The sequence below is a fragment of the Marmota marmota genome, unplaced genomic scaffold (assembly GCF_001458135.2).
Source record: "Marmota marmota marmota unplaced genomic scaffold, marMar, whole genome shotgun sequence".
NCBI lineage: Eukaryota > Metazoa > Chordata > Mammalia > Rodentia > Sciuridae > Marmota > Marmota marmota.
Genome location: NW_026000185.1, coordinates 27,927,027 through 27,996,566, shown reverse-complemented (window position 1 = coordinate 27,996,566; position 69,540 = coordinate 27,927,027). Strand labels below are relative to the sequence as shown.

The 69,540-nt window shown below is 52.5% G+C and overlaps 3 protein-coding genes across 6 annotated transcripts in view; 2 read left to right on the top strand and 1 right to left on the bottom strand.

The window, feature by feature from the left end:
* Positions 1–16,959, top strand: part of Styxl1 (serine/threonine/tyrosine interacting like 1) — a 50,858-nt gene extending 33,899 nt beyond the window's left edge. For both annotated transcript variants that reach the window (XM_048789961.1, XM_015491444.2), the window contains 4 exons: positions 3,220–3,365; positions 12,124–12,221; positions 13,787–13,899; positions 16,710–16,959. In XM_048789961.1, the coding sequence (XP_048645918.1) occupies positions 3,220–3,365; positions 12,124–12,221; positions 13,787–13,899; positions 16,710–16,841 (489 nt within the window). In that variant the 3' untranslated portion in view covers positions 16,842–16,959. The remainder of the gene's footprint in view (positions 1–3,219; positions 3,366–12,123; positions 12,222–13,786; positions 13,900–16,709) is intronic.
* Positions 16,960–18,290: 1,331 nt separating this feature from the next.
* Tmem120a (transmembrane protein 120A) lies at positions 18,291–23,812 on the top strand. The gene is made up of 12 exons (XM_015491443.2): positions 18,291–18,464; positions 19,950–20,068; positions 20,219–20,335; positions 21,969–22,028; positions 22,192–22,287; positions 22,375–22,464; positions 22,554–22,619; positions 22,709–22,770; positions 22,870–22,962; positions 23,084–23,148; positions 23,237–23,305; positions 23,379–23,812. Exons 1-12 carry the CDS (start codon positions 18,384–18,386, stop codon positions 23,490–23,492), a joined length of 1,032 nt encoding a protein of 343 aa, XP_015346929.1. The 5' UTR covers positions 18,291–18,383; the 3' UTR covers positions 23,493–23,812.
* Positions 23,794–63,639, bottom strand: LOC107147049 (NADPH--cytochrome P450 reductase). 3 transcript variants are annotated; one of them, XM_048789955.1, is made up of 17 exons: positions 37,235–37,455; positions 35,749–35,851; positions 33,724–33,866; positions 32,286–32,334; positions 30,591–30,719; positions 29,156–29,305; positions 28,536–28,660; positions 28,083–28,172; positions 27,658–27,756; positions 26,681–26,797; positions 26,461–26,579; positions 25,463–25,644; positions 25,200–25,349; positions 24,739–25,009; positions 24,520–24,665; positions 24,341–24,426; positions 23,794–24,258 (listed from the first exon to the last, which is right to left on the bottom strand). In XM_048789955.1, exons 1-17 carry the CDS (start codon positions 37,279–37,281, stop codon positions 24,114–24,116), a joined length of 2,151 nt encoding a protein of 716 aa, XP_048645912.1. In that variant the 5' UTR covers positions 37,282–37,455; the 3' UTR covers positions 23,794–24,113. The 3 variants fall into 3 exon arrangements, with proteins under 3 accessions (XP_048645912.1, XP_015346928.1, XP_048645913.1); XM_015491442.1 differs by lacking the exons at positions 33,724–33,866; positions 35,749–35,851; positions 37,235–37,455 and adding exons at positions 44,654–44,842; positions 63,500–63,639; XM_048789956.1 differs by lacking the exons at positions 33,724–33,866; positions 35,749–35,851 and having other exon boundaries at positions 37,235–37,447.
* Between the last annotated feature and the right edge of the window lie 5,901 nt (positions 63,640–69,540).

Genomic DNA, 69,540 nt, shown 5'->3' with positions numbered 1-69,540 from the left:
TTGGCATGGTCACGTTATACTTTGGGAAGCTCATTAGGAAGCAGATCAGTGGGCCAGAGTAGATTTGGGGAGCCCTGATGAGAGGCAGGGGAGAAAGACAGTCTGAGGACATTTAGGAAGCAGCATTGCTCAACTAGAGGACATGGGGGAGTCTGGAGACAGGAGGAAGGCCCTGGTGTTAATGTGGGTGACAGGTGGGCCATAGTGTGGTTCATAGCAGTGGGGAGCCCCTGGGGGACAATTTGTGGGGCAGACAGCAGCCTCCATTCAGACTGCTCGGTGGAGATATCTTTTCTGTTTTATTACCTGGTATTAATGTGCATGCTTTGAGAAGATGAAATGTTTCTATCTGTGCCACACCCTCTTCCCAGCTCAAGTCAGGTAACCACAGAAAGGGAGGCTGGTTTGCAGGAAGCAGGAGAGTTATGAGGCAGGTGGTGGGTGCTGAGGCAGGTTGTTCTCTAGTGGGATTATAGGAATGTCACAGGGCTCCAGTGAGCCAGGTACCCTGGGTGGAGTCAGCAGGGCTCTGGGGCGTGGCTTGTAGTGGCTTCACCTGGGGTGGGAGGGACTGGTGCTGACAGGGAGGTAGACTGAGGTTTTTTTTTTTTTAATTTTGAGAAAAAGGAAAAAGAAGGTTTATTGCTTTGCTAGCAAAGGAGAAACACAGGGGACTCCTGTCCCAAAGACTGTGATTCTGCCCATCAGTAGGAACAGAGGGCTTTTAAAGAGGTGATTCAGAGAAAATGAGTTTAGGGAGGAGAGATCAGGGAGAAGATCAGGAAGGAGAAAGTTAGGGAAAATAAGAACAGGAAGGGGTTGGGCTTGTGGCTCAGTGGCAGAGCACTTGCCTCCCACATGTGATGCACTGGGTTCAATCCTCAGCAGCACATAAAAATAAATAAACAAAATAAAGACATTGTGTCCATGTATAACTAAAAACAAAAAACAAAAGAGAAGGTCAGGAAGGAGAAGGTAAGGGAAAAGAAAAAAATATGTAAATTTCAAAGCCACAAGGGATATGGTCACAGTATCAAGTGAACCCTTGTTACATTTCCCCACTGTCAATTTCTAGCTTCCATTTCTATGGAAAGCAGGTGGCAACATCTTCAAGCTATTTACTGCTGAACAGGGGCAAAGTTGGGGAAAGTAACCCAAAGTTCTTATTCTCTGTCAGGTGTAGGGGGTGGACAGTTAGGGCATTCAACATCAGAGCAGTCCAGAGGTCCACAGTGGCAGTTGGCAGGTGACTGGACAAGGTATACATAAGGCAGGGATCTTGCCAAGACAACAATAAAGAGCAAAGAATTCATTACATTTTTGTAAATAATTAGAACAAAAGCAATTAGTATTTCATCCAGTCTCTGAAAACCATGAGGACTGTAATTCATAAACTATCAGTGAAAAATGGATTAGTTCATCAACGGATGTCAGGAAGATTTGTAGGTTTTTGAAATCAGACTCAAATTAACTCAGGACAAATTTGGGACTCTTACGATCATTACTATTATTCACTCTCACACAAGAATCCTTCCTTTATAGCCTCCAGCTGTACTTACTTTTGGAAGGGTTGACACAAATATACATCTTATGTTACATTTTTTAAAATATATACATATTTTTTCATTTTTTAGTTGTGGATGGATAATGCCTTTATTTATTTATCTTTATGTGGTGCTGAGGCTTGAACCCAGTGCCTCGCACATGCAAGACAAGTGCTCTACCACTGAGCCACAACCCCAGCCCTTATGTTACATTTTTAAAACCATTGTTTTTACGTTTAAGTGTCCAGGTAGGACTGTGCTTTTAGGCTATACTCTCCTGCTAGGTGTTTAAGACCAAGTTGGCCAAAACTGACCCTGTTCCTATCTACTCTTAAGAGTCAGCTGAGATTCCTCAGGGATCACTCCTGGGGACATATGTGAAGGCTCTTGGCTCCGTTAGCTTTCCTCTACCATTGGTGCCAATTGCCAGGATGGGTTGGGGTCTGTCTGACCATATATGGCTTATCTTGGAAGCATCAGGGACATTTCCATCTCCAATGACCCTCTTCTTTGCAGAATGTGCACTGGTTGGCTTCCTGTTCTATAGGGTCCTCTCTATCTCCAGGTCACCAGAGTTACATGGACCAAAGAGGGGTCACATCATTCTCCACGTCCTGGCTGACCTTAGAGGGCAAGGTCCAAAATATTGGCTACTTTTTCCTTGGCCCTTTTACTTCCTTGCCTTTGGTCTCCAAGGTTTTGGTTTTAAACATCCAGCAAGCCAGTTTTACCAGACTTAAAGAGGGAGTAACAGGTCATAACTTCAATATCTATAATTTTACAGGTACCCCTTTCATTTAATTTGGGTCAGTATTAGTACTGGAAGTCAGGATTATATAGTATCTGTCCTACATAGCCCGAGGTATTTAAGTTGTTACTTCTGATTCTGATTTGGTACCAAAGGACTATGGAAGAGATTTTGACCGCCAATCACACAGGCCAGGGTCTCCCTTGGAGGTATGACGGGGAAGTGGCGCAAGTCAGAGCATGNCCCCCATCCCCCACCAACCCCATAACTGCCATTTTACTCTTTACCTCTGAGATCAGCTTCTTCAGAGTCCACCTGGGATTGAGACTATGTGGACCTCACTGTTCTGTGCCTGGCTTATTTCACTTAACATAATATCCTCTGTTCTATTTATGTTGCTGCAGTCAAATTTTCTGTCACATTTATGGACCCTGAATTTAAGTGGTTGTCTTGTCCTCTCTGCCCCACTGACCATTCGCCTCCTTCATCAGAACACATTTTCTAATGGCAGATAGGCACAATGTGGAGAGTTTTATTGAGTGTGTCTTTAAGGTGTTTAAATTCTGATGTCCCCATTGTAATAAAAGTTCTGTTCCTCCCCACCCCACCCCCAATTGGACACATTCTGGGTTGTGGAAGTTCTGCACCACAAGGTCCTCAACTCCAGCCTTTTTGCATGTGACCAGGTGCAAATGGTTGCCAGGGAGGGCAATGGAGTCGGTGCTGAGAGCTAGCATGGCATCGTGATGCTGTAGCCAGTCCTGATGGGACAGCCCTCTCTCTCCTCATGTGAGCTGCTATTTGCCAGTCTTTATGAAAGTCCAGATCTCAGTATCATCCACTGTCTGCTGAAGAGATTTCAAGAGATGAAAAGCTCCCTTCCAGAGGGCCCATGCTCACAGCAGTCCTTCTCTTTCCCAACTCCAGGAACTAGATGCATTTCAGCCGTATCCTGTTGAAATAATTCCTGGAAAGGTCTTTCTGGGAAATTTCAGTCAAGCCTGTGACCCTCAAGTGCAGAAGGATTTGAAAATCAAAGCACATATCAATGTCTCCATGGAGATGGGACCCTTGTAAGTAAATGAGACACTTTTTTTAAGGATATCATTTATTTATACACATTTCCTAGTGCCATGCATTTGTAGAGTTGAAAGGGCTCTTAGCAGCCAACACAAACTGGAGCAGAGTTAGCATGGCCTTCGCCCGTGCCTCGTGTGGCTTTGGCATCCTCTGCCCCCTGAGTCCTCACACTCGTCCTGTGAACCTCACCATGAGTGGTGCTTTCCAGGTCTTTAACATGGTGTTATGAAGCATCTTGGTCTACTCTGCTTGGCCTGTCTCAGGAACCTGTGAGAAATGCCTCTGTGCTTTGGCATTTGGTACCAGGACACACATGCCCATGCAGGCTCATCCTTGTTCACTGTGCAGGAAAGCCCTCACTAGCCCTGCTGGCCAGCCTCTGTTTTCTGACAGTGTCTGGTCCTGGTCACCAAGACCTAGAATTCTCTGCTTTCAGCTCCTGATCAAAATGGAAATAATACAAGAATTCAGCAAGGCATCTGATAACAAAAATGTCATATAAAGGGGCTAGGGTTGTGGCTCAGAGATAGAGCTCTAGCCTAACATGCGTGAGGCACTGGGTTCAATCCTCAGCTCCATATAAATATAAAATAAAGATATTGTGTCCACCTATAACTAAAAAATAAATATTTAAAAATGTCATATAAAATCGATCAATTCAACTTATGAATGTAGAAACATAATGAAAGATGAAAGATCCATCTTTACAATAAAAACTAAAAGTTATGGGGCTGGGGATGTGGCTCAAGTGGTAGTGCGCTCGCCTGGCATGTGTGCGGCCCGGGTTCAATCCTCAGCACCACATACAAACAAAGATGTTATGTCCGCTGAAAACTAAAAAAAATAAATATTAAAAAATTCTCTCTCTCTCTCTCTCTCTCTGGAAAAAAAAAAACTAAAAGTTATAAGATTCCTAGAAATAAATTTAAGAAATATGCAGGGCCTATGTAAATAAGACAATTTTTTGTGTGTGTGTGTGACACTGAGGGTTGAGCCCAGGGGCACTTGACTACTGAGCCACATCCCCAGCCCTATTTTGTATTTTATTTAGAGACAGGGTCTCACTGAGTTGCTTAGTGTCTCACTTTTGCTGAGGCTGGCTTTGAACTCGTGAGCCTCCTGCTTCAGCCTCCTGAACTGCTGGAATTATAAGCATGCACATCCAGCCATCCCCAGCCTTTTAAATTTGTTTGTTTTCGAGACAGAGTCTAAGTTCCTGGCTCTGGCCTTGAACTTGCGATTCTCCTGCCTCTGCTGTTGCTAGGATTACAGGTATGCATCACCATGCCTGGCTAAGGAAACTAAAGGATGTAGAAAAAAGAGGGCATCGATGATGGGAAAGACTGTTGGATAAGAAACCTAATGTCATGGGTGATGTCAACTGCCTATGAATTCATCTAAAAATTCAAAAAGATCTGAGCCAAAAAGCAAGTTATTTCCTAATTTGCTTTTTGGCTGAGATCTTTATAATGCCAACTCAAAGTTGGATATCTATATGATATATTCTTCAAGAATATAAATGAGACTACTTTCCATTTCTAACCAGATGAAGTAACAAGGACCAAATTTACTCCCCCACCTTAAATAACTGAAATAAAACGTATAGAACAGGGTTTTTTGGACAATGGCTAACTAACAACACAGGACAGTTTCTCAGGCATACAAAAGCTGAATGAATTCATCATCAACAAACTTGCACTACAAAAAAGTTAAAGGAAGGGCTGGGGATGTGGCTCAAGTGGTATCGCGCTCGCCTGGTATGCTTGTGGCCCGGTTCGATCCTCAGCACCACATACACACAAAGATGTTGTGTCTGCTGAAAACTGAAAAATAAATATTGAAATATTCTCTCTCTCTCTCTCTCTCTCTCTCTCTCTCTCTCTCTTTAAAAAAAAAAAGTTAAAGGAAATCTTTTGGGCAGAAAGAAAATGATACCAGATGGAAATCTGAATCTCTATAAAAAGAACAAAGACCACCAGAAGTGATAATTATGTAGATAAATATAAGATACTTTCCCTCTTGTTTAAAAATCTCCTCAATAATCAGTTAATGATGTGTTCTATAAACTCTAAAGCAACTGCAAAAAATATATATATAATGAATGAAATAATAAAGGAAAAATAGAATCATAATAACCCAGAAGAAGACAGAAAAAGAGGAAAATGGGAATAAAGAAGAGATGAGATCAATAGAAAACAAATATCAAATGATAGATTTAAACTCATATCAACATTTAGTCTAAAGATTCCAGTCAAAAGGCAGAGATTATAGATTGCCTAAAAAAATGTACTTCAAATATAAAGTAAAAGGATGTAACAAGATATTCTAGACTGAGATAAATTTTAAAAAACTCTAGTTGCTATATTATTATCAGAAAATTCAGACTTCACAGCAAAGTATACTACCCAGAGATGAGGGGAGTCATTTCATTATGAGAAAGTGGTCAATTAATCTAGACTCTAGATTCTAGAGAAAAAATATTCTTTAAAAAAAAAATACTTATTTTTTAGGTGTAGATGGACACAACACAATGCCTTTTATCTATTTATTTATTTTTTTAATATGGTGCTGAGGATTGAACCTGGGTCCAGCCCATGCTAGGCGAGCGCTCTACCGCTGAGCCACAATCCCAGCCCAGGGAAAAAATATTCTTAAACATGTATGTACCTAATGAAGGAGTTTATTTGATCCCTATAGATCCATTATAGATCCTACTTTAAAAATAACATAAAATAAAGGAGTTCAAAGTACATGAAATTAAAACTATTAAAATGTTTTGGAAGGAGCTGAATGCAGTGGTGCACACCTGTGATACCAGTGACTCAGAAGGTAGAAGGATTGCAAGTTTGAGGCCAGCCTCAGCAACTTAGGATCTAAACAAAATTTTAAAACTCTGTCTTAAAATGAAAAAAAAATTTTTTTAAATGGCTGGGGTTGTAGCTCAGTGGCAGAGTCCTCCTGAGTTCAATCCCAAGTTAAAAAACTGAAAGAAATACAACAATCCACAATTATAATCAGAAATCTCAGCATATCAATAATTGCTACAACAAGTAAATGGAAGATAGGTTATAATTTCAAAGACTAGAAGAATGTAATTGTCCAACTTTACTTAATTGACAATTGTAAGATGTTTCACACAAAATTAGTAATGTTCTTCTAGTCTTTGAATATCTTTTTTATGCTAGAACCATTTTAATATAATTATACATAGCTGCCAAATCCAGGAAGAAAAGATTTATGCATATATAACTTCCAGTTAACATCTGCATGCATAAACAATAATCTCAGTTTAACAACTCATCAGGGTCAGAGCAATTTACCAATGTTTCTTTACTTCTAGGCTTACCAACAGTAAGATACAGATGAATTAATGTCCTTTTGTTTCTTCAGACATTTTGTTGTAAAGTTTTAGTGCAGCTCACCTCCAGACAAAAGTAATCTTTTAAAATCAGTACTAAATTGCTTTGAATTTTGCTTATAATTATCACCTATTTAATCACTAAGAACTCCTGGAGAAGTGGAGTTCAAGGCTGCATACAATAACAGGAGATCATAGTTTTGAAGTCTAGCACAGATTGAAAACCACAGATGTACCATTTATATAAGACACACACTGTTTGTTGAATATCTTCTTACTGTTTAATATCTTCTCAATAAGAACATGGAATATTTTTTGTCAGGGTACCCTGTTCTGGACCACAATACAAACATTATTAAACCTAAAAGGATTAAAGTTTTAAAAATTATGTTCTATGACCCTAATGGAATTAAATTAGAAATCAATAACACAGGTATCTGGGGAAAATCCCAAACACGTGGAAATGAAATAACACACTTTTTTTTTTTTTGGGGGGGTGAACAATGGACCTTTATTTCTTGTAGTTTTGGAGGGGAAGTCTAAGGGAAGGGTGATAGCAAGGTCAGTTTTGGTGAGGGCTTTCTTCCTGTNAGGGAGAGGAAGACAGAGAGAGGGAGCGGGGACACACACAGCACAAGAGAGCTCTGGTGTCTCTTCCCCTTCTTATAAGAATACTAGTCTCATTTTGGAGGCTTCATCTTCATGACCTCATCTAAACCTGCTTATGTCACTAAGGCCCCACCCTCAAATGCCACCACATTGGGCATTAGAGCTTCGCATGTTGATTATGGGGAGGACCCAAACGAAAATAACACACTTTTAAGTAGCATATGTGTCAAAAGAAATTAAGGGGAAAATTAGAAATTATTTTGAACTGAATGAAAATATAAACAACACATGTCAAAAATTGTGCATGCAGCTAAAGCAATGTTAGAGGAGAATTTACAACCTAAATGCCTATGTTAGAAAAAAAGAACCTCAAATCAAGGAACTTCCACCTTAAAATTTTTAAAAAGTAAGCAGGGGGAATGAAATAATAAGGAATAGAAACAAATGAAAAAGAAAACATAACAAATAGGAAAATTAATGAAGCCAAAAGTTTTTTCTCAAAAAAAAGTTCTCTGAAAAATCAATAGAATTGGTATATCCTATCAAACTGATTGGAGTAGACAGAAGACAAAAATAACATTATTGAGTTAAAAGAGACCATCATTATAGATCCTACCAATATCAAAAAGTATTCTTAGGCACTTATCCCAGAGAAAGGAAAACTTACATTTATACCAAAAACTGTGCATCTATATTCACAACAATTGTCCAGCTAAGTAGTTTGAAAAGCTGTGGTGGGTACATACCATGGAAGACTCCTGCTGATACATGCCACAACTTGGATCTCCTGCTTGGATCTCTATGGAACTGATGCTGAACACAAAACAAAACACCAAATCTGAAAAGTTACTTACAATATTCTATTTATATAGCATTTTTAATAGAACAAAATTTTAGAAATAGAGGATAGATTAGTGGTTGGCAGGACTTGGGAAAGGGCTCTAGCATGTTGGTTATCAGAGGGCAATAAAAGGGATCCTTGGTATTTCTTGACCTATGGGAGATTCAGGAACCTACGTGAGCAATAACTTTATAAATAGAGTGAACTACAGACAGACATACACCTGCATGGATGCAAGTAAAACTGTAGAAAGCTGAATAAGATTGACAGGTTATATCAGCGTAGTATCCTGCTTGTGATATTATATTATAGTCTTGCAAAATGTTACTGCTGGGGAAACTAGGTGAAGTGTACAGGGCTCTCTATTATTTCTTAAGACTGCATATGAATCTACAATTATCTCAAAGTTTTTAATTAAAAATATTTAGAAGGACTGGGGTTGTGGCTCAGTGGTAGATTGCTTGCCTAGCATGCATGAAACACTGGGTTAGATCCTCGGCACCATATAAAAATAAAAAAGGTATTGTGTCTACCTACAACTAAAAATATATATTAAAAAAATTTAGAAAATGAGCAACTTTATGCCAATAAATTTGAAAATATAGAGTAAATGAACAAATTCCTTGAAAGAGTCAAGCTCGGTTAGATAATAGATAATCAGGGCTGGGGATATAGCTCAGTTGGTAGAGTGCTTGCCTCATATGCACAAGGCCCTGGGTTCAATCCCCAGCACCATAAAAAAAAGAAAGAAAGAAATAGATAATTAGAATATCCCTCTATTAGAGAAATTGAATTCACAGTTAAAAACCTTTGTACAAAGAAAACATCTAGGCCCATATGCCTTTATTGGTGAAATAATAATTTCACAAAAACTCTTTAAGAAAATAAAGATGTGCTGGGTGTGGTGGTACATGCCTGTAATCCCAGCAGTTTGGGAGGCTGAGGCAGGAGGATTGTGAGACTAAAGCCAGCCTCAGTAACTTAGGCAGGCCCTAAGAAACTTAGGGAGACCCTGTCTTTAAAAAAATATTAAAAAGTGTGGGGGATGGAGCCACATGGTTAAGTCACATGGGTTCAATTCCCAATACCAAAAGAAAATAAAGATGAGAGAACTCTAATTCATTTATGAGATACATCATTATTTGAAACTCAAACCTACAAAGACTTTACAAGAAGGGAAACTACAGACCAATATCCCTATGAATATAGGCACAACAATTCTTAACAAAATTTTTGTAAATTGGATTCTAAAATATCTAAAAATGATAATATCTCATGACCAATTGTGTTTGTTCCAGGAATGCAAGGTTGGTTTAACATTGAAAACCAAAGGTAAGGCACCATATTAACAGACTGGGAAAGGAAACATCTTCAAGTGGTGCTGAGAGCCATTGCCAAGTAGGAATGACACATGGCAATTTCTTTGTCAGCCTACCCAATGTTGCTTAGAGGAAGGACTCTCCATATTGACCCAGGTCATTTGAAGTGACATTGCATGTAAAGTGACCTTGCTCAAGGACTAGGGCGGATCCAGGTTTAGGGTGTATCCTGCTGGGATTAGGGAGTATCCCGCTCCCTGGGTTTAGGGCGGTTCCAGGTTTAAGGTGGTTCCAGGTTTAAGGTGTACCCTGCTGGGAATAGGGCGTATCCTGCTGCCTCAGGCACGCCTGCTCCTTGAGTTCCCATTGAGTTCAGAGAGTATTCAGAGAGTATTTTGGGGATTCAAAGCCCGGTGGAGAGTGTGGATTTTGCCCAGAATGTGGATTTGCCCAGAACCTGTTTGTAGAGTGCCGGAGTGAGTTCGGGAATAAAGAATTGCTGTTTGAATCTACAAGGTTGTGAGTGGCTCGTGATTTTGTGCCCGGCCAGACTGCGGCAAAGTGGAGAAAAGTTGCACTCTGTAGTTGCTGAATCCATATATATGTATAAGTGTGTATTTAAATATATATGTATAAAATATAAAAATCAGTAATATGTGGTTCATAAAATAATCAACAGTTTTCAGGAGACTAAAATTATATTAGCTTTCTTTCAACCACTGAGGGATTGAGATAGATGATTAATTTAAAAATGTAATTAGAAAATCCCTAGAAATCTATAAATAAATTTCTAAACAGCCAATGAAGCAAAGAACTCACAATGGAAATTAGGAAATATTTTCAAATACACGATAATGAAAATACTATGTATCAATTTGTGGAGTGTAGCTAAGCTGTGATTAGAGGGAAATGTACAGCTAGGAATGAATACACTTATTACAAAGGGAAAAGGCTAGAAATCAATGAGTTAAGCATTTATCTTAAGAGAGGAACAGGAAATTAGACCCAAATGACAAAGGGATAATAAAAGCAGATTATTGAAATAGCAACAATAAAAGAGGATCAAGAAGGCCAAATAGTTTTTTTTTTTAAATAAAATCAATAAACACTTGGCAAAGAGAGCAAAGGCACCAATAACCAAATGGCAAGAGAGAACCCATGTCCTGTACCTACTCTAAAAGATTGTAAGAGATGCTACGGAAACTTTATTATGGTAAACATAGATGAACAAATTTTAGAAACTCCCTGTCAAAACTGACATCAAACAAAATTTGAGTAGTATAAAGAACTAGTGAACATTTCCACAGACAGAATTCCAGGTTTAAATAGTTTCAGTGATTTAATTTTATTTAATATTTAAGGAGGAAATTAGGTCAATATTAAGTTTTTTTTTTCCTTTTTAGAGAATAAAAAGAACAACTATCAACTTATTTTATGAGACCAGCATAATTTTAACTTCATAACCTAAGATGCTATAATGCAGGAAAATTATAGACTAATTTTCCTTGTGAATATAGTTGTAAAAATTCTAAATAAAATATTAGCACACTGAATATGGTGAGATATGAAAGGATAATACATGGTGAGGAAGTTGGGTCTATTCCAATGATATGAAGTTGCTTTAACTTCTGGAGAATTCACAGCTTACCAAATCATTAACATAGAGAAAAAAAAAAACAATTATTTCAATAGGTACAGATAAAGCATTTGGTAAGATTCACTATACATTCCTTTTTTTAAAAAAAAAAACTCTATGTAGTGCTGAGGATCAAACTCAGTGCCTCACGCATGCTAGGCGAGCGTTCTACCTCTGAGCCACAAATCCAGCCCTCACTATATTCTTAATTTTTCTTTTCAGTACTGGGAAATGAACCCAGGGGTGCTTTACCACTGAGGCACATCCCCAGTCCTTTTTAAGTTTTGAGACAGAGTCTTGCTAAGTTGCTCAGGGTCTTGTAAATGGCCAGGTCTGGCCTTGAATTTGTAATCCTGCCTCAGCCTCTGGAGCTGAGCCACTGGGATTATAGACAAGTGCCACCACACCCAGCTTCACTATGGATTTGTAACTTTTCTTTTCAGTATTGGGGATTGAACTCAGGGGCACTTTATCACTGAGCTACATTCCCAGCCCTTTTAATTTCAATTTTTTTTTAATTTTGAGAGAGGGTCTTGCTCAGTTGCTTTTAACTGCTGAGACTAGCCTTGAACCTGTGATACTTCAGAATGCTGAGCTTACAGGTGTTCACCACTGTGTCCCACTCATAATTAAAAAAAAAAATCTTGGAAAACCAGGAATAGAATGGAACTTTCTTGATTTAATTTTTTAAAAAATATACAAAAGTCTCTGCAGCAGGCCTGGGGTGCCAGTGTAGCCCAGTAGCAGAGCATTTGCCTAGTGTAGACAAAGCCCTGGATTTGATTCCAGCACTGGAAAAAAAAAGATCTGTAAGTAACCATCACACTTACTGGTGAAATGTTGAAAGTTTTCTCTCAGCTTCTGAACAAGACAATGATGCCACTATTTCCATTCCTACTTCCTGGCATCCTTCCCCTGTGGACCCGCTGCTGAAGATGAGGGGAAGCCTCAGTGGGCTATGTGCTGGTGACCTGTATTCTTTGTTTAGTTTTGCAGGTGACTCTGACAACCTTCTGCACATCCAGATAGAAGATACCCCAGACGTCAAGATTATTCCCTTTTTACGTCACCTCTGTCACTTCCTTGGTAAGAGCCTTCCCTAACCAGGGAGCAATTAGCCTGGGAGGCAGAGGGACTACAGTACCTCTTCCACATGCTTATCCCTGATCTTGACTCCCCATGCTGAAGACAGAGGAGGTAGGGGCCAGCACATGCCTAGCCAAATGTGGACAACCCAGGATGAGTCCAGCTTCTCAGGATTCCCGTTAGATGAGTGGGGGTGGTGTTTCCCTTGGGAGCAGTGGGCTCCAGTGGGAGTACTAGGTTGCAGGTTGAGCAGCCCTGGTGAGGCTGCCATAGCCCTTTGAGGCTATTTGAAAGTATGGGTGCTGGCCACCACATGTGATCGTGTCTGTGGAGGACCTAGAAGTGCATCTTCAGACCCGAGGGTGCTTTATCTGCACCCTCAGGTCTGGCCAGCAGGATGTGGATGGAGGGAGGAACACTTGGAACCTCCCAACCCTGATTGCTGCGTTGCTCCATGTGGGCTCCCTGCCACCTGTTGTCCTCCTGCCACACACAAAGCAACACCCACCAGCTGCTTAAATCATCCAGGGTGGATTGTGTGGTCGTTCCCAGGGCATAGGACTGTCTGAGGAAAGCAAGGTCCCTGGAGAGCAAGGCTGGATCAGGGCAGAGGCCCTCCCTGAAGTGCCTGCTGGCACCACACAGCCCCCAGCCCCAGCAATTGGGGCTGACAGTGGAGCCCAAGTGCCTATTATTAGCCCAGCAGATTGCCACTTTCACTCAGCTAGGATCCGAGACTGAGACTTCCCGTGTATCCCACCATGAGGTGGCAGAGTCTGCAGCACAGAGAGACCCACCCTGCTGGGTGGCTCTGGGCCAGCCTGTCACTGATGCATGGCTCAGTCTCATGTATGTGAATAGGCAGTCGGCCTTCATCATCCCAAAGTTCTCCTCCAGCTCTGACAGCCTGGCTTTGCACGTGGTGTGCTCATCTTTAGTTCTTGGGGTTCCCAGGCCAGCCTGCAATGACAGTTTAAACTCCCCCACTCCCTGGGCAGGACTCCCAGCCTTGGGGTTATGTGACTGTAGCTGGCTTTTCTATGCCAGGCAATGGGTCTCAGCCTCCCAGATGGCTGGGATTGCAGGTGTGTGCCGCCACATCTGGTGCTCAGCATAGGGCAGAATAAAACCCCATTTTCCAGATAAGGAAACTGTGGCTCAGAGTAACTTGCCCAAGCCCCACAGAACAGTGAGTGACAGAGCCAGGATTCACACCCCCTGCATTGCCTAGCTGGCACCTGAGTGTCCTTGGGGCATCATCCTATCAGCATTAGGCCAACTGGCAACAGCTTCCTGGGCTAGAAACCTGGAGAGCCAGGAAAAGGTTTCACCTGGCAGTGCCAGTTAGCTCTTGAATGGCCAGCTAGGTCTGAGGGCCCCCCGTTTGCTAGACAAGCTGTGTTGGGGAAGTTGTGAGACTTGCCCAGGCTTGACATACTGTTCCATACTCATGCTTGAACTATGGACACAGCGAGGCCAATCTCTGATAGCCACCCAGGTTCCAGGTCCATGGGGAAGAGGGCTCTGCACAAACCCACCTCTTCCTTCCTTCCTTCCTTCTGCAGAAATTCACCTGGAGCTTGGCTCTGTTGTTCTGGTCTTTTCTACCCGGGGCATCAGTCGCAGTTGTGCGGTAATTGTGGCCTTCCTCATGCACTGGAGAGAGGAGACCTTGCAGGTATGTGTTCCTTGAGGCGGGCTTGGGCCACAACCACCCTAGGTGTAGAGTCAGGGCCAAACCTGGGAGAAATAGGGCCTGGCACTACTGTGGTTCCCCAATTGTGGGATGGGGAGGGGGAGAATCAGGAGGGGAACTCCAAATCAGGGTGTTTCCCAGCAAGTGGCACCCAAGGGTGGGTCCCAACGCTGCAGGCCAAAGCCTGGTATACAGCACTAACAGGACACAGGCCAGGCTGAGAGGCAGCACCAGCTCTGTGGCTCCCCTGCTGCCTGTCTGTCCCCGAGGTTGGTTTGGGTTTGTTCAAAGAAAAATGAGTGGAGTCACAGAATTGCAGCACTGGCCAGGCCTCAGTGGGCACCCATGTCAATCTTCCTCTCCAGAGTGGGAAGGGAGGAGGGCACTGTTAAGGCAGACCCACGGAGATTCGGGCATCTGACTCCCAGGTAGGGCTCGCTTGGGGGCCTGCCCTGGGGAGGGGATCCTTGCCTGTCCATGGTCTCAGAGGGTTTGTGTGGGAGCTGAAAACTCCCCGTGTGTGTTTGGGGGAAGGGCAGGGGTAAAGAATAACCATGGTTTTGGGTATTGACCCAACGTGCTCTTCAGGAAGTTGCAGCCTAGAATGCCTTGGCTTTCCGGTAAGTCCACTTCAAGGCATGTACATCAGAGAGCAGAAGACAGGGACTCATATATGTGCACACCCACGTTCACAGCAGGACTGTTCACAATAGCTGAAAGGTGGAAATGACACAAATGTCTGTGGACAAATAAAAGGAAACACAAAATGTGACATCTCCATATAGGAAAGAGTCAGCCCTGCAAAGGAAGGGAATTCTGCTGCGTGCCACAGTATGGGTGGGCCTGGAGGACACTGCTCCATAAGGCAGGCCGGTCATTAAAGGACTAGTACCTAGGATTCCCCCTGGTGTGTGGTACCTAGAGTATCAAAATCAGACAGGTGAATAGCAGTTGACACGGATGTACCCAGGGAACAAGTGGGATGGGGAGTCAATGTTTAATGGGGTCAGAGGATCAGTTTGGGAAAATGAAGATGTTCTGGAGATGGAGCGGGTGACAGTTGCACAGTAATATGAACATACTCAGCGCCATGGAACTGTATAGCCCTAAAGGTGGTTAAAATGGTGAACTTTAAGTTCTGTATAATTTACCACAATTGAAAGGTGTCTTTTTAAAATAGTATTTTTAGTTGTAAATAGACACAGTACCTTTATTTTATTCATTTTTATGTGGTACTGAGGATTGAACCCAGTGTTGAGCACTTGCCTAGCATGTATGGGACACTGGGTTCTTTGTACAAGTTTTTTTTTTTTTTTTAATTTGGGGAATTTTAAAATTTTTCTATTTCTACAAAATATGCCATTGGGATTTAATAAGGATTCTTATATCTGTGGATTATTTAGGCAGTATGGACATCTGGACCACAGTAAGTTTTCTATAACATTGGATATGTTGCCATTTAATTGTATCATCTTCAATTTCCTTCTACAATGCTTTTTGTAGTTTTTGGTATGTCTCTCACCTCTTTGGTTAAATGTTTTAGTCTTTTTGATGCTATTGTAAATGGAATTGTTTTCTTAATTTTTTTTGAATTGTTCATTGTTGGTTTGTAGAAATTTAACAAACTGATGTGCTAATTTTGGTATCCTGCAACTTCTCTGGATGCATTTGCTCTGGATGTGTAAGATTTTAGAAATTTCTACATGAGATTAATGTCATCTTCACATGGAGTGCCGCAGTCTGGCTGGGCACAAATAACTGAGCTGCCACAAAGCACTTGTAGGTTCAAAACAGCAACTCTTTATTGCCGAACTCCACCAGCACTCCACACATGCTCCCCGGGAACACTCTCACCCTCCACTGGGGTCCTCGTGCACTCTCCCTCGGAACCGTGAGAACTCCACGGGAACTCCAAAGTAGCAGCCTGAGGCAGCAAGAGCCTCTGGACAGTAAAGGTCAAATATACAATTGAATACACAGCTTAACATAACCATCCTCATCTCAAGGCTCCCTAGTGTCATTTCTCAACCATTCCCTCTGGCAATATGCCATGCTCATCCAGACTCAGCTGTGGCCCTCAACAATGGAAATAATCTTTTTTTTCTTTCCAATTTGGGTGTCTTTTCTTTCTTGCCTAATTGCTCTGACAGCTCCCTGCAGTTCTAACAGAAGGGGTGAAAGTGGCCCTGTGCCTTGTTCCTCTAAGTGCTCCTCTCGGGAGAACCTTTCTCCATTGAGTGCGATGTTAGCAAGGGCGATTTTCATAAATGGTCTTTATTAGGTTTAAGCAGTCTTCTTCTTAGTTTCACCATTTCCCCCTTTGCTTTTCCCCTGTCCTCAATCCGGATGGAGACCAGCTCCACGCCTTCTTTCTAACCCTAAAGGAAGGCAACTTTAATCTTCCTTCTTCAGAGAATTTGACCTCGTCCTCCTCCGCTTTCCAGGAACCCATCCAGTGACAATGCAAACCTTTGTTGAGCCTCTCTGCCCCAGGCTTGGGTGTGTTGTGTTCACCCTACTTGGTGGAAGGTTCCCATGTGTTGTCCTAGCATTCACAGCAGCTATCTGAAAAAGGAATGATTTGTCCCTCTATTCAGAAGTGCCAAGAGGCTTGCCCAAGGTGCAGCCAGCTCCCTCCACTGCTTGCCCTACCGAGCCATCACAGGCTGCTGTGGTATCTAGCTCTTAAACCATGTTGTGTGCCCCTGGTCAAGTGCTTCCTATCTCTCCCGAGCTGGATCTGATCCAGGGCCCATGACCAGTCCTGACGTCTCCTTTCTCTCTGTTCACAGAGGTCCTGGGCCTATGTCAAGAAGTGCAAAAATAACATGCGTCCAAATTGGGGATTGGTGACTCAGCTGTCGGAGTGGGAGAAGATTGTCCTTGGAGACACTGTCACAGACATCTTCAATCCACCGTACTAATCTCTGAGGCCCAGAGATGGGCGCTGAAGAACCTTCCTTGGGACCTTTGTGGGCAGAGGGCAAGCATGTGTACCCAGGTTGGTGTGGAAAGAAAAGGCCTGTGCTGCCTGCAGCCTCACTCGGACTTGTGCACTGGTTCTTTCAGGCTCCTGTTCACTCACTGTGGAGGCGCATCTGCTCAGCTTAGGACAGCCCGTATCCCTGGGTGCCTTGGAACACTCCGCTGCCCTCCTAGAGTTTCCTCTGGCCACCTAAGGGGCTGCCATACACACCCTGTGACTTGGATCCTTCAGAGCTTTCCTGGGAGGTGCTCGGTGTTGGTCCACAGGGTGTCACAATAGCCAGCCACTGATGGGGATTTGGGCTGGGGTAGAGCTCAGCTGGTAGAGGGCTTGCCTCGCATGCACAAGGGCCTGGGTTCAACCCCCAGCAACAACAACAACAAAAAAGAAAATAGGTAGGGATTCTCCCATCCCCAGAGATGCCAGGCCTAGCCTTGGCCCTTTGCCTCGTGCCCAGGCCCAGTGCTGTGACCCTCCCAACCCCTGTCTATCACTTGGCACTAATGGCCTTTCTCTGTTCCCACCCCCACTCATTGCTGTTCTCCGGAAAGACTTCTACCCCTCCCAGCCCCTGCACCCAAGTTCCTAGAAATTCCTCAGATCTTAAAGGGAGGTGTTTTCCCCATGCACTTGCTGGCAGCAACCACAGAACAACCTGAGGATTAGGAAAGGGCACGTACAGGGGACCAGGGGACGGGTGGGGCATTCAGGATGCCCATCAATGCAGGGGCTTCCCTAAGTTCATTCAGCAAACATGCCCACAGCCTCCTAGGACTCTCCAGAGTGGGCTGGAGGTGCCGGGATGAGGGAGGTGCCTTCAAGGAGGAGTGGGCTTTGCCAGAGGGGGGAGAGCTTTTCAGGCAGCACCCTCTGTCAGTCTGGGGTGGACTAAGCCTGGGATGGTCGCAGAGCTTGCTGTCTGGCAAGGGACCTCCTGCGAGGCAGGGACAGGGTGGGGAATTAGGCTTGTGCTTTAGGAAGGGCAGCTAGTGGCTATGTGAAGGGCAGTGGAGGTGAGCCTGGAGGCAGAAAGGAGGTGACAAAAAATCCTAGCAAGAGAAGACTCTGGGAATCCCTTCCACTAAGAGGCGCCGTTTCCCAAAGACGAAAAGTGTTTAAGGTCGGTGTCACCTCTCTGGGTCTTGGTTTGCTCCCAGCACCGCGGGCTGGGGCACTGCAGGAAGCACCATGGCATGCAGTTGGCACGGCAGGTGGAAGCCTGGCCAGGGGCCGCAGCCACCTTAGCCACCAAGCTGGCCTAGAGTCGTGGTATGAGACGCCCTTCCAGTGCGTGGCCCCGCCCCTGATCGTGATTGGCTGTTGGGGGCGGGGCCAGCGCGCGGCCCGCGCCAGGTCTTTCTCCATTGGTGGCGGTGGCGGCGCGAGCCCGGAAGCGGACGGGGGCGGAGGCGGAGGCGCCTTGGGCCGGCCGGGGTTGCGGCGCAGTCCTCAACTCGCTGCTCCTGCGGCGGCGGCAGCCATGCAGCCCCCGCCCTCGGACCCGCTGGGCGACTGCCTGCGGGACTGGGAAGATCTGCAGCAGGACTTCCAGAGCATCCAGGTAGGCTCCACTCCTGCCACCCATTGACTCTGAGCCACGTCTCTCTGGCTGAGGTCAAGGGTCGGGCAGCACTGGGTCAGGCAGGCAGGCGATTGAGGTCGGGGGTCTGGAGCCTGGAGTTGCTCCCGAGGGTGGCGAGGCCTCGGGTCCCAGTCTCCCCAGCTGGCCCCTCCCAAGTGTCCGGTTACAGTCCACTGTGCTTTGGCCGGGACCCCACTGTGCTGGGTGACTTCGACCTCCCGCGAGGGCATGGAAAGAGACGGGACCCCGTGTCCGCCCCCGCCCTTTGCATTTGGACCTGGACCCCATCCTCTCCCAGGAGAGCAGCTGCCCGAGTCGGAGCCAGCCAGCCCGTATTCTGGATCTGTCACTCCACGAACATCCCGTTCCCACCCTCAGCATCTCCTGTCAGAGTGCCCTGGGGGAGTGGTGTTTAGGTGAAGTCCGTGGCCAGGGTCGGGGGCCTGTCCCAGGTGGGCCAGCATCTAACAGGGGAAGGGAGAGCAGTGCTGACAGGCCCTGTGGGCCTGTGTGGCTGCTTGGGAAAGTGAGGGGAGCAGTGGGTGGGACCAGATCGTGCAGGGACCTCCTGGCTCTGGCGGGGATTAGAATCTCTGAAGCCACTGGGAAGCTGCAGGAGCAGTTGTCTGGTTGGAGTTTGTATGTGGCCGTCTGTCCTGGGACCCAGGCAGCAGGAGATTGCTGGCTTTGACCAGGAAGGAGAGGGTGGTGACTGTGCCTGGGCAGAGGTGGCACAGATCTGGGTCTGAGGGGGGTGTGGTGGCCCACAGACCGAGTGGAGCCCAGGCCAGTTGGAGACTTGGTTAGACCTTTGCCTCTCCTGGCCTGATTCCCGCCTTTTCCCTTCTCCATGGCTGCCCCCAGAGCAGCCCCGCCAGCTGCCACCAGTGTTCTCCCTGGAGTCCTGAGCAGGCATCTCCCAGCCTGGCTGCCTCCGCTGGCCTCAGCCACTTGCTGTCCCCACACTGCCTCTTGCCCAATCTCTAGACTGCGCCTTCTTGAGATTCACCCACCAGGGCAAAGTGCTAAGGGAAGCCTCAGGCCAAAGGTGCTGGGGCAGGGGAGGGGACTGGCCTCAGGGCAGGAGGTGCAAGACTGAAGCCTGATGACCTTTAACCTGGGAGAAAGCATCCAGAATGCCCTAGCAGAAGGCACTGTGGATGCCTGACCACTGTCCCCCCCACCCCTGCCCAACACACGCATACTTCCCATCCTTGCAAGTTGGGTAGGCAGGAGGGACTGAGAGGGCCTGAAGCCACCCACTTGGTCCAGAAGGTGGACCTGTGACCTTAGAAACCAGACTCAGGACAGAGAGCCTGTGGAGAGGTGGGGACCACAGGAAGATGTCCTGCGACCAGGAAAACCTTGAGGGGGGAGTGCCTTGGGAAAGCACAGGCGGATCCCTGGCGGAGACAGTGAGCCCATGTGTCCCAGCCAGCCTGCACCTTGTCCCTTCGGCCCCAGGAGACTCACCGGCTGTACCGCCTGAAGCTGGAGGAGCTGACCAAGCTGCAGAACAACTGCACCAGCTCCATCGCCCGGCAGAAGAAGCGGCTACAGGAACTGGCCCTCGTCCTGAAGAGGTGGGCACCTGCCAGCGAGGCATGGGGGGCTGGTGCTGCCCCCCAGGGGACAGCACAGTCTCTCCCCTCTCTGGGCCTCACTGCCCCTTCTGCCCCTCTGGGGTGGGCATGGCGCCTGCTTGCCCCTGCTGACTCTGGCTCCACCTGCAGATGCAAACCCACCCTTCCGTCAGAGGCCGTGGGGGCCGCACAGGAGCTGGAGAACCAGATGAAGGAGCGCCAGGGCCTCTTCTTTGACATGGAGGCCTATTTGCCCAAGAAGAACGGGTGAGCCCAGGCCAGCCCCAGCTGCCACCACTCCTGGGAGGGAGGGGCTGAGGCCAGATGCCACCTCTTTTTGGTCATTCAGTCAGCTATAGCCAGAGCAGTCAGCACAGTCCCCACACTGTGATGGGCCCTTTGTGGGGGAAGGACCTGGTGTAGGGGTATGGTAAGGGTCACCTAACCGGCCCAGGCAGTCAGAGAAAGCTTCCGTGTCTAGGGGATGCTGAGCTGTCTTCAATATGAGAGGTAACAGTGGATGACTGCAGAGGCCAGGAACAAAATGAGGTGGCCAGGGTTTGGGGTCTGGGTGAGAGGGTGGAGTCCAGGGGTGCCAGTGCAAGACTCTGAGCCAGATCTCCCCAGGAGACTGAAGGCTGAAGGCATGGGGGGAGGTTTCTGGAAGGCAGGGAAGCAGGTTAGTGGGCTGAGGAAGGGAGGGAGGGGAGTGCTTCTGAGGCCACAGGACCTTGGAGAGCCAGCTGGTGGCAGGGAGGGGTGGGAGCTGATCTTGGAGCTGGTGGGAGAGCTGAAGGGGGAGCTGGCATGGCTGTGTGGAAGGAGAGAAGTCACTCGAAAGTATCAACTAGAAGTCAGGAGGGTGTTTGGGAGGCTTTGCCTTGGGCACACCTGTTACTCTCTAGGTCGGAAAGAGCTGGGCACGTCCACGGGCAGGGGTAGGTAGTGACAGGAGGCGCCTGGAGAGACAGAAGGGTGTATGTGGGCCTTGCTGGTGCAGGATGCAGAGGCACAGAGTCATGCAGGTGGCCGGCAGTGGCTAGCCGTTTACAAGAGGCGACTGCTGGGAGCTGGTTGAGAGCAGCTGGGGCTGGAGGCTGGGCGCTGGGCGAGGCTTTTCTCTGGTGTGGTCAGAGTCCCCCCAGTAAGCTCTTTTGCAGCCTCAGGCAAGTCCCTTCATGGGGAGGTCCACAGGGTCTGAGCAGGAGCAGGAGCCCTGTTAGGGCAGCTGCTCTGCTGTCCCGCCTGGGAGCTCCTCAGCAGAAGACAGATGAGCCTCGTTGGGAGGTGATGGAAATACAGGGAGGCTGCAGTTCAAGGGGTGGCTGGGAAGTGGCTGCACGGTGAAGGAGGGCATGTGGACTCCTGGCCTGGACAAGGACTGGCCAGAGTGTGGGGCCCTCAGGGAGGGAGGGGTCTTCGTGGTGTAAGGAAAAAAATGGGAATCAGAGCTTTTGGGGGTCAGTACAACCAGAGGCTAGAGTTTCTGAGGGAGGCTGTCGTGGGCTGGGAGGACATGTATGGTCATGGTGTGGGGCCTGAGTGGACTCAGAGCTGAGGTTCCTGGGGTCCAGATAGCAAGGAACTTGTGGCAGTGACAAGAGTTGACTTCATACAGATGGCAGATCCACCACCCAGAACCGAGGAGTGATCGGGGATATGGGGTCTGAGTGGGAGAGCCAGGCTTCTTGAGGCCTCAAGGCTGGGAGGCCGTGGACAGGATGTGGCAGGCTGGGGACATTGGTGTACTCCAGGTCAGGATTCTGGAGCAGGCTGGGCTCCAAGTGGAGGTGGCCTACAGCACCCCAAGGGTAGGACTCTTAATGCAGGGTTATGGAGAAGACAGCTGGGTGGAGGGGACCCAGGGCCAAGGCCTCTCAGCCCCTCTCCTTTTCTCTAGGTTGTACCTGAGCCTGGTTCTGGGGAATGTCAACGTGACACTCTTGAGCAAGCAGGCCAAGTACGTGGCTAGTGGGCTGGTCTTGCCTGGGTTCCCTTGCCCTGACTGCCCTTGGCTCAGCCTCGGGACTCCAGGCTTCTCTGGTGCCTGCCTGTGCCCTCCTTGGGTCACAGCAAGGGGGACCCCATGGGCATGGGGGACCCCCACACGTGTGTGTCCCCAGGTTTGCCTACAAAGACGAGTACGAGAAGTTCAAGCTCTACCTCACCATCATCCTCATCCTCATCTCCTTCACCTGCCGTTTCCTGCTCAACTCCAGGTGGGTGTTCTGCCACCTGGTGCAACCTTGCACCCTCCTGGGCTCAGACACCAACCCTCCTACCCTTCCCTTCCCTCCCCTCCCCAGGGTGACAGATGCGGCCTTCAACTTCCTGCTGGTCTGGTACTACTGCACGCTGACCATCCGTGAGAGCATCCTCATCAACAACGGCTCCCGGTGTGCAGGGGTGGGCCTGGTTCTCAAGGGCTGCCCTGGGATGGGAGGCAGGGACAGGGACAGGAAGGACAGTGGCTCCCCCCCTACAGGATCAAAGGCTGGTGGGTGATCCATCACTATGTGTCCACGTTTCTGTCGGGCGTCATGCTGACGTGGTAAGTGGCCTGGTTCTGGTGGGAGCTGGGACAGGGCCAGAGATGGCACCCTGGGCTCCCTCACTGCCCGCCCTCTGTTTTCCCTTTAGGCCCGATGGTCTCATGTACCAGAAGTTCCGGAACCAGTTCCTGTCTTTCTCCATGTACCAGAGTGAGTGTCTCGGGGCTTCCTGAGCTCAGGAGGTGTGCATGCGCGGGAGGGGCAGGAAGACCCCACCTGCAGCCCAGTTCTGAAGCCCGCTCTCCCCAGGCTTCGTGCAGTTCCTGCAGTATTACTACCAGAGCGGCTGCCTGTACCGCCTGCGGGCCCTGGGCGAGCGGCACACCATGGACCTCACCGTGGGTGAGTCGGCCAGGCCCTGCTCTGCAGCCCTGTGGGTACGGCGGGCAGGAATTTCCCCTTCCTTCTGCTCCTGGCCTGAATGGTGTCCCTGGTTCTTTTGCCCTGGCCCTTTTCCCTGCAGAGGGCTTCCAGTCCTGGATGTGGCGGGGCCTCACCTTCCTGCTGCCTTTTCTTTTCTTCGGACATGTAAGTGGCACGGGTGTCCCCAGCTGCCCTAGTCTTCCCCGCTCTGGCGGCCCTGGGTTTGCTGAGTCCAGCTAGCTTTTCCTCTCAGTTCTGGCAGCTTTTCAATGCGCTGACCTTGTTTAACCTGGCTCGAGACCCACAATGCAAGGAGTGGCAGGTGAGCAGGGTCCGGGGGACAGCTGGGAGGGCCCAGCCCCGCAGGCTCTCGAGCTGACTCTGGCCCCCTGCAGGTGCTCATGTGCGGCCTCCCCTTCCTCCTCCTCTTCCTGGGCAATTTCTTCACCACCCTGCGGGTTGTGCACCAGAAGTTCCACAGCCAGCAGCGCAGGAGCAAGAAGGAGTGAGCAGGGCCTCCACCTGCTGGCCCCAGAGGGGCCTCTGACCCGTGTGCGGCAGAAGGGTGGGAGGCACCCCTGTGCGTGTGGGGTGCCTTCTGCTCTCCTGGGCTTCGTGGGCTCTGTGGGCCCTGAGGACGACCTGGGCCCCGGCTGCGGGAGCTGGGCGCCAGGGCCTCAATAAAGGGAGCGAGGCAGAGGCGGCCTGACGGATGTGTTCTCCCACAGGGAGGCTGGGCTCCTGCTGTATCTAGGGTCTCTGTATAGGCCCAGGGGACACCCCAGGGCTGCTCAAGCAATATCAGGCAAATACAGAAAACAGAACTTTATTCCAAGGGCCAGAAGTTATTTAAAATTATTTACACTCATTCAAAATCATGTGGGGGCCACCAGCTGAGAAGGGCCCCTTCTGTACAGCTGCCGAGGGCCTGGGGTGTCACCAAGTGTGGGACCCCGTCCCCCTTGCCATGTGCCCTGGGGTTGGGCTACCTTACAGGCCTGGCCTGGGTTGCCCCTGTCCATGGACCTGCCTCCAGTGGCCAGCCCAGGCAGAGACCACCAGGCGGCTGGCAGAGGGAGTGAGGAACGTGATCATGGGGACAGTCTGTGGGTGCGAGGGGCAGGGGCCGCCTAGCTCCACACATCCAGGGAGTAGCGACCCTTGGTCATCAGCTTTTTGATGTAGTCCACAGCCTGGGCATGCTCCATGGCCCCGAGCTCAGCCACAATGTCACAGAAGGTGTTCTGCACGTCCCTGGCCATGTTCCGAGCGTCCCTGGGGGGAAGGAGGTGGCGGTGAAGGCTGGGCAGGCACCACCTGGGAGTGGACAGGGCCTGATCTCCCCTCTCCTACTCACCCACAGACGTAGATGTGGGCGCCCCCGTTGTGGATCAGCTCCCACAGGTGCTCCGCGTCCCTCTTCAGCAAGTGCTGCACGTAGACCTGCAGGCAGGTGGGCGGCCTGTGAGGGCCAGGGCGCCCCAGCCACCTCCTCGTTGGGCAGCCGTACCCGGCCCAGTACCGCCCACCCCTCACCTTGTGGGCCTGTTCCCGGGAGAAGGCCACGTTGAGCTGGGTGAGGGCACCGTCCTTGTGGAACTGGGCCAGCTCCTCGCGGTACAGGTAGTCCTCATCCGCCCGGCGGCAGCCATAGTAGAGCAGTGTCTCCCCCACCTCCTTGCCTGGGCAGAGGCGGCCAGGGTGAGGGGGCTCCCTGCGGCTCCTCATTCCACCCCATCCCATCCGTCTGCTTACCCTGCTGCCGCAGCCAGGCCCGCTCCTGGATGAAGCCGATGAAGGGGGCAACCCCAGTGCCAGGGCCCACCATGATGACAGGCGTGGTGGGCTTGAAGGGCAGGCGGAACTGGGACTTGCGCACGAACATGGGCACCAGGGCCCGGCGGCCATTCTCCGCAGCAGGCTCTTTGGCCCGCAGCCAGCTGGTGGCCACACCTTTGTTGACACGGCCGGACTTGGTCTCATACTCCACAGCCACAGCACAGATGTGCACAGAATTGGGGTGGACCTGGAGGGAGGGCTGGTGTGAGCCGCAGCAACGTGGAGGGCCCCTGTCCTGGAGGGCCCAGTCCTGGCACCAAGCCTTGTCCCACCCCTCTAGCCCATGCCCCCTCAGGGTCTCCTTGCCAACAGCTCTCCTGGCCCTGAGGGTCAGAGCTGGGGAGAGGCAGGCAGTCCCAGGCTCCAGCCCACCTCACCTTGGAGGACGAGGCAATGGAATAGTAGCGGGCCTGGAGCCGAGGCAGCAGCTCACACAGGTGGTCGATGGGGGGCCGCAGGGACGGGTAGTCTTGCAGGATGGCCAGGATGTGCCTCCGGGCCTCTACCACCCAGCTCAGGTACAGCTCCTGCCCAAGACCAAGGAACGGGAGGAGTGGGTCGGTGCGGGTGGAAGCTGGGGCCGAGGGGAAGTGAGCTGGGAGCTGCAGCCCTGGGCAGAGGCGGCGTGGCGCAGGCTCACCTTGCCCTCGCCTGAGGAGGAGGCCATCTTGCGTAGCTGCTCCTGCTCGGTGGGCTCCGAGGCATACTGTGCCAGCTCATACAGCACGTTGGTGCGTGGAGGGTTGGTGATGTCCAGGTAGTAGGTGAGGGCCGTGCGGTAGGAGGTGGGGCAGGGGAAGGGGTACTTTTTGTTGGACTCCTCTGTACGGAGAGGGAAGGCAGAATTTGGGGTGAATGGTCACCCATGGTGGGGGGTGGAAGCTTCAGACCTGCTCTGCAGGAAGCAGGTGCCCAGCTGGCAGTCCAAGCAAGGCTAGCCCTCTCCAGGCCTCCTAGGCCCTAAAGCCAAGCCTCAGGCTGGACTGTAAATCCCTGTTGGAGGGGTCTGGTCAGGGGAAGTGATGCCCCAGGGGAAGCAGAGTTCCTGCTTCTGCGAGGTTTGCCAGAAACCAGCCCTTCCTCCTCCTGCTCTGCTGAGGGCTGGTTCGGGAACCAGGGAGCGTGGACAGCCTCGGCATGGACCATGGGACAGGACCAAGCAGGGCTACCCCTGAGGTTGGTGCGTGTTCACAGTAAGTCTCGGGCTATACAGCTCCATGGGACCCTGGGGAAACCACCATGGCTAGTGCTTGGCACCCTGAGCTCCACTGAAGGGACCTGGAAGGGTGGCCAGGGGTGCTGACTGCAGCCCCTGCAGTGACCAGTAAGGAGTACAGCCCAGGCTCAGCAGGGTTCAGCCTTGCAGACTGCCCCACCCAACATGGTGGCTGGGTAGTGTTCCTGCTGCCACCAGGCCTGAGACACACCACCCTCTCTCCTGTGACAGTGACGAGAGCCTAAGGGAGAGAGCCAGGCCCTACAGCACACGGTCTCTCCTCCCTGCAGAGTGGGGCAGGGGGCGTGCAGAACCTATAATGGTGGAGGCTTGGGTGAAGGGCCCTAGGCCCCTGGCATGCAGGGCCAAGCAGAAGCCCAGCCCAAGGGCTTGGCCTAGGAGGCCTTGATTCCAGAACTCACCATCAAGGTTGTTCAAGGACATGACAACATCCAGGTCTGCACCCAGGATCTCCCCAAGCTGGTTGACAAGAGTGCAGTCGTTGGCTGGGTAAACAGCCACGTGGTCCCCAGATTCATACCTAAAGGAAGACACAAGGCTCAGGAGGCAGTGGAGGCCACTCTGTGCCTGGGTCAGGAAACCCAGAGTGAAGGGTCAGGAAGGGGTGAAGGCAGCAGAGACCTGATTTTGGAGTCGGAAATGTCCAATTCCAGGTGCATGAGGTGTCGCTCAGTGCCCTGATTCAGTTTCCGGTTGGTGGTGACAGCAGCCAAGAATGGGTTCTTGGCATCAAAGGGGCTGGGTGGGGAGAAGAGAAGCTCATCGATTGGCTGTGTCTGTGATCTGAATCTTTCTGTCCCCAAGAGACCCTCTGGGCCTCCAAGGGCATGAGGACACCTTGCCAACTGTCAAGGGTTCCCCCGTTCCCAGTCAGTGCAGTACTCTTAACCCTGCGAGGTGGCAGAGCTATGTGATCAGGGTCCCCATTTTTGGATATGGAAACTGAGGCTGGCCCCTAAAATATTGAGGCCCCTCATGCTTTATCCCCTTGGGCAGACTGAGTGCAGATTCGAGCCAGCTCTGGGAGACGGAACCCCAGGTGGAATCCCCTATCCTCAGCCCCCTCACCCCCATGCCTAGACCCTAATACTGGCAGGGGAATCACTGGGATGTGGAGTTTGCTCTGACAGGGCTGCGTCCAGCAGAGCCGCTCTTGACTTAGTGGTACCTGGGCACCTGGGGGCTCCAGCAGGGATTTGGGCACCATCCAGGGGTACTTGAAGTGGCTTATAGGGAAGTGAGCCTTTTGCCAAAGTCCAACCTGGACACAGCACAGACCTTGCTGTCTTTAAGGACTGTTGCGGACCAGGGTATTTACACAGTAAGATTTCAAAGCAAATTGAGGACAAACTGGGTAAGCACCTCTCTCTCCCAAGGCCTGCCCTGAATGACAGCACCAGCACAGAGCAGGCCCTGGCTCCTGGACGGCCCATCTCTGCTCTGGGCCTCCTGCCCTCCCTCCGCGGATGTGAAAACATGCGTGCCCCTACCGCACCCACCCATCACATGGGTCTAGGGAGAAAGGCCCTATGAGGATACACAGCCAGCTGATGCTGGTGTTCCAAGGCCATCAGTCCCACCCACCTCCCTCGACTTACGGCTTCTGGTTCTCATAGCTCTTCAGACGGCCCATCTCACCCACGTACACCTTGGCTGTGTCCATGTCCGTGTGGACCACGAGCTCATACTGGCGGATGCTGGAGAGGAGAGCCAGGGGCAGAGTCAGGGCTGCTGGGCAGGAGCCAGGGGATCCGTCCAGACAGGAGGGTCTGGACCGGTGTGGGGTGAGTGACCCACACAGGACCGGGTGGGCAAGCAGAGGAGGCTGGCACAGAGCTGCTGAAGTCAGATCCCAGGCCCTGTGAGGGCCGCCCAGGCCCGGGGGCTCAGGTGAAAAGCCAGGCAAGACCCGGCCCTACTCCTGTCACCCTCCAGGGAAGCACAAGCTCCTTTAGCCTGTGACCGAGCTGCCAACCCCTCCTTGCTGCGTCCCCAAGGCCCCATCTGAGGCCCCCATGCTCACCTGGACTCCTCGCCAGTGGCTTCCACCCCAAAGAACTCGCACACGGCCGGCCAGAACTGTTCCCGCCACGTGATAAAGTCCTCCTCCAGGCTGGGGAGAGGACAGGATGAGCCAGGGTCCAGACGGAGGTGACCCGCTTGGCCCTGTCCTCCAGTGTGGCTCGACATCTTGAGGACTCATGTCACCTGGCCGCCCAGTGATGTCAACCCCAGGCCCAGCACATCCGTGCCCACCGGGGCTTGTGTCTGAGCTGGGCCAGGAGCAGGGCATGGGGCATGGTGACAGCGCCCCCAACAGGGAGGCGAGTCCTGAGTTCCCGCTGACGGGGGTTTGTGCTGCCCCTGGAGGCCCATGGGCTGCTCCTGCCCTGGGCTCCTGGTCCATAGCGCCCAGGGAGGGTGGCCTAGTGTAGACCGGGGCCCTGAGTGCAAGGGGGCCAGGGTGGACACTCACTTCCCGTCGTCATCGCCAAGGCCCAGCTCAAAGATGCGCTGGGCTCCGAGCTGCTCCAGCCGCTGGTCGACGTATTTGCCCATGGCGTTGAAGTGCTCATAGGTCTTGTTTCCAAGGCCAAACACCTGTGCAGATGGGAGGCTTTGAGGCCTGGCCCCTGGCCTGCCCAGCGGCACCTCTCGTGGGGTGGGGGCATCCTTGTGGCCCTGACCAAGCCACCAAGCAGGCCCTGTGGGCCTCTGTACCTGCCAGACACCCGGCACCACGAGGAGTATTGGGCAGCCTCTGGCCTGCAGCCCCCGGGGCCCTCTCCACAGCCAGCCTTGAAGCCTCCACTCCAAGTGGCCAGAAAGGGGCAGTGTGCCCTGCCTGCCTAGCTGGTGGCCATGGCTTTCCCTGTCCAGCCAAATCCTGATCATCTTGCTACATTTTCCTGGTCTTTAGTGTCCAGGAACTAATGTCCCCTGGGGCTGGCTGGGAGATGGGAGGAGAAGCTCTCCAGGTGCAGAGGGTCTGTTCCTGGGCAGCCTGCTCCGTTGGTCTCTTCCGGGAGCTGGAACGGGGAGGGGTGGAGACTTCCTTGTCTATGCCGACATGGGTCCAGGGCTCTGCGGACTCACCGCGTACTTGACACCAGAGAGGTCCACATCTGCCTCCTGCAGCCAGTCATAGAAGTCCTGGGCGTTGTCAGTGGGGTCCCCCTCGCCATAGGTGGCCATGCAGAAAACCACCAGGGAGTTGTGGATCTCCGGCAGACTGCTCAGGTCGGCCTGCAGAGACAGGGCCACCACGCCGTGACCAGCCTGCTCGGGTCAGGCCCAGGCCTCTGGTGAGGGGGCAGCAGTGGCTCCCAGCTAGGACGTGGGGACTATGGGATGGGGGAGGTGCAGCCAGGGCCACTGCATGTGAGCAGGACAGTGATGGCAAGCTGGTGGGAGAAGGTGCAGTTCTAAAAAGGTGACAGCAGGCATGAGGGGTGAGGACAGTGGCAGGGGACAGGCTGGCTGCTGGGCCCCTCGAGGGCTCCCAGAACCCAGTTCTCTGTGCACCAGGCACCAGATTCCCCAGGGAGAGCCCACCACCCTGCAGGCCCAGAACGGAGCCTGGAGGGGTCTTGCTGGTTTCTGATCAACATGAAAGGGGGCCTGGAGCCGGGTGTCACCAAGACCCCAAAGGCAGGGGAGTGGAGGGCAACAGTGCAGGCACATCCCCTCAGTAATGATGGCCACAACTCCGTGTGCGACAGCAGTGAGGCAACCCGGGTGGACTTCCTCCAGCCTCCCCCTCCTGCGGGTCAGCTGCCCTTTCCTGTCCACTGCCTCATCCTGGGCTGGTGGCTGGCTGGCACGGGCTCTCCCAAAGCAACAGGCAAACAAATGGGTGGGGCCCCTGCACTGCACAGAGCCCTGGTGGTGACAGCCAGGAAGAGGATGAGCAGATGAGCCCGGGGGTAGTGCGGCCAGAAGCAGGGAGCGGCCAGTGGCAGGGGACAGGCTGGCTGCTGGGCCCCTCGAGGGCTCCCAGAACCCAGTCCCAAGGGGAGCCCTGTGGAGGCCCCACTGTCCCAAACCACATCCTCTCCCCAAGCCCCCAGGCTCTCCTGACCCCTCCTGCGTGTGGTACCCTGTCCTTGCCTTGGCCTATGCCCTCACTCCTGGTGATAACAGCTGAAGCACAAGGACAGCCAGAGGTGCTTGCGGATGACCCTGTGCACTGACCAAGACAGGAGGAAGCTGCCTGGGGGCGGGAGCCGAGCTGCTGGTCCCCCAGCTTCCCACGTCTGCACTCCTGGGCGGAGGTGGGTGGGGCAGAGGTCTCCTGAATTCTGAGACCCTTTAATTTTTTAAGCCACACCCAATTCACTGGGGACTGAGTCCCTTCTGGGGACCAGACCAGCACCTGTGAAGCCCACACTGGTGACCCCAGCAGCTGAGCACCAACAGCTCTGGGCTGTTCCAACAGCCTGATCCTGTCTGTCCCTCCAGCTAACCCGGCCCTTTCAGCCTCTGCATGATCCAGAGGCCATTCCTGAGACCCGTGGGGGCCCACACTCACCAGGTCATACTCCTCGGGGTCTGCGGCCATGCCCCGCATCCCATAGCGGTGGGCGTCCTTGGATAAGCGGTTGGCAAACTCCTCGGCCGTCCCCGTCTGGGAGCCGTAGAACACGATGATGTTCCGCCCCTAGGAAGGCCAGATGCCGGTCAGTGAGGGCCCAGAGCCAGACCCCCCACGTTCCAGGCCACACGACCGCGTGGGCATCCTCTTTCCCCCCAGGCTTCCAGTCCTGTCACTCTGGGAATGGCACCCTACTGTCACGGCCACTGTGATGGAGGAGGGCAAAAGTCACCAGTTTAATATGCCAGAGCCACCTCAGTGATAACACACTGCCCGAGGTCACTTTCTTTCTAATGCTGTAAAATGTTTAAAAAGCAACCAAAGAAGGTACCATGAACATGTGTGCGTTCTCGGTACCTGCAGGGGTGGGTTCCAGGACCCCACCTGCCGAATACCCAAATCCACAGCTGCTCAAATCCACAGCTGCTCAAATCCCTTTCGCACGACGGGGGATTTGCACAGAACCTACGCACCTGCCCATCAACTTGAAATCACCTCTAGGTCACCTCAGCTACCATGAGGTGGATGCTACGCAGCCCACACTGATCGTTTAGGGATAATAAAGCGTGTGCAGGTTCAGACTTCTTTTTCCAAATATTTTTGATCTATGGTTTATTGAAACCACAGCTGTGGGACCTGAGGACACAGCGGGCTGACCGTAGTGACACAGCTGGGGCGTAGCTCCGTGGCAGAGCACTGCCCAGTGTGTAGAGGGTGCTGAGTTCAATCCCAAGCAGAAAAAGCCGGTGACATTGAAAACTCTGAAGCCATACTTCATATGCCACACAGAGTATCTCAATCGATCCCTTTCCAAGTCCAAGTGGTACCAAGGAAGGTTCCACAGAGTAGGAGCTCTGCTCTGTTCAGACGAAGCACGAAACTTCAGTCACAGTCACAGGATGTGAATGCAGACAGCTCGACCAGGGACTCAACAGGGAAATACGGAAACAAACCCAAACACATGGAATTCAGCTTAGGAAAAAGGTGACATTTCAATTGGAGTGGGGCAGGGGAGAGGGGCTCTGCCACCCAGTTACATGACAAAGTAGCCTGGGCCCACCCTCCTTGTCTCACACTGGACCAGTCCCCAGTGTCAAACTGAAAAACCACCACTACAGCCCTGGAAGCAGCAGAGCTCCCCTCTCCAGGGCAGGGAAGGCCTCTCACGTCACATAGAAGTCACCAAAAGCACAAAGGAGACTGTGTCACTTCAGCATGGCAGGCCAAGCCCCCAACCTGCTCCCAACCCCGTCTCACAGGCCGGGTCATCTTCCTGACCCTGGTAAGAAGTTCCCAGAAAAGAGCCCAGAGGAAAGATGGGCGAGACAGACATCTATTAAAAGAAAAGGAAAAAAGGCTGCGGGGGGTGGGGGGCACCGAATTAGAAGAAAAAAGCCTCATAAGAACAATGTCAGCCAGAGCGACACCGAGACCCGACCTACACAAGAAGCACCAGTCAGAAAAACAGAGCAGACCACCCCAGCGGGAGCAGGTGGCCTCAGGCTCTGGGTCCTGGAGGACACGCAGGCTGCACCGGGCACCTGCCCTGCTGGCCAGGCCCTCTGTGCAGCAGGCAGGTGGCCCTCAGCCGGCTCTCCATTGCTACGCCCCCAGGGCCAGACTCAGACTCACCGTTTTCTTCATCTTCTCCACGAAGCTGCTCTCCTTGACAGATGTGGTCCTGAAACACAAAGTGCAAGAGTATGGGACGTGAGTGACATGGGACATGCCATCTGTGCCCTCTGCCACCTTCCAGGGACCAGGCCAGCACATGGCCCTGGTCCAGCATTAGGGCTGGAGGAGGCAGGCCCAGGGACCCCACTATCCATCTACAGCCTCCTGGGACACCAATACCTTGGTCAAAACTCTGCCCCCAGACAGATGCAAACCTGTTTCCCTAAAATGAAGAGACTTGTGTCCCTCTTCCTCCCCATCTCAGCCAAAGGTTCCCCTGGCCTTACCTTACCTCCAATTCCCGATCCTGCCTCACACAGCCACTGGAGTTTCCTAAATGCAATTCTGAACTCACCCCTGCCCTGCCTCACTCTAAAACCTTCAATGGCTCCCAGGACCCACAGGACAGGGTACACAGCTTCACCCACTATGGCTCCACCAATTCTGCCGGATGTCCTGACTTGCATGCTCCACCCACATGACAGTCTGAGCTATTATCTCTGCCCTGCTGGCTCCACCTCCGTACCCAGCAGAACACTGGTCTACCTGTCAGGCCCTGCTCCTGGATCAGATCCCACTCCCACCCCTGGAGCTGGGGCTGAGTTTAACTGGACCCTTCTGTTCCTGGCACTTCAAGGCCTGACTTAGATGGGTCCCCTTCAGGGCTGACCCCAGCATGTCAGGCACAGCACAGGTCTGAGACTGCCCCGGCCGTCTCTCCACTCCTCAGTGTCTGGCCCCTTCCCCTTCCCCTCTCCATTTTCTGTCCTTCTCTTCCCTTACTAAGTTGCTAAGCCCGGCTTTGAACGTGCGATCCTCCTGCCTCAGCCTCCAAAGCTCAGCTGCGTCCATTAAACACGACACCACGAAGGGCCCGAAAGGCAACTCGGCCCGGAGAAGTGACTACAAGAGACGTGCATCTGACAAAGACAGAGACGGGGACGCCAGACGCCTATAGGTCACCAAGGCCAAGACCCACGACTCCAACAGGTCCGTTCTCCACGCAGCAGAAGAACACATGGGCGCGCGTTCAATGTCGGGGGGGGGGGACGGGGAGGGGGGTGAGGAAGAGCGCGGCAACTGCACACCCACTGACGGCAGCCAGGACCAAGCAGGCCCAGCCCCAGCAGGTGAGGCAGGCAGCACGTAGGAGCCCAGCCCTGCCGGCAGAAGGGACAGGGGCAGGTGCCCTGGGGTGCTGCTCGGCGGTACTGCTACCAGGGATGTGAGCTCACCCTGCAGCCCAGCATCGCTCTTGGCGGACCCCTGTGTGGGGATGTCCACAGGGGCATGCGACGTTAGGGGAGACCCTCAGGCCCACAGCAGAAGAATGAGCCACACGGTGGAAGGTTCCAGTCCTCTGCGGCACGGAGAACGAGAAGCTGCCATGACTCACCAACATGAACGAATCTCACGGACATGATGTTGACCAAGGCCCGCTACACAGAGTCCATAATGTGATTCCGAGATGTGAAGTTCAAAAACAGATAAACCAGGTGGGCGCCTTGGCACAGGCCTGTAATCCCAGTGCTCAGGAGGCTGAGGCAGGAGGATCAAGAGTTGAAAGCTAGCTTCAGCAACTTAACAAGGCCCTAAGCAACTCAGCAAGACCCTGTCTCTAATAAAATACAGAAAAGGGCTGGGGATGGGCTCAGGGTTAAGTGCCCCTGGGTTCAATCCCTGGTACAAAAAAAAAAAAAAAAACCAGACCAACAAACTTATGGGGACATTAGATGGGATGGCTATTGTGCTTAGGGGCGAGGCGCTGGTCACCATGGGTGGGCTGATTGGGTGGTGATGGCTACCACCTGTTCACATGACAGAACTGTCGATCTGCCACTTGGGAAGCAGACGCACCTTTCTGTAGCTGTACCTCACTAAACTGTATAGACCTGAGCTGCACACTCCTGTGTCATTTGCTCCCAACACCCTCACCCCACTACCAAGGCCCCCAGACAGGCAGGAGCTGACAGGCAAGGCGGCGGCTCTGGGGCTTGCCGTGCGCCTGGGTCAACTTGACCCAGAATCACTGTTCCTCGACCAGTGAGAGGGAGCAGTACATCCTCCCTCCAGGGGTTTTTGCAAGGATCAGATAAGAAGCAGGACTTGAAGGATCCATCCAGCATGCTGGCAAGTGGCAGGCTCAGCCTCCCTGGTCACTATCACGCTAGACAAGGAGCTGCAGCCACAGGCTGGCCTGGCCACTTGCAGGACACTGTTGTCCGGAGGGAAGCCGCCAGGCCCTCGCAGAGCACAGAGCAACCACAGCGCATGTGCCGGGTGCCTGTGGTCCCCACGGGCTAACAGGTCACCTAGTGGCTGGCTGCTTCTGTGCTCAGTGGCCACTATGACCCCAATTTCTCCTTCAGACAAGCCAGCCCAACGGGCTGCACTTTCCACGAACAGGAGAGGCCAGGAATATATCCCTGTGTCCCTTGTGGAGGCTCTCTAGGGCCATCCAGAGCGCCTCCCTGCACACGGTGGCCAGTCCACAGGGTGCAGATGCGCCCTGCACAGCCCTGGGTGAAATGTGAGCAGGGCTGTGAAGGCTTCCCCGGTGTCAGCCAGGCCCTGAACACACCTCCTCCCCAGCACTCACCGGCCCAGGGTGACATGCGCACCCACCCAGAGGGAAGCAAGAACAGTGCCCTGCTACACGGAAAAGCAGATTAGCGGGCAGCACAGAGGAGGCGGGGCCGGGCCGGGTCGGGTGGCAGAGCTCTGGCCTGGCGTGCACAGGCCCGGGTTCCACTCCAGCACCGCAGTAAATCCACTATGAGGAAAAGCAGCACAGTGACACCACTGAGCTCAGAAGTCCAGGGGAGCCACACCAAGGAGCTGGGGGAGTCGCTTTTCTTTGGTGGCATTAGGGATGGAACCCAGGGCCTCACACTTGCTAGGCAGGTGCTCTACCACCCTTTCTATTTTGGGAGACACAGGCTCTCACTAGATTGTCCAGGCTGGCCTCAGCTGGAGATCGTCCTGCACAGCAGGGAGGACAGTGGGGGCTGTCTCTTCTGTGTTTTGATTTAAGTTCCTATCTGCAGCTCCCCTGTCCCTTTTCTCTTGTAAGAAACAGGCAGCGCCTAAGAAGGTAGAAATGACCACCGAGTGCGGGGACAGACTCATGGGTTGACTTGAAGGCCCTCATGGCCCTCAGGTGAGGGAAACTGGAACAGTGAGGCCCTGAGCAGAGGCAGCATCGGGACGTTCTGGACGGAGGCCGCCCACTCTGCAGTCTCCAGGAGGCCTGCCCCACTGCCTGCCTCTCCCGACTGGCTGCTGCCCAATCACCACTACCCACGTGAGTGGACACGGCATGCTGCAGCCTGAGCCCCACCTGCCCTTCCTCTAACCCGTCGCCAATGCCTACTGTCCTCTCCAAGCCCCCCGTCCCCGTCCCAACGGCATGGTTACTTGCCGCCGTCTTCCACACAGCGCTTTCCACCACAGCTTCTGACTGCTGCATCCAGGTTGGTGACTCTGGGGAGGTGTGGTGTGTCTCTCGCCAACGGCCACAGCACCTGGCACCCAGCAGTGATGTTTTACAGCCTTTCTGATGGTTAGTCCTGAGTCCTCTGCCCAGCATCCAGGGGGAAGAGGTGGGCAAATGCCCTGGAGCCCTTCTCTCTTGCCCCCTTCCAGAGATAAGCCACCTCCCACGTCCTCTCAGAGGGCAGATGTCCTCAGAGTCACATCTCCAACAAGGTGGAAAGGAGCCCTGCTACCCAGAGGCCCTGGTTCTCCCTCCTTATATAGGTAGTGAGAGGCTGAGACTAGCGCGTGTCACCTCTGCCCAGGGCTGTCCTCTGGCTCCAGGAGAGGGGCTCCTGGAGACTGGCAGCGGGAGGGAGGGCCACAAGTGGGGCGCTGAACTGCCTGTGATTGTGGTCCAGCCAAGAGTAGGCACGTCAGCAAGTCCGCCCGCGGAGGCCGCCCTCTGAACACGCACTTGGACTTGGCGCCCCTCCATGCGCCTGGGACTCATTAACACCCAGGGACCACAGTGTCCTTGGGAGGCAGTCTGTGATTTCAAAAGCACTCGGCAGCACCAGGTGGCACGGCTGTGTGGTGGGTGGGACGGCTCGTGCCCCAGCTATGGAGGAGCAGGTGCTCAAGGCCAGAGAAGGAGGAAAAGCCTCTGGGGACAGCTGGACCTATTCTCAGGGACAGAAAATGGCTCCCAGGACAGAAAGCCAGAGACGGGGACCATCCGCTGGCGGGAGCGCAGCTCAGCTCTGCTCTGGCGGGCCTGGAGGAGGCCCAGGCGGCCTCCGTCACAGAAGAGCCGGCTACACTCCAGGCTGCACACTCTGGCTGGCCAGCGGTGGCTGCGGGCGTCAGAGGGTGAACGAGGTGTGCGAACCCGCCCCGTCCAGAGTAAGATGCTCCCAAGAAGCAGAGGCCAGCGCCTGTGCCCTCAGTGCTCCACCCTCTCCCCCTCCTGAGGTCCTGAGGCAGCGGTGCTGAAGTACAGGCAGTGGACGCTGTGCCAGGGCACCCCTGGGTCCCCGCTGGTGAGCCAGTCCTGCCTGAGGAGCAGCTCCAGGACTCCCTGCCCACTCCAAGACCTACTCAGGGGCTCAGAGAAGCAGCCACCTTCAGAGGCTGAGGGCCACACCCCGGGCTACTCCCACCTGGCTCCTCACCAGTCCCAGGTGAGGGGAGGTGAACAGCTTCCTGCCAAGTCCCCACTGCACGTCCACAGGAACTGCAGGGCCTGGGCCAGCCACCCTTAGACTCTGGGAAGACGGCCGCCGGGAATGGCCGAAGCCGCCGGCCCACTCTCCAGAGCCTCTGCCTCGGGGGTCCCTTCCCGGAAGCACATTTCCGAACTTAGATAGAAGGATGCCAGGTGCCCCCTGCTAAGGGGCGCCCATGCAGCCTGCACTGGGGCCAGGACTGACCTTCTCAGGGTGGGCTCGTCTGGCGGAGATGAGTACGTGCACCCCATGGCCTCTGGTTCTCAACTCCAGCACTTAAGGAAAAGGGAAGGTCCCAGCTCTCTGCTGGAAACTGGCAGGAAGCCAGCAGGCAGGAAGTTCGGCTGTGTCCATTATCAGTGTGGTGGGGCAGGCCGCCTGCTCCGGGGCCTCTGCAAGTGCCGCTGGACCCTTGGAATCTCCCGGAACCCCTGTCGGCCTCCGTCCCCAGGAGCCCGGGAATTGCAACATCTGGCAGTTCCAGCAGGGAGGGGTCAGGACTGGAGACCAAAGCCTCCCGTGATCCCCTGCGGCTGGGGCGACCCCCCTTCTGTATGGACCAAGGGAAGGAGAGAACCTTTCCAACCCCGACTGAGTCTCCTTGGTAACTGTTTATATCACAGCCCTTCTCCCTGCACCCTCCCCCTTCCCACTTACAAAAAAAAAAAAAAAGGAAGTCCTGTCTGCGAACAAAGCTCCAGCCAGCCAGGCCTGCAGGTTGCTATGGCAGGGCTGCTGCTCCTGAGGAAGCTGCCCGAGCCCTGCCAGGGCATCCAGGGCATCTCGGGCCCCATTACATGAGCTCTCTGTCCATCTTCCACCAGGAGAGAGCCATGGAGCCTGAGACACTAGGTATGTGCCACCTGGGAGTGTCCTGTGTGCTGGAGGACCTTACCATGTGCAGAGGGGCCTGCAGGGAGGCGTCCATCTGTCTTACGGAGGCCCCTCCCCAGGTACCCAGTACAGGCTGCTGCTGGAGAGCCAGCAGCTGGGCCAGGCCCGAGCCCAGACACCACGTGGCTCCAAAATGGAGCACGCAAGGTTCCAATTAGGCTTTTCCACCCCTAATTGGGAGCAGAAGGCTCTGGTTCAGGCCTCAGCAGTTAGCTGCAGTCCACCCAGCGGGCAAGAGGAGGAAACACAGGGTCACCTGGATGAAACAAGACACCGGGCGTGCCCATCCCAGGCCACATGGAGCCTCACTCTGAAGACTGCAATTCAAATTTAATTTTCTGCCCGGCAGGACTGATTCCTTCTGGGCCTCCCCTCCTGGGCAGCCCGTGGAGACTGCGCCCCTGCACAGCCTGGTGCCTGGCAACCAAGCTCCGCAGGGTAAGAGACACCCAAAGTGCAAGAGGAAGGACGAGAGAGAGGCCAGGAACACGATGGCAGCAGAGGTGGGTGGCCAGCCTCGGTGAACCACAGAAGATAGTCCAGGAAGGTCCAGGCCTCCACCACAGGGACCAGCAGAGCCCCAAAGGACTCTAGGGAGGCAGACCCCAGGAAAGACCCACCTTTGGTGAGGGCAGACAAGGGGGGCCCGTGAGGCTGTGGGGACCTGCCACCGTGTTAGGAAAAGCTGCCACATAGGCTGAAGCTACAGAGTGCCACGACATTCTGGAAGAGGCTCAAGTACAGGAACAGGAAGGAGATCAATGGTTGTCAGAGGCTGGGTGGGGACTGACTGCCAGAGGACTCTGGGGAAGCCCTGGGAGGACGAGTACCCTCAGGTCAGACTCACCCACTGCACATTGGGGGGGGGGTTATCAGCTACCGATTAGAGCTTGGGACACCCTACCCCCAGACAGAGAGACAGGACTGACTAATCAGCTGTAGTCCATAGGTCTTGATTAGATTCTGAATTTAAAAAAAAAAAAAACTATCAGAAAGCCAAACCCAAACAATAATCAGCAGGAGGCTGCTGGGGATCAGATGATGGGAGAGATTACTGTGACCTTTAGGTGTGAGAGGACAGACAGCACTGTTTAAAAGGGAGTCCTTGAATTTTAGAGGAAAATATTTTCAGATAAAATATGATTTCTGGGGATTGCTTTAAACTAATCTGGGGGGGGTGCACAAGACAGGCCTGGGGAGCTATAAGACTGGGTGATGGGGTCACATGGGCTTGTTCTCCTGGGTTCCGTACCTGGGTATTTTTGGAAATATTCCAAAATAAAAAGCATTATTTCTCTTTAAAGCACCCTCTGGTGCCAGGGGAGGGCATAGAGGTGGGGGCTCTGCAGAGGATCTCAGGGCCAGAGCCACAGAGAGGGTCCCAGCAGCCTGGGCTGGCTAGGGACAGCCACGGGTGACCCCAGAGTGCAGGCCCTTCTAGACAGGGCCGCAGCTGGGCCCAGGTGGCCAGGTCTTCTGATGATTTTTCCCTCTGGTTTTTATGTGCCAGACTTTGTAATGTTCTAATTAAAAATTAATAAACAATACTGGGTAACCAAACCCAGCCAGCAGGCCAGGCTTGCCCTGGAGGCAGACTCACGCACAGATTTAGCACTGTGAATTCTACAGCCGTTCCCTGGGTAGCTCCACTCCAGCAGGAGGCCCTGTGCTAGGCTGGGGACCCAGACAGGAAGTGGATGTCACTCTGAACAAATGCCCATCTCCAAGAGGGGCGCTCTAGCAGGGCAGGCTCAGGGTGGGCGTGGGGCTCCTATGGGAACCAGCACCCTGCTTGTCCTCAGGTTCCCTCCAGAGGAGCCAGCTGAGCCCTGTGGCTGGGCAGGGAGCAGGTATGAGAGCCAGGACCATTACAGGACCTGTGTTCCCCGCTGGTCCTTTTTACAAGCCTTTAACTGCTACTATAAACAGTTCAGAGTGAGCCGGGGGTGGGATCAACCTGGGCTCGTGAAAGAGACACTGACTGCCAAGAATTAGTTGATACCTTCAATCTGATCCTGGCTAAATCCCAGCAGTGTTTTAATTTGATTTTGGTCGACATTGACAAATTATTCTAAAATTTAAGCAGCAATGGTGGGGGAGGCCAATAGGGTAGGATGCAGGAAAACTTGCCTAGCAGAGCTCAAGATGAGACACTGAACAAATCACAGAAAACAGCAGGTGTGGGGCTGGTAGAGGACAGCCCGCAGATCAGGGGAACACAGTGGAGTCCAGAACCGACCCGTCCACAGCCACCTGCTTTGTGTGGAGGGTGACGCTGACACCTAGTGGGGAGAGAAGGGCCATACCCCCATCCTATACTAGGACAGTACACAGAGCCACACCCCTCTAGGTACTCAGCTCTCAGCTGGATGGCACAAGTGAGTGTAAAAGCTGGGGCCCAGCACTTGCCTGGTGTTGAGACCGGGGTCCTACCCCCAGCCCTGCAAAAACAAAAGAAAAAAAAAAACCCTAACATAACTAATCTTCTAGAATAAAACACAAAACACAAAGAACATTTCATGGCTTCTACATAAGACTCCTCCTCCTCTTGCAGTACTGGGATCAAACAGGGCTGCACACGGGCTGGACTCCCTCTACCCCAGTCCTGTAGAGATTTTTTACACTCCATACATAAGCATTAACCGTAAGGTTAAGGGGCCACCAAAAGGCTGACAAATTAATTCCAGCAGCTTTTTTAAAAAGTTTTGTGGATTTTGGTGGGCACTAATAAGCTGACTCTAAAACTCACACTGAAAGTCAAGGGGAAAAGAATAAGAACCTGTGATCACCAAAGGCTCCGAAGAGACTAACAGGGCAAGAAGCGTGGGGAGAAGACACCTCAGTGCACACATCTGGAAAAGAATGTGCACCTAGAACATGGGGAACTTGGTGCTGGAGCACTTCCCTGGCACCCAGGAGGCCCTGGGTGGAGAAGGTGTCTCTCCTTAACCTGGGATTGGCTCCATCCCTGGCCTAGTCAGTCACTCTCTCCCAGGGCTAAGATCTTCCCATTCTGCCCCTCAGACCCCCTTCCCAAACCTGCCCAGCCTGCCCTTCCAGCTCCAGCAGCCCACCGGCACCCAGACCCCTGTCCTTCCCCCCAGGGACCCTCTCCTGGGCCTTAATGCCTCTCACGCGACCACTTCCTGGAATGGCTCCTGACCTGCCTCCCTGCAGCACCAGCGGGCCACTATGCTGGTCACTGAAACCACACAGGTCATTCTGCTGTTTTATGGAACTCTGTCCTCACCCCAGCCCTCTGCAGTCAGCTCCATGTGTCCCTCCAACTGCCCTTCTCCCACTTCCCAGCCCCTGCCATCCTGACCATGCACCCCTCCAGATGAGCCACCCTGAGCCTCCCACCTGTGCCTAGGATACACTGCAGGTGCCCAAACCCTACTCCCTATCCAAGGCTCCGCTCCCACATTGCCGCCTCTCCAGAGCCTTCCCCGTCCACAGTCAAAATCCATCTCCAGGGCTGGGGACATAGCTCAGCTGGTAGAGTGCTTGCCTTGAGTGCACAAGGCCCTGGGTTCAACCCCCAGCACCACAAAAAAAAAAAAACAGAACAGAAAAACCCATCCCCACCGCCTGGGTCGCCTGACCCTGCACCTCTGATCCCAACATACTCCAGATGATCTGCTCATGGAACTGCCCTCCCACAACACTGGAAGGCAGGGACCATCCTGTCACAAGGCTCTGACACAAAGGATGTAAATGTCTGTCTGACCAGATGAGTCCCAGGTTCCTCGCCCTCTCTCTTGACCAGAGGCAGGGGAATGACGCCATCGGCGCTCCACCCAGCTGCACAGGATGACTCAGGGCAGGACCTCTGCCCATGAGGAGTGTCAAGGGCAAAGGCTACTCTCCCAGCCCCCTGAGAGCAAACCCCAAGTGGCCTCCTGAAGTGATGCTGGACTGGGACAGCAGAGCAGGTGCTCCTGGCTCCAGGATGCTGCTCCAGAGGTTCACAGGTGGACCTTCCTCAGCCACGTGGTCAGTGGCAACAGAGAGAGCATCTGGGCTCCTAAGGTTCCAAAGGCCACATCTAGGCTGGTGGGGATGGCCAAGGAGGCCAGAACACTGGGGAGAGTCACCGGAGACCCAGAGGCTCCACTTGAATCCCCAGATTCTAGGGCTCAAGGTGGCAGCAGGGGAGATGACAGACATGTCCTCTGCCTCAATGTCCTCAAAGTGCTTGCTGCTGAGACTCCACGTTTGCGTGGTTTTTAAATATCCAAATCTAAAGGTCTCACATGGTCACACAGAGCCTCCCCGGTGTCAAAGGCATTTTAAAAACCTTTTCAGAAGCACCAGAAATCCTGGGGAGAATTCCTGACACAGGCCAGGGCCACACACATGCCCCGCACGAAGCCCTACCAGTCCCCTCGCCTGGGCTGGGGCAGAAGTGTCTGTGGCTCAAGGAAGTGTGAGTAGCCAGGGACATTGATGCTAGTTATGTAGGAGGCCCAAGGCATCGGCCAAGTGACCTCCTGATCTCAGTGTACTCGTATCTGAACTAGGCAGATGAAGGGTAGCTCCACAGACTGAAGGTGGCACAGCACAGCAGTAGGGAAGGGGCCGTGGGGTTTGCAGATCTTGGTTCAAAGGCCAAATCTGCTCCTTCCACATTAGGTGCCCTAGGGGAAACTCCTCCATCACTAGCACCTCATTTCCTCATTTGTAAAATGGGATGCTGATGCCTTCCATGAACACTCTCATAAGGTTGGAGGTGATACTAATAGGGATGAAAACTGAGAGTGCACCACAGGCCAGGAACCAGGCCAAGGGCTCGAGGAGGCACTTGCCCACTTGATTTTCATAACCCTAAAGCACATGACCCCAGTTTACAGCATGCGAGGACACAGACTGAGAAAGACCAAGTACCTGGGCAAGGTCACATGGCTACCGTGATACAGTCTGGATTTGAACTTTAGTGGCCCACCGTTAGGGCCCAGAACTTGACCTGGAAGCCATAAATGACTCCTCCCTGTGGCCCTGGCCGGGGCAGGTCCCCGACACAAGGAGGGATGAGAACCTGCAGGACAGCACAGGACGAGAATCTCACCAGAGCAGGGAAATACAGGATCAGCATCCAATAGAGAGAAGCAATCACATAACAAGAGCGCCCAGGGAGGTGGTACTGGGGACCGAGTCAGGCAGCCCCATCCTTAGAGAGCAACAGCATGTCTCTCCAGCTATGGACAATGAAATGAGGGCCAGGTGGGAAGCCAGGGCCTGAACACTGGTCCCCTTGTCCCAAGGACACCCACACTTTCTCACCACAAACACTGTCTCTGTCCCACACCAGGATTGCATCCTGACCCAGCCCCAGCTGGAGAGGCTGGATTCTAGCCCATCTGCCCTTCATGCCTCTGACCTCCGCCAATAGTGTCCTCACAGCCTCTGGGTGCCACGCTACTATCCTGCAGGATGTGATCCTTATCCCTTACCCAGAAGGGATTCCTTTCTTCTAGGCCCTCCCAGAATCCGGTCTCCAGGCCTGGGTCTGCCAGCTCCCTAGCTGCCCAGCCCTGGGCACGTCAGGAGCAGGGTTACAGGCCGCACTCAGTGGTGAGGAAACGGAGGCTGGATAGGGTGAGCGTCTTGCCCAGAGTTTGCTCAGCAGGACAGCGTAAGCTTGACAGGACAGGACTGGACTACTTCATTCATGGCTGCAGCCACGAACCTCACGAGGGTCTGGGACACCGTGGGCAGGGCCTCAGTAGATACCGATCTGCTCAGTGAATCACTGAGGAATGGAAGACCGTTTTACAAATGTAAAGCAAACACCCCATCAGTGGCAGCAGAGTTGATCTACAGACACATCTACAGTGGTGCACGCCTAACTTGTCTGGGCAGGAAGGCTGCACCCCGGGATGGGGTGCAGCACAGCGCATTGGCAGAGCACATGCCGAGCCTGCATGGGGCCCTGGGTCCCACCCCAGCACCATCAAAAGAAAACAGCTGCTGCCTGAATTGAAAGAGGGACCCAGCCCTGGATGGGCCTACACACCTCACCCTGCGCGCACACCTCCCCCCTCCCCCCACACACCTCACCCGCCCGCACACCTGGGCAGGTCAGCCGAGGGACCCTGAGATGCTGCACTGAGACCTGCCCCTTGCCAAACCCGGGGACCCAGGCAAGGCTGTGTCCCTGGGTGTGCTCAGCACAGACCTGACCTGTCAGCTCCCCACTCAAACCCGGCTCAGGCCTCAGAGTCTGAGACTGGATTCAACACAGCCAGGGAGACATGCAAGACGATGCTGCAGTGCCTGGAAGTCAGGGCTGCTCCAGTGTGGCCTGCGGAAAGCAGCCCTGGAGGCCGGTGCAGGCAGCACTCCCCACACCACCCTGCTCACGTCTACACACTGTCCTATCATCTCCTTACTATTTTTCTTCAACTAATCCATTTTTTTTTACTTATTCTGGAAAAGTTGTTTTGTTGAGGGTTAGAAAAAAACCAAAACAATAAAATATAAACAAAACCACTTTTGTCAAGTTGGCTTGACACTGTCACTCCCCGGGGCTCTAGGCTTAAGCCTGCCTCCATCATTAAAAAGGGAAATCCGTCGGAGCGAGTGGCGCGGGCCTAGGGCCCCAAATACTCGGGAAGAGGCTGAGCCAGCCTGGGCCCCAAGTGCAGGGTGATGCTTTAGAGGTTGAGAGGCGCTGGAGAATGCCAGGAAGCAGAAGTGACAAAGGGGACGCTGAGTGGCGTCACTTACGTTGTTGAAATTTTGTTGAACTCGGGGACTTCTTCCTTTTTCTTTCTGAAGAGGAACCAGTAGGTAAGCAGACCCACGACGAGAGAAAACAGAATCATGTCCGTCACACTGAAGAGAGACACTTCTGCGGCCACAGCCTCAGGCGCAGCGGTGACGGTGTCAGCGGAGTCCCCCATGTTGATCACAAAACTGTCAGGAGAGAGAAAGGGTGACATCAGCAGGGAGGAGCAGGTGCACCTGAGGCCCCCAAGTGCCCACCTGGCTGCCGTGGCCTGGGCCTTGGCCTGGACTCACGCCCATGGCAGAGGGGGCTGCTCAGCGAGGCTCCACGAAGGCTGCAGCATGGACTCTCTGCCTGAGTTCAGGCTAAGGCTGGGGCCGCAACTGGGCCCGCTGCACACAGGACAGAAGCCACAGGCTCCCGGAGCCACCAGCATCCTCTAACCGTACAAGGACACAGCCCTGAGGCTGGTTTCACCCGAAAGAAAAAGTGGCCACTTCATGGTAATGCCTCTCTAGCTGCTGAGCGCCCCAAACTCCGCATGCAGGCCTTCACCACTGGCCCTTGAAGGACTTCTGGGAAATAACCGAGGCCCAGAACCTCCTGCCTGTTGACAGCATCTCTGCGTGCCCAGGACCCTGGCCTTACACTCAGTTCACGCTGGCCCCCGGCCCTGCTCGCCTGGGGACTTAGAGTCACTACATCAGTCTGACTCTTAAGTGCTGGACACTCCTAAGCTTCCCAGTGTGGGTCCTGCGTGTTCACAGGACTGACTCCCAGCAACACCCTGGGCTCCCAGGCTCTGGGAGCAGCCCTGGCTGGCAATGCAGACGACCCCATCCTAAGAAGACCATTGTGAACTGAGAGGACTGGTGAGTCAGAGGTGTGTCTGGTACACCTCACCTGCCAGTCACCCGCTCAGCCTTACCCCTCAGACAGGCGGGACTCCTGCGTCACTAACACAAGCCTACTTTACTCCAGTAGCTCATGTGATTTATTATGAATTCTGTACTGAACGTGAGAAAGGGAATGCTGCATGAGTACACCTTCACCCCTCGTGAACTTGGGCCCACAGCCCATCTGACATGCTGTCACACACTGCACCAGGAGAACCAAGTGCTGTCCCCTGTGACCCCACTGGGAGAAGCCAACTGGAAACCCAGGCCTGGCTTCTCCTGACACTGCCCTCCATGCCCTTCCTTGGTGACTTTAGTCTCAACCTTCTGCTGTAATAAACCTCAATCCTGAGCAGAGGGCTTCTGAGTTCTACGAGTCCTGGTGAATCGGGTGACCTCAGCTGAATCTGAGGTGGTCTCGGGGACCCTCAACTCACCAACCTAGCACCGGACAGATGCACGGACAGCTGGCAGGTAGCTGGATCTGAAGGAGTCAACCCAGGCCAGCATGAGAGGTCCCACCCCTCGGCAGCCGCGTCTGTCCCTTCCAGTTAGGGGTCGCAGCTCTGGAATCTGTGTCCTTCCATTCTGCCATCGCCCATGACCACGTGGCTGCTTCACCACAACTCAGTCAGAAATGCCTGGGCCATACCTCAGCAACACAGGCGACGGAGCTGGCTTCCGCCCTCACGCCACAGCAGCCCTGGCCTGCAGGAAACCACAGGTGGCCCAGCCACGAGAGCACGGAGGGTTCTGGGCATGGGCTCTGCCCTCCTCACCTGTCGGGAACTAGCCCCCGGCCCAGGTCCTTGCCTCTCATCAACAGAGGTGCCCCCTGGCTGCAGTCCATTCCAACGTACCCTTTTGCTTTCTGTGCAGTGCTGGGGATGGAACCCAGGGCCTCGCACATGCTGGGCAAGCGCTCAACCAGCCTTATCCTTGGTGATGTCTGACGTACAGGGACAAATTTAACTCAGAGCGTCCCCAGAGCATCCTGTTTATATCTCAGCATCATAAACAGCTGATACTTACTCAGTGCTAGTCAAGTCTGTCTAGCAGCCCTGTCTGCGGCTCAGTTAAGCCCACGAGCCTTCTGTCAAACTTTAAAAAGCCAGACTGAGAGGCCTCAGGACCAAACGATCAGGAAGCACCAGACATTCAGAGCCTGACCGGAGGCTGGCACAAGAAAGCCCCCAGCTGGCATCCCCCAAAGGGCAGCAGCAAGTAAGGGCCAGCTCCCTCCTGCCACCGCTGTCTTCCAACTCCCCCATGGCCCAGGCCACTTATTTTTCGAGAGCGGAGACAAGCACCCTCAGAGCTGACCCACTGTCTCCCCACAGGAGCACACTGACTGCCGGACCCAGAGAGGAAGCGCAGTCTGCGGGCGGTATCTAAGTTGAGGAGGTGCTGGGAAGCAAAGATGACGGGACACCTACACCCCTATAATTACCCAGGCCACTCCCCACACAGCAGCCAGAGGGGTCCTTCAAAGAGGAAGTCAGAAAGACAGGCCCCGTGGCACACACCTATCATCCCAGAGACTCAGGAGGCTGAGGCAGGAAGATCACAAGTTTGAGGCCAGCCTCATCATCTTAGTGAGACCCTGTTTCAAAATGAAACAACAAAAGGTAGACCACCCCAGCATTCGATCCCTAGTACAACTGATTAATTCATATGAGTCGATCACACCGTCTCACCGACAGGCAACTTCAAAGGGCTTCTCATCATGCCTAGTAAAAATCGAAATTCCTGCTGCCTATAATCCCAGAAATTCAGGAGGCTAAGGCAGGAGGATAGCAACTTCAAGACCAGCCTCAGTCACTTAGCGAGACCCTGTCTCAAAATAAAAACTATAAAGAATTGGGGATATGGCTAAATGTAAGCGCCCCTGGGTTAATTTAGGAAAAAAAGAAATCTAACTCGTCCTGTGGCTACAAAGCCCATCTGCATTCACCTTTAGGCCACTCCCACCCCCCCACACTCCCCCTTCCTCAAAAGCCAACTGCCCCCTTCCACCTCAGGGCCTCTGGTAAGTGGAAGTGGCCCAAACCCTTCCTCTCGCTGTCCGCAGGGTCTGCTCTGACACCCTTCAGGCCTCTGTTCGGGCAGCCACCTCAGAGACAACGCCTGCCTACAATACAGCCTTTGAAACAACCCTCAGGACCCCCACCCTGCCCACCACTGTGCGTTCCCAGCCTGGCTATCTCCTGACTGGGGCATCAGGTCCACAGAGGCAGGGACTTTGCTGTGTTTGTAGACTGGCATTCAGTGAGCACCCAAGGTCGACTTGTTGAGCAAATGACTCCTAAACAAAGGCTAGGGTCCCTCCGACACTTGTGCTCTGCAGCTGCCCCTTGAGCCCAGAGTTGGGAACACAGAATCTCACCCTATAGAGGAAATTGTGAGCAACCCAGGAGAGAGTGACAGGCGCTGCCCACTGTCCACAGACTGACTCCCTGCAGCTGCCAGGGCTGGAGCTGGGGTCCCGAGGCCCCCGCCAGTGCTCAGAGTCTCCAGGGAATACAAAACTTTCCCAGCAGCCGTGGCCCTGAACAACTCTGCACAGATAAGAGCCACAGGAGGTGGCAAGGCCCTGGAGACAGATGGGGAATTGGAGGCTCCCAGGGGTCAGCGCTTCCCTAAGCTGCAAACTAGGAGCCCCAGCTTCCAGCAGAGGGCTGTGTCCACTGCCGGTCAACCCAGGCAATGTGTCTGGAAACCATCTCTCCCTGCCGCAAGAGCTTCCTGAGGGAAGAGGGGCATCTCGCATCCTGCCTGGCACAGGGAAGGCAGGAGGCACTGGCAGGCTGACAGGAAGGCAGGCAAGCTGGAGGAGTGTCCCCAATCCCGTACCTATCACTAAGCACACATGCGGCCATGTGCCAGGGAGTCGAGGCCACGAACACACTCTCAGGTCAGGTCACGCACGCCACATTCTCCCACTGAAGCACCAACGCCCCCCAGCGCCCTGGCCTCGCGCTGACCTTGCGCTGGCTGTGACTCACTCTGCAGAGCTCGGCTGCGCTGGCCATCCCCAGCAACCACTCTCCCTGCACAGAACCTGCGGCTCGGGAAGTGTCAAATGACGGGAACAAGGAACACATCAGAACACACAGAACACGGATCCCCAAGAACCAGGAACGTGAGACGTGGAGGTGTAGGAGCCATGCTAGGCTCCACCATGCCCACCTGCAGGTCCTCTAGGACAAACGTTTCCAGACTCCCTTGGTCATGAGCCGCAGGTATCAGCAGTTTCCATGGCAACCCCTAAGCCAAGGGAAGTGGGCGGCAGTGAGGTCCACACCATTACTGAAGAGCCGGCCAGACGCTCAGTCATGACAAGGATGACAGCATGATTCTGCACTGACCCACAGCCCCACCCAGCTGCTACTGCACGGGGAGGCCCACAGGGCAGACCCACTGCGCTGGAAAACTGGATACCTCCAAGTTTGCTCTGGTGCCCAGGGGGCGCCAGCTTGAGAACCACCTCCACGGTGTGAAATTTTTTATTTTTATTTTTTGCAGTGCTGGGGATTGAATGCAGGACCTCATAGGATTAGGCAAGCTCTTAACCACTAAGCCACATCCCCACTCCCCCGGTATGAAATGTTTTGATAGGAAAATTCTGATTGTCATGACTGATGACTGCCTTCCAAGAGTAATCACGAGACAGTCAGTCTGAGGTCCCCACAGGAGCTCCAAGGAGACTCGGAGCCCTGCCTGTGCCATCCTCTGCCCTGGTATGGTCTTTGGTCTGATTTACTGCTTTCCACCCTCAACAGAAAGGAAAACAGGGCTCTTGGCCTAACATAGCCCTGTCAGCAACAGCAAAAACAGAAAGAAAGGTAAAAATAAGGTTAGAGTAACTTCCTGACTAGACCAGACTCCGGCCACAGCACTGCCACCAGCTGCTGGGACCTGGACAAATCCCTTCCCTACAGCAGGTCCCATGTTCTTATCTGTGAATCTGGGCACAGAAAAAGGCATAAGGCAAAGACCAGCCACACAGGCCTCCCCGGCCCAGAACACTGAAGTCTGGTGTGATCTTGTAAGTTGGCACTCCACCCAAAAGTTTGCATTTTATCAAAAAACAACAAGCATACAGAGAAGAGAAAGAACTATACAGCTGTCCTTTGGTATTCAAGGGGAATGGCTTCCAGGAGCCCCTGTGGGATCCTCTTGATGCTTCAGTCTCTTATATAAAATGGTGTAGTATTTGCCTTCTCATATCCTCCTTTAAAGTGTACTTTAAAGTCATTTCAGAATGTTTGTAATACCTATGTAGCTGCTATACAAATGTACAAGATAAATGCTACACACAGTCGTTACTTACACTATGTATTTTGTCTGAACTGTTTTTGTCATATTGTTACTTTTTCCCTGAACACTTCTCATCTCTAGGAGGCTGAATCGTGGTCTCAGACCCTGCAGGCCCTGCACATGAGCACTTGACCACTCTTCCTCCAATCTCCAAAGCTGGCCAGTTTGCACCAACCTAGCAAAGGGCAGCAACTCAGTCAAGTACACTGCAGAGCATGGTGGCCAGAAAAATCCCTGACCGCTCCAGGCAGGGGACACTGGCAGGAGCTTTTCCAGTTTCTGAAAGGACCTACATGGCCAGAGCGGGAGGGAGCAGAGGTCCCCTCCGGGAGCACCAGCCCGGCACCGACCCAGGATGAGTCAGTCACCAAGCAAAGTAGCAAGGGAGGAAAGGGGGAAGGAAGGAGAAAGCAAGAAACCGAGTGGCCCAGCTGAGATCCCAGTGGACTCCCAGCTTCCTGGCCTCCACCTCCCCGCTACAGGGGAACAGGGTTGTCCAGGCTCAAATGCCGCAGTCTGGCTGGGCACAAATCACGAGCCACTCAAGCAGGAACAAACTTTATTTCTGAACTCCACCAGCACACTCCACACATGCTCCCCAGGAACTCTCCCGAACGCCACCCAAGCGGCTCCTCCAGGAACACACCACACACCAACCGGAACTCCCACCACCAGAACTTCACCAACCAACGTGAACTCTTCAGGAATCCCGGCGAGAGCTCAACCGGGAACTCAATGGGAACTCCGCGAGAACTCATCATCTTAATGGCTCGCTGGCGTCACCTCTCAACCACTACTTCTGGCAAAAATGCCATGCGTCATCCCGACTCGGCTGTGGCTCTCAACACTCACAGACCCTTGCCAGGGTTTTAAGCTGCAAGACTCAGAAACCCTCCAGGAAACTAACCCCGCAGGTGCCCAGTAGCTCCACCTCCAGAGAGCGCCACCAGGGGAAGACCCCTCCCAGGCAACCCGCCGCCAAGGCGCCCAAAAGGGCGCATGGTGTCCCCCTGGGGCGGGACTGTCTTTACGTTTATCACCCAAACTGAGAGGCTGAGGTGGGGTCCACGAAGCTTCTTGATTCTCAGTTTCTACCCTGCCAAATCAGGGGACCTTTTCAGCCGGCCCTCTCTCTCCTCTCCTCGGGGACAGTGGCATGAAGGTTGGACATTTTGTTCCTGGTCCCACAAGACCTGAGCCTCTCTCCCCCCTCTCACCCACTCTGGTTTGTCCTTGTGGTGCTGAGTACTTTCTTCTGCCAGATCTTAGAGTTCCCAAGATGCAAACCCTTCCCTGTCTTCCCCGTCCTGCCAGGGCGCCTTCCAGAGAGTTCCATCTTGCCTGTCGTGTTCCTCAGTCCCAGCGTCTGTTTGGTTCTTCATGCTGCCTGTGGCCTCTTGATGCGGGGGTCCTTCAAGTGGAGGTTTTCCTGTTTCGTGGCACAGTAGGTGATTTTTAAAAATTGCATCCTGGACATTTTGAACATGGTGGACGGTGGACCTTAATTCCTTTAGCAGGCCTCTGGTGCCCTGCTGGTGGGCAAGGAGGGCGGCAACTCGCTGCTGTCAGATGGAACTTCAGTGTCTCTTGGGGCCTCAGCTGACAGGCCCTGGCCTGGAGGGTTACTGCCCGCACCTGGCTTCTGCTGGCCCCTCGAGGTGGGTACCCTGCTGGGTGGCAGCCAAGGGCTGGCTTCCACCACATTCCTGTGACAGCACTCCTAAAGACAGCAAGCGTCACCATTCCTTGGCTCTTAAAGACTCTAAAGACACTGCCAGTACTGCTCGGTTCTCTAAGAATCACACCGAGGTGGCACGACTAAGGAATCCACGTTAACAGCTGCAAGCAAAACACTGTCAAAGGAGTGGTGAAAACACCAGCTCAGCCCAACTGGGGTGGACTATGATGTTTCCTAACTGATGGTAAAAAGATGTGTGAGGCAGAAAAGGCTGTGGGACAAGCCCATGGAAACTAAGGCCTATGTTTACCCACTACCCACTGGTCCGCAGGGCTGTGCAGAAAGCATTTGAATCTGTTAGTTACTGAGCCAAAAGCGCCAATAATCCATCTCATTTACTCTCATGGTCAGTTCCATGAATTTCTTTCAGAAGTGGAGGCTGAATATCCAACCTGTCCTACTACAGGCAGCCGTGTAGTGTGCCACCGCACCAGAGAAGACAATTCTTGTTCAAAAAAGTTCAGTATAGATCTAGAATAGTTATACCAGACTTTACCATGATCACACACATCTGTAATCCCAGGGACTTGGGAGGCTGAGGCAGGAGGATCACAAGTTGGAAGTCAGCCTCAGCAACTTGGTAAGACCCTGTCTCGAAATAAAAAATAATAAGGCCTGGTAATGCAGCTCAATGGTATTGTCCTTGGATTCAATCTCCTATACCAAAAATACATAGGAATTGTCTTCAATCACTGTTACTGAACAAGAATGGTTTAGGGAATTGGTTTTTGCTAGAGCTGAGGTTTCTTAATGAGGCTTACCTAGATTCTAAGGCAAAACAGCTTTTACATGTGAGATTTACACTGTGGTAGTCATTTCAGGGAAATGAACAGTATCTAAACCCTGAGTCAAGATGCTTTATACAACCCCTGAACTGTTGGGTAAAACAAGAAGTGAGATTTCCATTCCCACAAAAATCTGCATTTTTTTTAGCTCAACCCACAGTTGCCGCAGTGTTCTTCAGCTTACTGCAATTTCAAAGAGAATTCCCACATTAAAAAATCCATTTAACTATAAAATTGAGAAGCATTCCCCTAAACTTCAGCTAGAAGCAACTGATCTGCAATGTAATAAATCTCCAAAGAGCAAATATCAAGGACGATCTTAGTGGAATTCTCCAGCACTGCACTCCAGTGATTAACATGCTCCATTCAAGTGATCTGCTGTAAAAATACATTCTACTGCCATGTACAACTAAAAAATTAAAAAAAAAAAAAGAGAGAAAGAAATTATCTGCCCATGGGCTGACACACTCATTTGGCGGCAGCCTCAGTGTGAAAGACATTCTCTAAGACAAAACATGTAAAATTCCCCTGCAGATCATGCCAAGGGAGTATTTGCAGATGATTCTGATGGCAAGGAAAACTAACTCTGGAGCCCAAATCAGCAAAATGTCATCCCTACACAAGTAATTCCACTCTTCTTATTAGGAGACCTACATTAAAAAATCGTGCTCAATGTTATGATTTGAATTTTGTTAACAAAAATATCATGGAATTTGATTTCTCTTGTGATATAAGTACCTCCATAAATCCTATATTTCACCCTGGCCTGTAAACCCTAAATGCTTATTACCTGGCCTCTGACATGAAGCCGGCAGGCCTTGCTGCAAGTAACAGAAGATGCCTGGTGAAAAAGAGCCAGGTGCGGAAGCAGCCCATTGGTCCCTGCTGCCCCTGCTGTGCAGTGCAGGCTTCAGTCCCCCTGGGCCTAGGTGTGCCACTGACAGTGCGAGGTGGGCATGATCACCAAGGGCCACCGCCAGCTCTGGAACTCTAACGGCTACAGTAAGCTACTCCCCTTGGACACAGCCTTCTAGATTCCTGAGGGGGCGCCCTTCCTAGATCTCCACTGAGCCATTCTCCCTCTGCAGCATGCTCAGCGCCCAACCAGGGCGGGAACACGGGGCACCCCAGGCGTGGGCTTTTGGACTCCGACATCTTTTGGGGTTGGCCCTTTCCTGTGGTGGGATGGCTCTTGTCATCGTGAGAACCCTATAATCTTCTGCCTTGAATCTGCGACATAGGGACATCAGCTCCTCCTGTCGGTCAGACTGTACACAGAACAAGAGTGGCGGCTCTGAGTAGGGCCAGAGGGACCAGGGGTGGCCTCCTGACCCTCAGGCATGCGGAGCTGGGTCTCAAAGCCTCATAAGCTGTGGCCCTGTGTGCCCAAGGCCACCCAGCGCTCCTGGAGCACGGGCTGCAGCTCCCCTACTGGCCACTTTGTTACTTGCCCTTGAGTCCCAGAGCACTGAAGATCCCAGGAGCACAAGGCAGTTGAGGCTCCTGTTCTCAGAGCACATGGTCTGGAGGGCTCTTGAAAGGTTCCAGGGCAAAACACCCTGGGGAAGAGCTGCCTCCTGGCTCCTCCATCCTGGACCCAGTGCCCAGATGCGGACAGGAGAGCCTGCCACCCACCCCAGGCGCTCCCCACCCCTCAGGCCTGGCGGGGAGAGCACAGCTCTGAGGAGGAGGCACCAGGGCTGGCCTGGGGGCTGGGTCCTGAGGAACAGCCAGGTCCACCATCAGGTGGAGAAGCAGCCCACAGCGCAGCACCTACGGGATTGGGTGATTCCAGCGGGGAGCTGGGAGGATCGTCCATGGGACGGAGTGAGCTTTAAAATGGGACCACAAGCAGGCCAGGAGCACCAAACACCAACCTGAGGTCCTCGGGCCCTAAGCAGCTGGGGACACCAGGGGTGGGGAGGTGGTATGAGTAGAAGGCTCCACAGGAAGGAGACGCTGTAGATGGTGCTGGCACCTGAACACCAGGACAGCCACGGAGGCTTACCAAGGTGGCCTCGAGGGCTCCCTGCCTTGGTCCATCCCCAGCCCAGCACTTCCTGCGGATGGCCTTTCCCCCACATAACAGGGCTTAATTTGGAAACACATGACGGGCCTGTGTCTGACGCAAGGGGGGAAGGTATGGAGGGGGAAGGCAGCCGTGGAGGGCTGAGAAGGCATGACTCGGCAGAAGCAGCCCCAGGCGCCATACCAGCTGACTGAGCCCCGAGGGGCTGACCCTGCACTTCTGGGACCTTGAGCTCCAGGGGTTCAACCCCCAGCTCCCCAGGCCTCAGCCACAGGCTCCAGGCTTGTCATAGGCGTGATTCAGTGACACCAGGCAGAGGCGGCTCAGGCAATTTTTGACACAAAACACTTCACAGGGGCCGCAGGAGTTCCTGCTCTGAGGCACCTCCATGAATGCTGCGGGGAACACACCTGACTGTGTCTCACACAACCCAAGGGACTTGGAGGCTGGGTGGGGAGGGGGAGGCTCTGCTCTAGGTGGAAGTAGGGGGCCTCCCGTGTCCCCCACAAGCCCTTCCTGACAAAGGCATCTGAAAACAGAAGGAGCCATGGCAAGGAGATGCGACAGGGCTAGGTGAAGAGCCGCAGCCAGAGTCCCGGGGTGCAGGGTGCTGTGGGTGCTCACCTACTCAAGTGGCTCAGGGGGACAATGCAAAGGAAGACCCCAAGTCTTAAAAGACTCAAATGCTAACTCCTGGATCTCCTTTGAAAGGCACAGACAGGGGGGTCCAGACCAACCCCAAAAAGACTGTGGGGAGAGTGACTTTCAGCTCAAAAACTGGTCCCCAAACAGGCTGCGTTCCACGTGGAGCTGGGCTGGCTCTCACGGGGAGCCCCAGGGGTGAGTGAGCACAGCCCACGCCTGCTCTCCAGAACCCACCACCCCTTGCCAGCAGACGCTCCCTCGGCCTGATGCCCTCACCAACCTCAGGGCAGAAAGGAGTGCGGCCTCCTGGCCTTCGCCCTTCCAGCTGAGGAGGGTCCATCACCACCACCACCCCCCCGCCCTGCACCCCAGGGAGCTCACCAGGCCAAGCCTCACTCTGCCTCTGTGTCATAGGTTAGAGGACAAAAATTTGGACCAGAATCTCATTCTCCTGGGGCTATCTTCCCCTGGGAATTCTCCATTTCCCTCCCATACATAAGCACTGAACACAGACACACACGCGAATCACAAAAGCGGATAAAAATATTCTGTTTTTTAAATCTTGTTCCATGTTGCTAAATGACCCTTTATAATGAATTCTTTGGCTACACAGGTGGTCTACTGGCTTATGTGCCATTATTTGCTTCATTATTTTCTTATCCTTCTTCTATTAAACCATTTTTTGGCGGGGATCGGGTACCAGAGATTGAACTCAGGGGTACTTGACCACTGAGCCACATCCCCAGCCCTATTTTGTATTTTATTTGGAGACAGGGGTTCACTCAGTTGCTTAGGACCTCGCCAAGGCTGAGGCTGGCTTTGAATTTGTGATCCTCCCATCTCAGCCTCCTGTGCCCCTGGGATTACAGGTGTGTGCCACAGCACCCAGCTATTAAACCATTTTTGATCAACTAAATGCAGGCTAGGCTTGGTTTGAGGTGGAGGGTGCCGTGTAGACACAGTGTGGCCGAGGGGACGCTGGCACTGCCGTCAGATGGAAGAAAGGCTGTAACATATCCAAGCACTGTGGGCACGAAAGGAAGCAGAGAGGAGCCTTCCCTGGGGATGGGGCATCTGCACAGTGGGCCACCTCGCTGTCACTGCGTGGCAGCCGGCCGTCCCTTTTCCTAGCTGGGTACTGAACTGCGCTTTTCTTTGCTTCTCATCTCAGGATTTTCAGGGGCAGTCCCAGCTGTACTCACTGCAGCTACATTTCTTTCTTATATTAAATAAGTTCGTTTATTACTAAGTGTGTCATGTTTGCTGTGGTCACAGCCACCTTTTCACTTTGTCAATAGTCTGTTTGCATTTGCCCTGTGCCGGGCACCGTTGTGAGCACCTCAGGTTCTTAAATTTATTAGTCCCCACGGCACCCCGAGGCGCTGGGGGTGGTGGCTGTGCTCACAGTGTTGTGACCTCCTCTCTCCTGGTCGCCGAGCATTCCTGCGTGAGTGCAGGTTGGGTTTGTCGGGTGCCTCTTCTTGTGTCGATGTGGCGAGTTCCCGACTGCTGAGTGCTGGAGCAGCCCTGCGCTCCTGGGTGAACACCACGGCTGGTGGTGCAGGGTCCCTTCACATCCGTGCTGGGTTCACTTGGCTCATGTTCGACAGCACTTCTGCATGTACGCGCCTGGGCTCGTTGGTCTGAAGTTCTCTGGTTTGGGTGTCCAGGTCCCATACAAATGAGTTGGGCTGGGCGTGGAAGCACTCACGTGTGATCCCGCTACTCAGGAGGCTGAGGCAGGAGGATCGCCTAAGGTGGGGTGAGGTGACACTGATTTTTCTTTTTTTCTTTTGGCCAGGGACAGGGGGCACCAGGATTGAACTCAGGGACACTTGACCACTGAGCTACATCCCCAGCCCTATTTTGTATTTTATTTAGAGACAGGGTCTCACTGAGTTGCTTAGCACCTCACTTTTGCTGAGGCTGGCTTTGAACTTGTGATCCTCCTGCCTCGGCCTCCCCAGCAGCTGGATGACCAGTGTGCGCCACTGCACCGGGCTGACACTGCTTATTTTTCATCTGCTTCTGCCCTGAGAAAAGCAGGGAGGGAGCAGGAATCCCATGGCCTCGGAGCACCTACTGTGTGTCATAGCCGCATGCCACAGCACCTCTCAGCAACCCCTGGCAGTTACGGGTAATGGCCTGCCCCTCTGTAGATAGGAAGTGGCTGCAGGAAGGTGAGACCAGCCAGAAGCCACAGGGAGCAATGTTTGAGTTCCTTTTCTTTTCAAGGCCATGACCCATTTTCCGGCAGGCCTACGTCTGCTTACCCCTACCTCTCTCTCCATCGCTGGCCCTCCGTGCCCTTCCATCCGGGAGCCCTCCCTGAGCCCTCTGGCTCATCCAGACTCGGAAATGGGTGAGTCCAGGACATGAAGAGCCTGGGTCACCTTAGGATCCCTGGGCTGAAGAAATGTCCAAGAGGGCTGGGGCTGGGGCTCAGCGGTAGTGCACCTACCCGGCATGTGTGGGCACTGGGTTCAATTCTCAGCACCTCATATAAATAAATGAAATAAAGGTCCATCAACAACTAAAAAAAAAATACTTAAAAAAATTATTCGAGAAAATGTGAGGCTGGAGAAAGGACCCTGAGGCAACGCCAAGACACTCCTGAATGCTAAAGCTGAAAGTCAGAGCCACTAAGTGCACCATGACGTCACCCACCGGGGCAGTGGTGGCAATTCATTGCTAAGCTACCTGTTTTGCTATACACAGCTCGCCGTGTTAAAGTGTACAATCAAGCAGCATTTAAGCACTTTCAAAACGGGCCAGCACCACCACTATAGCCCCAGAACTCCTCCGCCACATGGAACAGAAAGGCTGCAAGCAAGGAGTCACTGCCTGACCCTGCAGCACCAGCAACGTCGCCCTCCCACCCACGAACATGCCAGGTCACTCCGCTCACTGGGGAGTCTCCAAGTGCTTTCAGCCGTGTTTTACAGTTCAGTGTAGAAGCTTCACACCTCCTTGCTTTTGGATTTAATCTATTGGAAATAAAACTATTTCCTTTATTTCCCCTGTGAACTGTTCATCGCTGGTGGAATATGGGATTTTTAACAATAAGGAAAAAACCTGAGTCCATACAGATATAAATTAATAATCAAATCAATTAATACGAGAAAGAGACAGTTCTTGGAAAGAGGGAAACAAGAGAATTACTATGAGATGTCACAGTATAAACCGACACACAGGATCCGTCCATGGAAGTGCTAAACAACTCAGGGAACAAACCAGGATCTGCACCATCTCAGAGCATCTGCTCCGAGACACCTACTAACCACCAAGGGGAAAAGAGCTACTGTGCGGGGGAAACACTGCAGACACCAATCCAGCCAGGAGATCCGGGTAAAGACCACCCACCCGCTGGTCCCGTACCCTGCGCTACGGCCTTGCTTTATGGTATTCTTGCCACAAACCCATCGCCTCACTCCACTCGTGAGAAAATCTAAGACAAACTCGAATCGAGCGACAGTCTATAAAATAACTGACCTGCGCCCTCCAAAAGCATCACGGCTGTGAAAGGCAAGGGAACTGTCAGAAGCCAGAGACTGCGAGTACACGCCAAGTGGGTCCTGGAGCAGAGGGGGCGTCAGCAAGAGCACTGGTGAAGTTCCAGTCACACACACAGTCTAGCTCAGGGCCCGGCAGAACCGGCCTATGGGTCAAGCCCATGGACTAGTGCCATCGCCAGTTCCCCTGGGACTAGCCATATCTCCTCGGTCACACACTGTCTAGGCTGCTTTCCTGCAAAAACAACAGGTGAGTAGCTGTCGAGGACCTTTTGGCTCGCAGGGCCCCCGTATTCATTGTCTGGCTCTTTACAAAACAAGTCTGCCAGCGCCTGACTCAGTTGATTACACCTGACCAATGCTTAACTTCTTGTTCCTGTTCATTTTAGTAGGATCATGCGAGATGGTAGCACTAGGGAGGCTTTGGTGAGAAATACAAAGAAAACCTTCACGCTCTCTTGCAAGTTTCTGCAAGGGCTTCCCAGTTCCCTGCACGGTCTGCTTCACTGCTCAAGTGAGGATTTACCCAGACAAGTGTTCCATAAATGCCTGGTGACCTGGATTCCTTGTCATCTCTAAGATACAAGGGTTAGGACCCTGGGTTCTCAGAAACACAAGCCCTCAGAATTGCAGGAGAGCCAGGAATGGTGGCATGTGCCTGTAATCCCAGCTGCTCAGGAGGCTGAGGCAGGAGGATCACAAGTTCAAAGCCAGCCTCAGCAATTTAGCGAGGCCCTAAGCAACTCAGTAAGACTTTGTCTGTAAATAAAATATTGTTTAAAAGGCTGGGGATGTGGCTCAGTGGTTAAGTGCCTCTGGATTCAATCCCTGATACGAAAAAAAAAAAAAAGAAGAAGAAGAAAGAATTGCAGGAGAGAGACACCAGCCCAGAGCAAGCCACTCCCAGGACAAGACGCAAGGACCTTGTGGGACACTCTGTGACAAATCTGCTGCGACCCTAGCTATCATCTGCCACCCAAGACAGAAAGAGGTGACCCACATCCTGGCCTACATGGCCCCAGTGGTTCTCATGCTGGCTACTGTCACCCCAGGGGAGGCAGCAGCAGGCTGTGTCATTAGCAAAACATGAGCTTCTCCTGGGCCAGGGAGGACCGCTGGGCCGGAGGCAGCTCCAGCAAGGGGCTCCAGCCTCCCCTGCTACCAGGAGTTCATGGCACTGTTGCAAGAAGACCAGGTCCAGACCTTACCAAGGGGCCGGGCCAGGAGACCACTGAACTGGGACCTCAGATGCTGCTCGTTCAACCCCTCCCAGCCCCATGTGCCGTGATGTTAGGCCACTGCTCTGCATGGCAGGCTGTGGTCAAGCCAATGTGTGCCACGCACCAGCTCTAGGGCAGCCCTGTGACCTGCTGCTGGAAAGACTTGTTTCAATACTGCAACATGAACACATCAGTTAATAACGAGCTCCCGCTGCCACAGGACAGAGGACTGCCTCCGGGTGTTTATAAAAGCCTCCACACTCATTAATGGCTGACGAGGCTAATCAATAGCAAACCGCCATCCAAGCCAGCTTACTGCCTCGATCATACTCTCTTTTGAGGGAGGAAGACAATGTCCTCTAGCGAAAAGATGCTCCTTTCAAGGGCTGGGGTTGTGGCTCAGTGGTAGCGCGCTCGCCTGGCATGCACGAGGCACTTGGTTCGATCCTCAGCACTACATAAATGTAAAATAAAGATATTGTGTCCACCTAAAAATTAAAAAAAAAAAAAGATGCTCCTTGCAGCTGCTGGCTTAATGCCCCAACAGAGGGACACTGCCGAGAGAGCGGTTACTTGGCTGAAGCAAGCTGTGGGGACCTGGAAGCCACAGTTCCACTGCACCTGCTGTGGCTTCCAGTTCAAAAAGACACCCACCATATCCCACAGAACACCCGGATGAGGGGCTGGGAGGAAACTCCTCCAGACCCCATGTATCAGCCCTTTTCCCACTATTATTACAGTGACAAACTTGAGGCTTGCTAACTTTATAAGAAAAAAGGCTTATTAGCTCTGAGCTTCTGGGGATTGAAGGACATGAGGCCAGCAGCAGCTCGGCTCTGGGCAGGACCTCAGGGCAGATGGCAGGAGAGGAGCACACGAGTGAGGAGGAGACCTCATCTCAGACAGGAAGCAGGAGAGAGTTGGGGTCCCACAGACTCTTTGGAGGCACACTCCCAGTTGACCTAGGAGCCCCCTATTAGGATCCATCTTAAAGATGCCACCACCTCCCAACATGGCCACCCAGGGACCAAGCCTCTAATACAGGAACCTTTGGAAAAGAACACCTGAATCCCATCTCCACCACAGCTGCACAGGACAAGGTGAAAGTCCCCTGAGCACTCTCCCACATCCCAGGGACCTCACGCTTAGCCGTATGCACTGTCCAGCAGAATGGACAGTGGGTCCCTCTGCTGCCTCCAGAAGTGGCTCACTTCAAGCAGCTGCTTTCTTGTCATTCAACGGTTTCAGTGCATCACCTCCAGGACCTCTGTGTGGGAACAGCTGTGGGAAGCCCAGCCCTGAATTTCACAGGCCGTCACCCACGGTCTACCCCAAGAGGGCCCAGCAACAAACGAGCACAGAAGCACCCCATGAGCATGAACGAGCCTGCTGCAGGTGTGCAGGGCTTGGTCAAGATTGTGCAGCTGGGGGCAGAGCCTGTGACCTATAAACCCGATTTAAAAACACTGAGATAGAACTCACAAGCCATAAAACTCACCATTTTAAAATGTGCTATCCAGGGGCTGGGGTTGTGGCTCAGTGGTAGAGCACTTGCCTAGCATGTGCGGGTCACTGGATTCGATTCTTAGCACCACATACAAATATATGAATAAAATAAAAGTCCAACAATGTCTAAAAAAAAATTTTTCAAGTGTGCTATCCAGTGGTTTTCAGCCTATTCACCAATTATGCAACATCAGCAATATCTAACTCCAGAACTAGTTCAGCACCCCAAAAAAGAAACCTCACAGTCATCAGCAGTCACTGCCTGTGTGGTCTGGATATGGGGTGTCCCCTAAAAGTTCCTGTTAATGCAGGAACATTCAGAGGTGAAATGACTGGATTGGGAGAGCAGTGACCTCTTCAGTCTATCCTGGTTTGACCGGCTGGCTGGGGGAGACTGTGGGCAGTGGGGCATGGCTGGGCAGGTGGGTCCCTGAGGGTACCCTGGAAGTTTTTTCCCCACAGCTTCTTTCTCTCTCTCCTCTCTGCTTTCTGACTCTGCCACAAGATAAGCGGTTTCCTCCCTGGGTCCTTCCCCCATGAGGTTCGGCCTCACCATGGGCCCAGAGCAGTGGAGTCCATCCTCTATGGACTGAGATCTCTGAAATCATGAGCCACAAATAAACTTTTTCTCCTCTAAGTTGTTCTTGTCAGAATTCTGGTCACAGTGATGAAAAAGCTGATGTAAACATGCCCATTCCTGATTTGTCTTTAACTGATGGACAGAGTGAAAATGAGGGCATGCCCTCCCCTGCCTGCCATGGACATCAGGAAACCAAGCAAATCCACAGGGCCTTGACAGCCAGGTCCCATCTCACCCCAGTGTCCTCCTCAATCACTCCACACCTCCTGGACCGACTCCTCCGTTCATTTTCTTCTAAATAAATGTAAATCGTAATGACAACATATATTAAGTACCTGCTATGATATTCTACTATTTCAGTTCCCCCTTATTATACTCTAAGGGCACGAGGCCCTAGATTTAAATCCCAGCATAAGGAGACCACACACAGACCCCCCAGCCCTCTGAGGTATAGGGAAGTCCTTATCACAAAGGTGACATACCCTGCCCAAGATGGAGACCCACTTTGGCAACTTAGCAAGAGCCTGTCTCAAAATATAAAACAAGAAGGTCTAAGGATGTAGCTCAGTGAAGTGGCCTTGGGTTCAATCTTCAATACTACCAAAAAGAATATTTAAAAACCCTTGCCCAACACAGGAAACTGATGCACGGTGAAGCATGATTCAAACTCAGACCAACCAGCACTGATCTATTCTGTCAATCATTCTTCAAAACCTTTTTAGAACAAGGCAGAGTCAGAGACAGATGCTACCTCCTTCAATGACAGCTGATAGCCTGCCCTACTGTCAGATGACAGTATTGTTTAAAATAAATAATTGCTAGAGAAGGACACGTGAGAGGTTGCTGCGTAGCCAGCGCTCTCGCCTCTCTCAGGTCCAGCGCAGCGCGGGCACTCAATGCTCACATGTGCTGAATACTGAACAAGATATCCCAGACCGGAGCCACTGACCCCTACTCCAGGCTCCATGGTATGGTCCCCACTAAGGGACAGAAAGGCAAGCCAGACTTTTCTCCTGGCAGAGCAAAATGGCAGGACACTGCCTGTGGGAGGGACTAAGCACTCAGTACCTCCACTTAGGACTCACGCCTCCCACTCAGTCAGAGCATCTCTTGTTATCCCCAGTCCCAGATCCCTAAGCTTTATCTCTGCCTGCTACAATGTGTCCTTCTGCTTCATTCCCTTGCTCCCATTCCTGGAGCTCTGCCCCTGCTGTATTACTCCTGAGCCCTGAGCCGGTGCCTGGATGGGTCCTAGGAAGGGCTCCCTGGGGGCACCACTCCTCCTTCTTTAGAAGGGTCCCTCCACCCGGGCCTGTGCCACCTTCTTTCACCTTGTTGGCCTTGTCCACGCACAGTACAGTCCCAGCACCTTAGAGAGGCTCTGCAAACACTCGCTGAGCACAGGGCTGCTGCCCAGGGCTTCATTCAATAACCCTTCATAAAAGCCCAAGAAAAGTGATTCTGCTGCTCAATAGAACTGCTTCTGGAATGTTCTTTGGTTCATTCACAGTAAAAGCCCATGCTCCTCTGCCTCGACTTCTAGGAAGCACTGAGCTGAATTTTGTGCTTGATCACAACGGCCTCCCTTGTCTGTTTCCTGGTACAATTACTTACCTCCCAGGGTCCTTCTCTCAATTATGAGCTCTTGCTGGGTGTGGTGGTGTACGCCTGTGACCCCTCCAGCTGAGGCAGGAGGACTCCAAGTTCAAAGCCAGCCTCAGCAAAAGCAAGGTGTGAGGCCACTCAGTGAGACCCTAAATAAAAAAACAAAACAGGGCTGTGGATGTGGCTCAGTGGCCAAGTGCCCCTGGGTCAATCCCTGGTACCAAAAAAAAAAAAAAAAAATTCAGTTATTAGCTCTTGGTTTCTAGTACTTTTCATGGTTTTTGTTTTTGCAAGGGAGAGCGTGGAACTAAAAATTCAATAAACTTACCACTCAGTGGAGCCATGAAAGAACCTGAGCCTTCTAAGTTGACCCAGCCCTGCCACCAACACACCAAGGGACCCTGGGCACATTACTGTCAGTTGGCCTCAGTCCCATCGCCAGATTTTAAATCCCATGCAGGGCTAGGGTGCAGCTCAGTGGCAGAGCACGTGCCTAGCCTGCCTGAGGCAACAGCAGCACCACCGCCCCCCAAAAAAAATTCTTGAAGCAGGGGTGATCAAAGCAGGCCTTCAAGATCAACTGAGCAGTGGTACCATGGACAGATCTTGGGAAGTGGTAGGGAGGAGTGGAGAGGGAGAACTATGGCCTCGAGGAGGCCAGGGAAGCAGGAAGTGACAGAGGTCTACAAGAGGACCACAGTCATAAAAGAGACCTGAAGGCCCAAAACTGATAGGACTTGATAGTGGCAAGAGACCCAGGATGAAGAGGGAAAAGGACAATGTGTCTTTTGTCCTGGGAGCTTTGGGGACCAGGAAGATGGTGAGGCCACTGTCAGGGACAGAGAACTTGGTGGTGTGGGTTTCAGGTAGATGGGGTGGGGACTTCTGTGGCCACTGGGGTGTGACGTGACCTTTCAGAGTTTGCAATCACACCACAGGAACATTTCTTTTTTGAGGCGCTGGGGATCAAACCCATGCTAATACGCCCTCTGACATGAAGCTACACCCTAGTCCTCAAATCTCATTACACAAGCCACCACATCCCAAAGTCCACGCAGTACTGTGCGGCTTCACAAACATCATAAAGGCTCTGAAAACCTTAAGCAAAACCAACAAACAGCCTTCTTCACAAGACCAAAGACCCAGAAGGCTAAACCCCACAAAGCCTGGATGCACACAGACCCAAGCTGCTCCCAGGGAAAACCCACGGATTGGCCAATACCTTGGCCTATGTACTCAAGACCAAGCTGTGGCTCAGCTTGCAGTGTTGACAACTGACCCCAGATGACCCAGAGTCACTGCACCTGCGCTAGGGCAAGGCGACCAGGAGTTCACATGTACCTGACTAACCCTGCAAACCTTTGTCCAGACCCAGCCTACCCAATACAATGAGGGTGCGTGCTGGGGAGATCAAAAAGTCCCAGGATCACGGTGTTCCCCAGACGCTGACACAATCACCAGAAGAGTGATGTGGAGTTGAACTCTGGGAGCGGGGCAGGGTGGGAAGGGCACAGGAAGAGGGCATGAAGATAAAACCGGGGGCGATAAACAAAGTGAGTAAACATGACCCATCACTCTCATCCGCAAGCCAATCACGTAACTTGTGCACCTGTACACACGTCCCTGCGTCACAACCCGTAGCAAAAGCCAACTGTTTCCATCTCACTTCTCAACCACAGGCTGTGTCCTGAAGAACTCAGTTCTCTGAGAAGAGGCCAGTTTGGACCAGCGTGACCTCTGGTTTACCCCTGAAATGGTTTGGTTTCTGGAGAGCCTGTGCACACCCTCTTAGCTAGGGACAAAAGCTGTACAAAGGGGATCAGAAGGACTCAGCCTTCAGGGCTCTCCAGTTAAAGGACCATCCTTAGACCTGCCCCCAGCTAAGTCACCTGGCACTAAGACGCAAACCACCCAGAAGGAGCAGGCTCCCAAGGTGCTGTGTTTACAGCACACCCCAGCATCAGCGGAGCTGCTGCACGACCAACACCAGAAATGGCCAGCTGGAGCCAGAAGGTCGGGCCACTATATGGCAGGACAATAGATGGCAGCAATGACACGCACATTTCAAAAAGCCGGAAGACAGTATTTTGAAATTTCTTCACAAACATGATACATATTTGAAGAGAGAAATATAAACCGCCTCTACTCCCAGCAACTTGGTAGGCTGAGGCAGGAGGATCACAAGTTCAAAGTTGGCCTCTGCAACTTAGCAAGAGACTGTCCCAAATTTAAAATTAAAAAAAAAAAGGGGGGGCCAGGGAACATAGCTCAATGGTAAAGAGCCCCTATACCAAGGAAAAAAACAAAAACAAAAAACAAGGAGAGAGAGAGATTTAACCTGGTGGGAAGGGCACAGGAAGAGGCCAAGAAGATAAAGCCAGGGGAGATAAACAAAATGACTAAACATGAGCCATCACTCTCTTAAACATTACACCATGTATATGTGTATTGAATTACCTCATTATATGTACAATTTTTATGTCTTCATGTCTCAGTTAAAGAATAAATTTAAATATTTTTTAAAAAGAAAAAACAAAGGCAAAAGAATTTGCCTGCAATGGGCCCAACCAACAGGGGCCACCAGCCTGCAAAGAATCCTGGCTTGCCACAGGGACGACCCCACCTTCACAAGCACACAGGTGCACATGAACTTGGGGATGGGTCTGGAGAGGAAGAACACTTTTAAGATGTAGAGCTCTAAAAATACCCAAATGACTTACTTCACCCCGAGAAGGCACGAGGCAGTAGGAAAGCCTGACTTCCCAGTGTGAGAAGACTGCCCTGAACTTGTCACACTAGTGACCTTTGAAGAGTCTTTCTGTTATTTTGCACGGCTCCTAAGACCCTCGCCAGCAGTGCCACTGCGTACTCTCAGACTCCTGCAACTGATCTCAGAGGTGGTGTGCCTCTGTGACTCGGGGGCCCAAGGACCCCCCAAGACCTGACAAACGGCACCTCTTCCACAGAGCCTGGCGTGACCCCCACAAAGGCAGCTCAGCAGCAGCAAACACCTTCCCGTCCCTCAGAATGAACTAGCACACCCTGCCAGGCTTGTCTAGTTCTGGGTTTGCTTCCCTCCCTCCCAGCGTCCTCAAGGGCCTGAACCGTGGCACCCACATCCACACTGACACCCTGAGGGCCGGACAGGCGCTGTGGGGTGCCACTGCACAGGGACCTGACCCTGCCAAGTACAGGGAGAATCATCTGCCCACACAGCAACCTCTGAGCTGCCCTGGGATGCAGACAACACAGGGACTCCTTCAACAACCTGACTGATGAAGAAACCAAGGCTTGGCATGGCCAGCAGCCTTGACGGGCACGTGAATTACCCTGGCCCCACGCTGCTCCCCTACTTGCCTAGCAAGTCTAAATTTCTGTCAAATGACAGGTAACAGAACTACACAGAAAACAAATTTTGTTCTCTAGTCTGTAAAAATAAAAGAACTAGCATGTTCTGTTTCTCTAGAAGACACTCATTCATTTATGTTTCTCGTACTGTAAGAAAATACCCAGGGAGACGTGAGACAGCATAAACCACTTATGTTTTGTGGAACTGAGAGTGACAGGCATCATGTTATTAAGCAATTTTGTTATTAAGAGATTTCTCCTCTGGAAAAAAATAACCTAGTCAGAAAAGGAACAAGTGCAAAAGGAAAGAGTCTTTGGAAGCAGCCTGCCCCCAGGAAGCCTAGCCTTCACCCTTTCGGCCTTGAGCCAGTGAGCCAGCCTCTGGGATGGCCTCACCGGCACTGGAGGGGACAGAGGAGCACAGACACACTGGGCTCAGCTGAAGAACTTACAATTCTGATGTATGTTTGTGCACATGTGTGCACATGCACACAAACAACACACACTTGGTGCATTCTCAGGCGTGATTTTCCCTGACATACAAATATCTCTGCTGTCAGCAGCCTGACAGGCAACAGACACCCCTGTGGCTGTATAAACTCCTATTCAAAGCCTGGCTTTGCAAGTGGCCTTGAAATTCTGAATTTAAAAATGCTGAGTCCTTGGAGATGGGAACACAACAAGCCATTTTGGGAGGGACTTTGGCACTATCTAGTGACATTTATCGTTACCACATTTACTCTGATGCACGCATTCCTATGTTATTTTTTGCCCTGGCAATTATCACCATTTGCCTAATCATACGTGGTTTCTTCCCCTCACCCCAGAAGGACAGATCTATGAGAAATCCGTCTCTTGTTCACTGCAGTATCCTGAAGCCTCTAACAGTGCCCAGTACAATATGTTACATAAATACATTCTAAGCATGTGCGGATATATGTGTGTGTGCTCAGTGCTCTTCCTAAGCACAAGGAAGGCCTCTTTGGAACCATGAAAGACCCTGTAACTACAGGAGCTTCCACCAGAAGAAAAAGTTTCTTTTTTTTTTTTTTAGAGAGAATTTTTTTAATATTTATTTAATTATTTTTAGTTTTCGGCAGATACAACATGTTTTTTTGTATGTGGTGCTGAGGATCGAACCCGGGCTGCACGCATGCCAGGCGAGCGCGTTACCGCTTGAGCCACATCCCCAGCCCAAGAAAAAGTTTCTTAAGAGTTAAATTCCTTGTAACTTGAAATGTTCCCTGGGTTTAACGAGCAGATGTTCTAGACTTGTCAAGCAGTTCCTGTTTCAAATATTTTATCTCCTAAGTATATACAGACTTACCTAACCCAGATCCTGATTTTCAAGAGGTTAAGGGAGCATCAACCTGGAGCCAAGAGCAGGTCCTAAAATTTCAGGTTTGTCAGGCAACAGACACCCCTGTGGCTGTTTATAAACTCCTATTCACCTGACTTACTCACACAGGTTGCAGTCAATCCAGTGATTTCCAGGGTGCCAAGTACATCTCTGGGATTTGTTTCATTCCAAACCTACCCATTATTATTATGATTATTATTAGGTACTGGTGATTGAACCACGGGTGTTTTACACTGAGCTACATCTCAGTCCTTTTATTTTTTATTTCGAGATAGGGTTTTGCTAACTTGCTAACGCTGGCCTCAAACTTGCAATCCTCCTGCCTCAGCCTCCTGAGTTGCTGGGATTACAGGTATGCTCCACTGCATCTGGCTCCTACCTATTATTTTTTTCAAGTACTATGGGTGAGAGAGGGTAGGGATATAGCTCAGTTGGTAGAGTGCTTGCCTCACATGCACAAGGCCCTCGGTTCAATGCCCAGCATCACATTATTAAAAAAAAAAAAAAAATCAAGTACTATGAATGAAGAATTTTGGAGTTTAGACCACTTAACACCACAACTGGAAACTAATATTCCATACTCTCAAATGTGGGCCTGTTTTCTGGCCACTTTTGACAATAATTAAGCTATCTGTTTAATGAAACTATTTCCCACAAAAGAGGGTACAAAAGTCAAGAACCATTCTTTCAAAAGGAAAATAAGAACTCCTTAGAGGAAAGTGGACCCCTCTGGATGCTCTGATTTGCTAACCTGGCCTTCTGGACTGTTTCTCCACCACCACTCTATGACCACAGGGTTTGTATGTAGCTAATGACCCAACGCCTTCTCCACAAACAGGCCAAAGGAATTACAGCACTATATGGTGAGGACACCAGATCCCAGGGCTTAGATAGCTGCTCCACTTACAAAGAACATTACAGTTCTCAATACCACTCTCTGGAACCCGTCTTGATCCCAAAACCTCAACCCTGTGGGGGCAGCAGCCTGTGCCAGAAGAAGCTCAATCAAATTCGGTAACCCGTCAAGGGGGCCACGTCTCAAACCCAGGACCACCCAGGCCAGAAAGGTCTCCCTTTTGTGCTTGTGTTTCCTCTTCTCTAGCTTGGCCAGGCTCAGGAAGAAGGCTGCAGCTTTATGGGTCCAAGACAAGAAGCAGTCGCCTTCCATGAAAGGGCCCCAAACTGCTCAGGACTGGTCATTAGCTCACACAACGGTGACTCGTCTTCAGAAATGAAAAGCCAAAGGTCGAGGTCGGTGCCTGAAAGCCCCCACCCGCGGCCGCTCAACAGACCTCGACCTCTGATCGACACTGCTGCTCCCGCGAGTTACGGGTGTCAGGGC

Coding starts and splice junctions, on each gene's coding strand:
- LOC107147049 (XM_048789955.1), bottom strand. CDS start 37,281: ATGGGGTGCACGTACTCATCTCCGCCAGACGAGCCCACCCTGAGAAG. Junction 32,335..33,723: donor CGTGAGATTCGTTCATGTTG/GTGAGTCATGGC, acceptor TTTGTGTTTCAG/GACCACATCTGTCAAGGAGA. Junction 25,645..26,460: donor GTCCTTGAACAACCTTGATG/GTGAGTTCTGGA, acceptor CTCTCCGTACAG/AGGAGTCCAACAAAAAGTAC.
- Tmem120a (XM_015491443.2), top strand. CDS start 18,384: ATGCAGCCCCCGCCCTCGGACCCGCTGGGCGACTGCCTGCGGGACTGG. Junction 20,069..20,218: donor CTGGCCCTCGTCCTGAAGAG/GTGGGCACCTGC, acceptor CTCCACCTGCAG/ATGCAAACCCACCCTTCCGT. Junction 20,336..21,968: donor TATTTGCCCAAGAAGAACGG/GTGAGCCCAGGC, acceptor CCTTTTCTCTAG/GTTGTACCTGAGCCTGGTTC.